This window comes from Balaenoptera musculus, chromosome 7 (assembly GCF_009873245.2).
Source record: "Balaenoptera musculus isolate JJ_BM4_2016_0621 chromosome 7, mBalMus1.pri.v3, whole genome shotgun sequence".
Taxonomy (NCBI): domain Eukaryota; kingdom Metazoa; phylum Chordata; class Mammalia; order Artiodactyla; family Balaenopteridae; genus Balaenoptera; species Balaenoptera musculus.
The window spans coordinates 20514441-20586529 of NC_045791.1; positions in this window are offsets into that span (position 1 = coordinate 20514441).

Consider the following 72089-nt stretch of genomic DNA (forward strand, 5'->3'; position numbering starts at 1 on the left):
ATAAAGAAAGAAGGTGTGGCTGATGCTGGGAGAATTTGCTGAGGGAATTAAAAAAGTCAGCTGTGATATATGGAGTGGGGGGGGGTGCAGAAGCAGGGAGTGTGTGTGAGAGGGAGAGATGAATTATATCGTGATTGATGGATGATGACATCACCATGTTCTTTCTCGAATTGTCCTTGTAGGAGATGATTAATCAAAGGTACTTGAGTTCCATCAGACTCTTCCCTCCACTGGCCCTCATTTTAATTCTGCCATACTGATCTCCCAGGTTACTTTGCTCATGTTGATTCCCAGAAATGAGTATTTTTTTTACCAGTAGAGATGAGGCATGAAGTAAACTTTTGTTGCGTCCCTTCTGCTGGGTCTGTTGTACAAGGTTGCCCAGATGGGCACTTTCCTTCCTGAGCTATTGACTGGCTGCCTTTGACACAGTCTCAGTGATTTCGGATTTCCTGTAGCTGAAAAAGAAATAAAGAAAGAAGAGTCATTCGTTGGGGGCCTTCCTCAGAGACACTTGGGGACGTCCCCTGAGTTCACTGTTCCTACTCTTGTTTATCTCTATAAAAATAACATGAAGACTTGTAGGACGCATCAATGGACCCACCCACGTTTGTAATGAAAGCTTATTTCTAGTGAAAATCATCATACTAAAATTGTCACTCAAGCAGTGCTTACTAGGATCTACCACAAGGCTCTGTGTTTATTTTAAGGAAACAAGCTGTCGAAAATATTCGCTATTAGTTTTTTATGCTGTGCGAAGGGCTCTTGGAGTGTTCTACAAATGTTCCCTTGCTTCTTTCTTCCTACCCATCTTCCAGATGCTGGAGGGCCCAAGAGCCCCTCTGATTTACGTATAACCTCTAAACTTGAACTACCTCTTTGTGCTGGTGGATCTCTTTAGAGCCTACACCTCTAACTCTGCATCTCAGGAGCATTTTCCTTTTCCCAGCATGTTTTTTCAGTTCACTTGCTTGCCTCAAAGACAAGTTAGTCAGCCACTTTGAATTGTACTTCGCCATCATACCATGGTAGGAATATCACATTTCTAATTTCTAGTTTTGTTTTGTTTTTTGCTAGTGTTACCTCAATACCCAAAATGGTCTCTAAGGTTTATTGAACCACCCAGGGTCAGAAATATGAGCTCGGCTCTTTGCTGGGCTTGACCTATTGACCCAGGAGAGCAGCTGGTGTGGTTCCTACAGCTGCCCTCGGCTCGTGGAGCCTTTTACCCAGAGGAGCTCCCTTTGATGGACTTCTCTGGGAGGAGGGCTATTCCTGAATGAATTCCCCTCTGAAGGCTCTCCTAGGCCTGGCAGAGAAAACAATGTGAAGGAGACAAACAGAGCTGAAGGATGACTTGACAAGGACAACACAACAACAATGAGGAAGAGTGCTTTGAAGTGACATGAACCCCTGAACTTTAGTAGTGATTCTACCCCAACTAGAGGGAGAAGATGGAGGAGCACGAACTCTTCGGGTTATGGGGGAAAGACAGCTTCCCTCAAGGCACACAGCAGAGGAGACGTTAGCACATTTGGGCTTGGCTGACTGTGGGCCTTTGTTCGGAATTACCCAGTGAATGCCAGTTGTCCCGCAACTCGGAGCCCTCGCCCCCCAACACACACACACACACACACACACACACACACACACACACACACACACACACACACACACACACACACACACACACACACACACACACACACACACACACACACACACACACACACACACACACACACACACACACACACACACACATCCTCTGAGCTCTATTCAAATGTCCACTGTCCACTAAAGCCCTTATCTACGGATCACATTGTGCTTTCATCTGCTTCCCTGGCTACTGAGCTCCTCCAAGATAAGGACCCCTCCCTACTCCCTCTGAATCCCCAGGGCCTGGCCTAATGTGGAGCCCAATAAACATTGGTTAAATGCTGCCATTGCATCCCATACCCACTGCCATCCAATACTCTCTTGCAGTACTGTTGAATCTCTTTACTTCTCTGCTTCTGCTGCTCTGTGAGAACGTAGGAGACCAGGGACCATTTCTCAATGCCTGGTGTGTTCCCAAGACCTCGGGGAGTTGCCTGGGCCTAGGAGACTAAACACAAGGTAGTGTTTGCAGAGTGTATATGAGGCATAGACTGAACAGGGTGCTGGCCCTGGCTCTTCCACCCACCATGGCTGACATCTGAGGGGAATGCCCCTATTGCCCTGGGCCTATAAAATCACCTTTACTGTTCTAGAAGATTCTATAAAAGGTTGAAATTCAGGAAGCTATTATAGATATCCCTGGTGGGGTGAACTGTACAAATAGGTAAGAGTTAGAAGGCCTGGGTTCTGGTTCTGAACTAATTGGCCATGTGGCCTTGGGTAAGCCATAGAACATGGGGCAATAATATGATATCTACCTCATAGAGTTTTTAAAATATTTCTATTAGCTCTTCTAAAGAAATGGGAAAGTAATATGTGCTTGCGATAAGAAGTAATACATGATAGAAGAAAATAGAGTGAAATACCAGCTTTCCCTCCTCCTACCCCTGATCAATCTCTCTGACACCCAGGCTACCTGCCACTCATCGGGATCTTTTGGGGATCTGGTGAGAGCACGACTTAGCATGGAAATAAAGTGATGTGTAAATGTATGATGCTCACACAGATGCCAAGTATTGTTACCACTACTGCTGTTAGTAGTAGTATTGGTAGTTTGAGATGCAGGATTTGTATTTGAGAATTCCAAAGCGAACTAGTTGGGAACTAGTTGGGAGAATTCCAAAGCGAACTAGTTGGGAACTAGTTGGGAACTAGTGTTAAATAGCAAGGCTGCCTACAACAGCAATAATGTGAATCCCCAGATTGGTTTAAAATTATCTACCGCTAAACCCTTCCAGGTCAGGAAGCAAGAGGAATTGGTGGCAATTCAGTGTGGGAGTCAGAAGGCCTGCGGCAGACCTCACTGTGCCACTCCACAGCATGGCACCTCTGGGAAGTGCCTTGACCTCTGAGTCCAGCTTTCTACTTTTGTAAAATGGAGGTAGTGAAAATATTCTCTTCAGAGCACTGAGATAGGGATTAAATGAGTGAGGATACCTGAAGCACTTAGCACAGGGGCTGATATACAGTGAGTGCTCAATAAGTATGAGCTTATGATTAGTGAATCCCTGAACAGATGGCCATAGGAGAGCTGCCCAGAAAGATCTTTGCCTGTTGGATCTACTTTTAAACTGTGCTGGGATTCGGTGCCTTCTGATGGTTCAGTAAATATTCAGAAGAAGAGATTCCAGGTTTCTTGCAGTTGAAAACAGCCCTCCCTGGATCAATAAGGATCCCACTGGCATTTTCCATTTTCTCTACTTGATCATCTCGCCCTCCTGCACAAGTTATCACTGTGCATCACTGCAAGTGTGAAACCCAATGAGAATTCACTTCTTCAGCAAACGTACCCAGAACTTGCTCTGGGGAGAGTCATTGGCCAACTTGCAAGACGGCCTCTTCTATTTTTATTTTTCATTAAAAAGAGAAAGAAATTAAATTGACAAGTGGATAATGCCATATATCAGTGTGATGCTATTCCTAATTAATTTATTGGCTTTGGTTCATACAACAGGGGGTTTCTTATTAAAATGTTCAGCTTGGAGGCATGCCTTCTGCTCCTTGAATTTCCCATTAGGTTTACAGGTGAGACTGTTGCCCTGACTGATGTTTGCTGGGAAAGCCTTTCTGCCTTTTATCTGCGTTCTGTCAATCTCCCTGCTGTCAAACTTGTTCTTGAAATCTCAACTTTCCCCACTGTAATTTATTTTATTTTATTTTATTTTTTAACATCCTTATTGGAGTATAATCGCTTTACGATGGTGTGTTAGTTTCTGCTGTATCACGAAGTGAATCAGCTATATGCATACATATATCCCCATATCCCCTCCCTCTTGCATCTCCCTCCCACCCTCCCTATCCCACCCCTCTATGTGGTCACAAAGCACCGAGCTGATCTCCCTGTGCTATGTGGCTGCTTCCCACTAGCTGTCTGTTTTACATTTGGTAGTGTGTATATGTCCATGCCACTCTCTCACTTTGTCCCAGCTTACCCTGCCCCCTCCCGGTGTCCGTCCTCAAGTCCATTCTCTACGTCTGCGTCTTTTTTCCTGTCCTGCCCCTAGGTTCTTCAGAACCTTTTTTTCCCCTCTTTTAGATTCTATATATATATGTTAGCATACGGTATTTGTTTTTCTCTTTCTGACTTTCTTCACTCTGTATGACAGACTCTAGGTCCATCCACCTCACTACAAATAACTCAATTTCATTCCTTTTTATGGCTGAGAATATTCCATTGTATATATGTGCCACATCTCCTTTATCCATTCATCTGTCAGTGGACACTTAGGTTGCTTCCATGTCCTGGCTATTATAAATAGTGCTGCAATGAACATTCTCCCCACTGTAGTTTAAAGAAGTTTCTTTCCCTTTCAGTTTAGCTGTCGGGGAGCATGGTCTTTGCCTAGAATTCAGGCCTGGGGGCAGTTCAGAAAGATAGCAGGGGAGGGGCAGACTCTGCACCCCTCAGCACGCCCTGGCAGGAGTCCTGTGATGTGACATCCCAAGGACACTGGGTGTTTGTTTATTCTTGGTTTCCAGGCTTCAGTGAGGGTTATTATCACCTGTGGGCTTCTCTTGGCCTCCCATCAGTTCTGCCTGATGCCCATACCTTCGAAGTCTGTTTTGACACACAGCATGTGTCTGGGAACCCTGAAAACGTTGGCTTGACCTAACAGGGCCCACCCCTTCTTTTCTGGCAAAACGGGACCTGCCAGAACACAGGGCTGGAGGCCTTCGGACTGTCTCAGCACTGTCAAAGCTGAGATTCCAAATGGCAGTCTTGGCTGTGGCTTCCTCCCCAGTTTCTCTTTCTTGAGAATCTGTGCTCTTTGCGTAACAGTTAAGGGCCCGTTGGTTGCCTGCCTTCACAGTCCGGTCTGTGGAAATTTGAAATCAGCTGTGAGGTGTGCTCCTTCTAAGGAATAAGGAACAGAGCCCAGAAACCCAGCTTTACAACTGCTGTGGCTTGTGGTGAACATTTGGACTTGTTGGACAGGGATGCAGGTGAGAACTTGGAGAGGGGCCTGTTTAGGATGTTAATCTGCATTTCCTGGAAGGCTAAGCACGGAAGCCTTAGAAAATAGCCTGGGTTGAGACTTGAATGACAAACAGGTGCCGGCTCCAAGGCTTCCCCACAGCTGCCCTGGGACAACACCCAAAGGAACTGGCATTAAAATAGGCAGCTTAGGCAGTGCTCTCCCACCTTGGGGGATGGTCACAGGCCCCCTTTGGAAAATGGGTGAAAGCTCTGGATGGGTTCCCAGGAATGTTCATCAGCGCTTTGCATGACAGATTTATTTCCATCTTGGGGAGGCCCCCTGGACTGAAGTGTCTAGGGTTATCATGTCTTGAACACAAAATGCAGGACACAGGTCATTTCCTTGCCTCTGACACAGTCTCCGCTCTCCTGCGGACCGCCGCGTCTGCACTGTGAGCAGTCTTGGTTAAACCCCGAAGCCAAATGGTCATCAGATGCAGGCAGCACCTGGGCACTTGGCACTGAGGAAAACTTCATACAGCCATAAACATTTTATGTGGGTCTTTACCACTGTTATTTAATTAAGTGTCACATTACCATGCACCAGGAGAGCTGTACTGTGCAGCTGGGTGACAGATGGATGACCAGCAACAGAAAGAGACCATGAGGGGTTCAGTGTGTCTGAAAGAGCACCAGCTTGGAAAGTGGACAGACGAGGGCTTGAACCTTGGCTCTGTCCTGTAAGTGACTTGACCTCTCAGAACCTTACTTTCTTCACCTGCAAAATGGGATCCATTTAATAGAAACTCCAGCAGGTGAAGATTCATTAAATGAGGTGTAGAGTTCCTACCTGGAGCTTGCCACTAGAGTTTACATGGGAGTGCCTGACTTGCATGGGGCCTGTGACTCATGGTTCTTGTGTTGTGCCAGCTTAGATGTCACTCCTGGCATAGAACTGGCATTTCTGCTTCATGTAGCTCATTCACAGGTTTGTTTTTCCTTATTTGAGTTTCCCAGTTTCATATTCAAGGTTTGGCAATGCTGAGAAAATGCTGGCCTCCCTATATGAAGAGGATTTTGTGAATCCACTGGGGAAACGTGGGTTGGTAGACAACAGAGGTGGGTGTGTGGGTCCATCCCCTAGTTCTTTCCTGGAGATCGCTGTGATCAGACCCCTCCTGTCCAAGGGAGGCGGCTGGCTGTGCTGAAAAGTTCTATGTGACAGGAACTGGTAAAACCAGCAGACCTATGTAGGGATGGAACCTTGGCCTTGCTGTTTTCGTGTGTTCAGCAACTGAGTTTGAGGTATAAGGGCACAACTCAGGAAATCCCCATTTCCAAGTATTTTTTCCTGTTCTGTGGATTCAGATACAAAGGTCAAAAGAAATTCAGAAGGGAAAATGAAATTCATAAACAGATAAATTAAAGGGTTGGATTTACATTTTATCTCTCTATCTGTTATGAATAATAATAAAGGATCTGTGTGTCTAGAAGGATGGTTATTTATATACATCCCTTATCATGGAGGAAAAAAACCACTGTTTGTTGAGTCATCGTTCATTGAGATGTGAATCTCCTTTGTCTCCATCCAACCATTGTTCATTCATTCATCATCTGTCCGTCCATCCATCTGTTCTTCCATCCATCCATCCATCCATCCATCCATCCATCCATCCATCCATTCATGCATCCATCCATCTGAATCTACTATAGTCAAGGTACTGAAAGTTTGTAAGTACCATAGTTGTCTTTTTTGTGGAGCCAGGTTAGGGTAGTGCTTAAGTTCTTTGATTTTAGAGTCCAACAGACTGCTTTGGGTTTATAATCCTACTCTTCATTCGCTAACTGAGCAAATGTCAGTACGTTGCCTACCTATTGAAGCACCAGTTTCCTCATCAGAAAAATGAGGGTAAGAATATCCTCTTGTGAAGAGCCAATGAAATAATATATGTGCAGCGTTTTGCCTTGGTTGGGGCATGAATGAAATTCTTATAAAAGAGTAACTGACACAATATGTGACTATAGTACATGCTCATTAAATAGAATACAACTGCATAGTGAAGAAAAAGCACCTCTGAAATGCTTAAATATTATTTAGCTTGCAAAAATTCAATGTAGGTGCAAATTTTAAGCACATACCTCATGTGCAGGCAAATGACTATTCATGCTTTGTGAGTGTGTATGTGTGTGTGTGTGTGTGTGTGTGTAAATCAAGGAATATATACCTTATGGGGCAAGATTTCCCTATGTGTTTATGGTGATAAATTCTATATCCGTTTAGATTCTCATGTGGGAAATTTAGAAGGTAATGCCTTCCTCCCCAACACCAGTTTTATAATATATGAGGCCTTTGGAAATATATATTTCAGTTGTATGGTCTTTGCTATGCATAGTTCCTTATGTTGTTCCTGGTTGTACAATTCCTTGTAAAGAACTTTGTCTTCTGTGCATGGAATGCCAATGATTATAGGTATTAACAATTCCTTGCTCCTCGTTATTAGTTGGGTATTCTTTCTCAATATCCTTATTTCTCAAATATCCTTATTCGTATTATGGTTTTATTCAGACTCCCCACATGCATCTTATAAAGTAATTTAGAAAACCCTCAGTATTCAGGCAAATGAGAAAAAGGAGATTTAACTTTCAGGAAATAAGGGGAAGATTTTAATTTCTTGATAAAGGAGACTCTGGAAGAGGCTCTGTCTTCAGTCAAAACTGATTTGTCCTGGTGTAATTGTTGCTGGAGGGAAGGTCCCGACTCTCATACCAAACATTTCCCATTTATTCTTACCAGCTTGGTTCTGACAGATATTTTATCTCAAGTGTCTTTACAGCAAATCCTAAAGGCATATCTAGAGGATTATTTAATAACATCTGGAAGCACAGACAAAAGAGATGACACAGGAAATAAAGCAAAGCAAGGGAACAGAACAAGCCCAGGACAGGGCATCCCAGACCCTTATGAGGAGTGGATAATGGTGCTTTTAGCCCAACTGTGGGGAAGGGGATTAGGAGAAACAGCGAGGGAAACAGACCACCCAGGCTGAGATGTGTTCATTCTTGTTTCACAATTTGAAGTGGAATGGAAATCCAAATTAATTTCTCAGGAGAGCATCAACTCCTTTGTGTAAGGCAACAAACAGCGGGTCGGATGTGCCACATAAAACCCAATAGCAGCGACTTGATTCTGTGCCGAGGTTCCCAGCATGGGAATGCCACCTCCCCAGCTCCACGGCATGTTGATGAGAGGCAGAGCCAAAGACCAGGGAGCCTGGGGATGGCATCTACTGGGGTCTGTCTTTTCGGCCTCACTGATCAAAGTCACCCGGCTATGTCCTTTTAAGTCACGGATAAGATGGAAAAGGGCCAGAGTTCAGGCTGAGGCAAATACGGCTGCGTTGGAAGGTGTCTCATTGGCAACGTTAAGGAATAGCAATTCCTCTGATATTCAATGTGCAGGTGAAGATCAAGAGGATATTGGGAATGTGTGCAAGGAGCCGTATGCCAGAATGTTCACACAAAAACATTGGGATTAACTTAAATGTCCATCAGGAGGAGACTGGATAAGTGAATTGGGCTGCATTGATGCAATGGAATAATAGACAGTGATGACAAAAGAATAACTAGAGCTAAAGTATTCACATGAATGATGTTCAACTTTACAATGCTGAGCCAAGGAGCACGCTGAAGAAAATATGTGGTACAAAACCATGAATATAAAGGTCAAGAAAATGTAAAACAACGCTATATATTATGTTTGGATATTTACATATGTTGTAAAGATGTTTAAAAATTCATGGGAATAAGAAAAACCTTGTTTAGTTTAGTGATTATCTGTGGGTAAGTGGGGAGGGGAATGTCACCAGGGAGGAAGGGGGATACATAAAATACCAGTTATATTGATGTCTTATCCCTTAAGGTGGGCAGTCGGTACACAAGTGTTTTGTTATATTACTGTTTACAGTTTTTAGGTAAGTCTGAAATATTTCATGATAACGTATGCACCTCCTTCCTATGCACACAGAATGTATGGAGAATCGAGGGAAGCTTTGCTCAGGGAGGAAAATGGGTATGGGAGTGTGACAGAGAGAGAAAGTGATGCTGTGTTTTGCAAGAGTAGGTGCTTCAGCCATGTTTGCTGAATTAATGAAGGCAAGGAAGGAAAGAGAACAGAGTCAGAAAGTAATAGAGATGGTGAATGAGATGAAAGGGGTCTGGAGAGAAGCAAGTTTGGAGCCAGTGATGTGTGGAAAATAGCAGCACATGCAATAAAGCAAAGCAGGAAGATCAGCGAGTTGGAGGGATGCTGGGATCCTGCTGTGAAAACCAGCCAAATGCCCCGCTTCCTCGGCTCCAAAGGTTGGAAAGAGCTCTCACTGAGTTGGGAATCCTGCTGCCAGGTTATCCTCTAGTGCTGCCCATTGTAATACCTTAGATAGTTTCTTAAGAAAGTATTCTTGCAAAGAGAAAGGGAGAAAGAAAATCCATTTGAGTTTGTCCCTATAAGAAAGTAATGAAAAGATGATGTTGTGATGAACGATCTGCTATGTATTAATGGTGGGTGCATGATGGGTTTTTGGGAGCCGCACCATATGTCTTCATTATTATTATTTCTTTGCTGGAGTGATTTATTCTTCTGGACTCTGAGAACACAAGTTGGGCTTTTAGAGTTTGCAGGCAGAAAAATGTTCATTTTTTTTACCCTACTTAAAACCGGTTACTCAACAAAGTCCACTGTGTTTTGAGCTCCTTTGATGTTGCTCAGTAGACGCTGCGAATGTATCAGACAAATTCATTTTTAACAGCTTGCGGAGGGCTTTGTGATTATCATCTAGTTGTTGTTCTAACCATTTGGATAGACCTTTGCTGAACAATGTGGAATTAATCAGGCGGAACAGAGCCCAGCTCTCTCCACTCCTTTTGTCAGGATGGAGTGAGCCCTGGACTCAAAGTACGTCAAATTCTGGGGCTGCGGAGGTTTCTGCCTGGGCTTCCTTTCTGTTATTTAATTTTCAAATTACTTTTAGTTTGCCTTCTTCCTCCTCCCTTGCCTAGAGCCTTCATGGCTCAAACTATTAAAGGTAGTTTCGAGGAAGGAAATGCAAAATAGCAAGAAATAGTTCTGCTTGCTAATGGCCCAGGCCCTTTTGCTTTCTAGGTTGAAAGGACTGTTTGAGGGAAATGAAGTTCTGTCTCCCTAATGACACTGTTTAGTTTTGCATCCCATTTCACTTAGAGGGTAAAGTCAACGAGATCTGTTTCCAGCCACTCTTACTCTTTGATTCCGGAGTGGGGCATCCTCAACAGGGTTTTATATCCTGCTGGAATGCAAGGCTGTTTTAGGAAATCCGTGCTGGGTTGAGAAAAAGCTGTGGTGTATTGATTGTGACCAAACCGTGTGCCCCAGATTTTCCTGGATGGTCCTCTATTCACGTAGTTTGAGGCTTCAATTAAGGCAGTTTATTTTGTGTGTATTAACACAGAATTTGATAAAGCATATATTTATGTGTGTGTGTGTGAAATACATATATGTTTATAAATAATATGTAAATAATATAATAATATAAAAAATATATAGCACACACACACACACATGTATACGTGATTTATGGGTTTATTTGCATGAAGTCTTCTTTAGGATCTTGTGGCTTCAGAACATGTGTTCTGGTAAGTATTGTGGAAATAGCTAACTAGCTGAGTGACCTTGAACAAGTCATTTCCTGCCTCTGGCTCTTCTCAGTTCCCCACCACCCTGACACACAGCAGGATCTCAGTAACTGTTCTGGAGGGAACAAAATGCAGGCCCTTTCAGAGTTCTTTCTCCATCTTTGCCCTTTCTTCTCCCTCTAGGTGGAAAGTTCCATGGCCTTGTCCTTTGTACAGTCCTGGTCTTCATACCGTGTGACCCGTCACTGTTGTCCTGCATCTGTCTCTTGCTCATCTGCAGGAGACTAGAGGGCTGGGATGGGTCTTTACTGTTGTCATTCCATTGTTTAGCAAGTGGCAGGCTGGTAGCCAAAAAAAAAAAAAAGACTGGAAGGAAATATACCAGAAAGATAACAATGGTAAGATATGGGTAATATGTTATTCATCATAATTTTTTGTTGTGGTCTGAATGCGGGCTGGAAAAGAATTTCCAGACATAAGGCAGAATGTAAAGAAGATAGAATTTATTAGAGGGAAGGGTCGCTGCCAGAACAGCGGGCCGACTTCCTAGGAGTCTGGGAGAGTTGAGCCTGAACATGTGCTATTGATCAGTTTTTATAGCCAGAAAACAAAGGAATGGTCTGAGGTGAAAATTTCGTTTACTGATTGGTTGAGGCACATATATCTTCCTTCTGTAGGGTGGGAGTGGGACAGACCAGATGCCTTTCCTTATTTGGGACAGGTTCCGTTGCCCAGGTGGGCGTCGCTCAGGTGGGGTCAGGAATTTCATAACCATCTCAACATGGAGGGGAGTGCGATTAAGAGTCCGGTAAGGGGTGTAACCCCGAAACTTTTTCAGGCAGGGTAGTCCTTTGTCCTTGAAGCACCATTGTCCTTGAAGCACCATTGTCCTTGGAGCACCACATTTTTCATGTTTTCTTTTTCTTTTTTTTAAAAAACCATGAAGAGAAGTTACTTAGAGAATCAGAAAAATTTAAAAAAAAATAGTTTTCTCTTTTTTTTCTTTGAGCACTTAGGATCAGAGAGGAGAGGAGAGTGTTGAACAAATGTCCACGCTAAAGGCTATTGCAGCATATCCTCTGCCTGAGCTTCTGACATGCAGGGAAGCTGACTCTTCCTCACAGTCACCCACAAACTGACCCACATCCTTGTGACAGGTGGCCACGTGGGTAGCAGAGCTGAGGATTGAGTCTATTGTGGGCTGTTCCCTTCCAGGGATTGATTTGAGCTGTGTCATGATAATCAAGCACAAATCAAAACCTGTATTGAATGTTTCATATATGAAATATCCCAGCAGTTAGAAGGCACTCAGGTTCTTGACCCCAGCCTGTGACTTCATTGAGGGCTGAGCTGAGGAGTGGGCCCGGTTCTGTGCTAGATGTGAAGGTGAGTCAAAGGAGCCAGGATGTGGTTCACGCCTTCTAGGAGGCTGATCTAGTAGTTGGGCTAGTGACTTGTAAGCTTCAGCAGCTAATCAACATCACAAGGCAGTGTTTAAACTTCAAATAAATGGTAAAAAAAAAAAAACCCCAAATGGGCCATGGGCATTTCTAGGAGGGAGAGAGATTGGAAAGGCTATGTAAGAATGTGGTGTTTTCCATGACCAAGTGGGGTTTATCCCAGGAATGCAAGGATTCTTCAATATAAGCAAATCAATCAATGTGATACACCATATTAACAAATTGAAGAATAAAAACCATACGATAATCTCAATAGATGCAGAAAAAGCTTTTGACAAATTTCAACACCTATTTATGATAAAAACTTTCCAGAAAGTAGGCATAGAGGGAACCTACCTCAACATAATAAAGGCCATATATGACAAACTCACAGCCAACATCATTCTCAATGGTGAAAAACTGAAACCATTTCCTCTAAGATCAGGAACAAGACAAGGTTGCCCACTCTCACCGCTATTATTCAACATAGTTTTGGAAGTCTTAGCCACAACAATCAGAGAAGAAAAAGAAATAAAAGGAGTCCAAATTGGAAAAGAAGAAGTAAAACTGTCACTGTTTGCAGATGACGATACTATACATAGAGAATCCTAAAGATGCTACCAGAAAACTACTAGAGCTAATCAATGAATTTGGTAAAGTAGCAGGATACAAAATTAATGCACAGAAATCTCTTGCATTCCTATACACTAATGATGAAAAATCTGAAAGTACAATTAAGGAAACAGTCCCATTTACCACTGCAACAAAAAGAATAAAATACCTAGGAATAAACCTACCTAAGGAGACAAAAGACCTGTATGCAGAAAACTATAAGACACTGATGAAAGAAATTAAAGATGATACAAACAGATGGAGAGATATACCATGTTCTTGGATTGGAAGAATCAACATTGTGAAAATGACTATACTACCCAAAGCAATCTACATATTCAATGCAATCCCTATCAAACTATCAATGGCATTTTTCACACAACTAGAACAAAAAATTTCACAATTTGTATGGAAACACAAAAGACCCCAAATAGCCAAAGCAATCTTGAGCAAGAAAAACGGAGCTGGAGGAATCAGGCTCCCTGACTTCAGACTATACTACAAAGCTACAGTAATCAAGACAGGATGGTAATGGCACAAAAACAGAAATATAGATCAATGGAACAGGATAGAAAGCCCAGAGATAAACCCATGCACATATGGTCACCTTATCTTTGATAAAGGAGGCAAGAGTATACAATGGAGAAAAGACAGCCTCTTCAATAAGTGGTGCTGGGAAAACTGGACAGCTACATGTAAAAGAATGAAATTAGAACACTCCCTAACACCATACACAAAAATAAACTCAAAATGGATTAAAGACCTAAGTGTAAGGCCAGACACTATCAAACTCTTAGAGGAAAACATAGGCAGAACACTCTATGACATAAATCACAACAAGATCCTTTTTGACCCACCTCCTAGAGAAATGGAAATAAAAGCAAAAATACACAAATGGAACCTAATGAAACTTCAAAGCTTTTGCACAGCAAAGGAAACCATCAACAAGATGAAAAGACAACCCTCAGAATGGGAGAAAATATTTTCAAATGAAGCAACTGACAAAGGATTAATCTCTAAAATATACAAGCAGCTCATGCAGCTCAATATCAAAAAAAACCAAACAACCCAATCCAAAAATGGACAGAAGACCTAAATAGACATTTCTTCAGAGACAATATACAGATTGCCAACAAACACATGAAAGGATGCTCAACATCACTAATCATCAGAGAAATGGAAATCAAAACAACAATGAGGAATCACCTCACACTGGTCAGAATGGCCCTCATCAGAAAATCTACAAACAATAAATGCTGGAGAGGGTGTGGAGAAAAGGGAACCCTCTTGCACTGTTGGTGGGAATGTAAACTGTTACAGCCACTATGGAGAACAGTATGGAGGTTCCTTAAAAAGCTAAAAATAGAACTACCATATGACCCAGCAATCCCACTACTGGGCATATACCCTGAGAAAACCATAATTCAGAAAGAGACATGTACCACAATGTTCATTGCAGCAGTATTTACAATAGCCAGGACATGGCATCAACCTAAGTGTCCATCAACAGATGAATGGATAAAGAAGATGTGGCACATATACACAATGGAATATTACTCAGCCATAAAAGGAAATGAAATTGAGTTATTTGTAGTGAGGTGGATGGACCTAGAGTCTGTCATACAGAGTGAAGTAAGTCAGAAAGAGAAAAACAAATACCGTATGCTAAGACATATATATGGAATCTAAAAAAAAAAGGTTCTGATGAACCTAGGGGCAGGACAGGAATAAAAATGAAGATGTAGAGAATGGACTTGAGGACACGGGGAGGGGGAAGGGTAAGCTGGGACGAAGTGAGAGAGTAGCATTGACATATATACACTACCAAATGTAAAATAGATAGCTAGTGGGAAGCAGCCACGTAGCACAGGGAGATCAGATCTGTGCTGTGTGACCCTCCTAGGGGGGTGGGATAGGGAGGGGGGTAGGGAGACGCAAGAGGGAAGGGATATGGGGGTATAAGTATACATACAGCTGATTCACTTTGTGTTACAGCAGAAACTAACACAACATTGTAAAGCAATTATACTCCAGTAAGATGTTAAAAAAAAAAAAAGAATGTGGTGTTTTAAGGGACTTCCCTGGCGGTCCAGTTTCGATCCCTGGTCGGGGAACTAAGATCCCGCATATCTCACGGTGCGGCAAAAAAAAAAAAAAAAAAAAAAGAGAACAAAGAATGTGGTGTTTTGAGATGAGATTTCGAGGTCTCCATCAGTGGAGAAGAGGAGGCAGCCTTCCAGGGAAGGAAACAGCTTGCAGAAAGGCGTGGAAGTAAGGTCAGCCCATGTGATTAGCTTTAGTGGGTAGCAAGGAAGTGAATAACAGGTGGGAAGGGGGAAGAAAATGTGTATCTAGAATAAAGTGCTAAGTGAGGAAGACTGGGGCGTTAGGCTGGAGAGCTGGGGGTGGGTGAGGTGTGGGAGGGCTGTGAGAACAGAACAGTGGCATAGCCTTGAAGTGGGAGGTGGTAGGGAGCTATTATCACTCTCAGGGAAGGGCTCATGTAATGCAGCCTGAAAATGGTTAAGGACACGGGCTCTGGGTGATGCTGCCTGGGTTTGATTCCCGGTCCCAATTTGTGTTACCTGTTTGAGACTCAGTTTCCCCATCTGTAAAATCAGGATGGTGATAGCTTCTTCTCATAGAATTGCTCTGAGGATAAAAGAGATAATCCATGTAAAATATTTATTAAAAATTATTTTATTTTATATTGGAATATAATTGTTTTACAATGTTGTATTAGTTTCAGATGTACAGCAAAGTGATCCAGTTATACATGTACATGTATCTATTATTTTTCAGATTCTTTTCCCATATAGGTTATTACAGAGTATTGAGTAGAGTTCCCTGTGCTATACAGGAGGTCCTTGTTGATAATCTATTTTATATACATGTAAATATTTAACACAGTGCCCAGCACATTGCATGAGCCTAAAAATTAGCTGCTATATGCAAATTAATATTAATACTCATTTCATCAACATGGTAAAATCATAGTAAGTTTGACAAGCCAGATATTAAAAACAACAAGAAATTATTCCTTTAAGGGGTTGAGCTTGAGAATACTTCAGGGAAGTCCCACTCCAGTCTCACAATTCGGCTCTATTTAGTGTCACTTAGCTTTTGTGAAATATTTACGTTGGCAGGTTACTCAACTATAATTTTTGTTCATTAGCCTCCTAAGCTTGGTGAGAAGATTAGTTTATCTTATATTGCAGAAGACACACATAGATATAAACACAATGACATTTAGTTACCTCTTCTGTTAGCATTTACCACCGTTACCAGCCAGAGATTCTCATGTGAAAGTGAGGGATGGGAGTGATGGTCAGGCTATTCCACCCTCTGAAGAAGAAGGCAGTAAAAGATCTGAAGGGACCAGGATGATTTTTTTTCTCAGACAAAGTTAAGACCTCGTCCTTGAAGAAGATTTGGAGTAACCAGAATTGCTAAAAGAGAACTGGCAAAGCAAATGAAATACCACACACTCTTTAGAACCTTCGTTATTCTTTTGGATGCTGTAGCTTAACTTATTGTTAATTAAAATGTAACTGCCTTCGGAAGGGATATTATTTTTGTGCTGTTATCAGTGGACGTCTTAAGTGGAGAATTATATTCCAAAGCAAAGAACAACATCCTCAAACTCAGCTGCCACTCTGACATTCAAATGTTGGGAACATACGTGACTCTTTTTAATTGATAACAATGGTGCACTGAGGTGGTCCCCAGGGGATATGACTCAGGGCGAGTCAGGTGCACACAGAGGCTTGGTCCAGCCCTATTGTCTTTTGCCAGCAGGTCTTCACCGTGCTCCAGCTGGACTATCAGTGCAATTGTGTGATGTGGATGTGATGGAAGGAAAGGCACTCAACACCAGTGCTCTTTCAGGATGTTCCGCAGCAGGTACCCCTGCAGTGACTGGCCCTGGGGCCACATGTGCTGGTGAACCAGACAGATGATGATGGCAGCTCGGGTAGCCTGTGATCTGGGGTTGTTATTATTGGTGTGTGGGTCCCAGAGAAGAAGGTATGGAAGAGGGGCCTAAGAGAGAAGGAAGGGGACACCTACAGCCCTGTACCTGTCACTGTTCGGCTCAGGGCACAGCCTTAACATCAGCTGCCTCCCTGGGACCAGGTCCTTCCCATAGAGGATGGCAAATCCTTTCCACAGACAAGCTAAGCTTCCATTCCTGGCCCATGGAACTGCACTCCTGTGTCCTCTTCCCTATTCCACGCTGTCCTCCTTTCAGGGAGAGAGGCCCTCTGTAGGGGGAAAAGAATGACTCCCTCTCCTTTTAGTTCTAGAAACTTGTTGTACCCCAGGGTTGGGCCCTTTGCATTTGGACCCAAAGCTGGGTAGTGTCTGTCGGTTGTTTTCCATGCATCCATTTCCTTTTCCTCTAGAGGTAGCATTCTAGTTTCCCTTTGGGTCAGCATCCCTCTCTCAGTCTTAGCCCATGTGGGCCACATGAGGCAGACTCCCCCTCCTGAGTCCTATGTGTGTGCGTGCACGTGTGGTATGTGTTCTAGACTTGGCCAATGGGCATCATAGTGCTTGTTGCAGAGATGGACACATATAAGTCAAGCTGAACTGATGGGTATTAGTCCTTGGGCTTTCAATGTCACTATTGGCAAAGAGGTGCTTACTTTCTCCTGAGGTTGCTATCTTGGTAAATGGGTATAAGCTTGGAACAACTGGTAGAAATCTAAGGGAAGAGATGAGAAGAACTTGCCCAGAGAATAAAGTAAAACTGAGAGAAAGAGAGGGGCATATTCCTGAAGATATCAGTTGAGCACCTGGATCCAACTGTTCCTGAAGACATAATATAGGTTTCTTTTCATTTCAGTTATATGAGCCAAATAAGTTATTTTTTTGTTTGTTTGAGCCATTTTGAACTGGTCTGTCTGTCACTTACAGTCTAAATAATCTTGGATGATACAGGCCACATTCTAGATCATCCAAAATATGTACAGTTAAATTTATAAACTTAAATTTTCCTGATGATTGTGTCTTCACATATCTCTGGTATACCAGCAGCCTGCCACCCATCCAGGGATCACAGCAATCTTGGGTGGCAGGGAGGTGGTACTTTCACATCTCTAATACCTGTGGCTATTGGCCACCTAGACATAGAGAAGAGAGTCAAAGGGAACATTTAGTTGCAGAACTTTCCTGAACCAAGATTTTCCAGAGAACTTACACTTCTTTCTATTTGTATTTTGTAACACTGAAAAATCCTCAGGCAAATGTTGACCCTCTGGGTTATGTAGAAAAGTTGTAGAAATCATCTGCTGAATTGGAAAGTCAAGTGTGTCCTGTGTATCTGGGTAGTGCTTTCAGGGATCTGAAACATTTCAGAGAATATTACAAAGTTCTGAAATCAAAGTTTTAGTGTGTGCCTGGATCCTAGAACTCTCTTTGTCCAACTTCCTCATTTCAGAGGAGGAAAGATTCAGAGAGACAAAGAAGCTTTGCTAAGGTCTCATAGCCAATATGGTTGCAGACTGCTACTACCAAGAACTAGAAGAATAGAGAGGGTCCCTCTGCATACCTCGCAGAGACCAGAGACTAAACCCTTTGCTCACTGTATTAACACCCTTCAGCTGCAAGTGACACATCTCCGCCACTGAAACCAGCAAAAGAGGACTTTATTGCTCTCATAGCTAAAAACTCCAGGAGACTGGTCTAACTTCAAGTAAGGGTGGATCCAAGAGTTCATAATTATGTCATAAAGACAGGTCTTTTTTTTTTTTTTTCCTCTGTATTAATTGCACTGCTTTCCTCTGTGTTGGCTTTGATTCTCCAGCAGATTCTATCCATGTAGTGGCTTTTGGCAACAGTTAGGTTTTATGCTATCAGATTAGTAATTCTACTTGATAAAGAGCTTCTATTTTCCAAGAGTTCCTGCAGAATCCCAGGGCTCATGTTCATGGGCTCAGAGGGGGTCACTGTGGCTAGGGATTGGTGTCGCTGTTAGCATCGTGGGACCACCCCAGACTCTAGCAGCTCGGGAGGGGTGGGCTCCACTCAAGCCAGTTGAAGGGAGGCTGAGAGTCGGGGAGGGGTGACCAAAGTGACCTTGCTGTTGTTACCTGGAGGAGGAATGACAGTTGCCAGAAATGATAGATGCCCGCTTCTCTTACCTTGAGCAAGGAAGGAGTCTGGGGGAGACTAGAGCAGGGCTTAGTAATGGTATCTGGCCTTAGGCCTGCAAGTTGCACTTTCAACCCAGCAATATAACCTCTGAAGGTTTACTCAACGGCAGAGATGAGGTTTTGTGGGAGAGGGTATCAGGTTGGCCACTCCTAGCGGCCTTGTGTCTGATAAGCACCCTCATCTTGGCTGCACTTTTCCATTTTCTGGCTGTGATAGGGCACCATGCCAAACATATCTCAGACAAATATCTGTATTGTTTGTGGCATGATTGTGACTTCCTGTCTTCCAATTTAGCTTTCTGCCTCGCTTGTCACTGTCTGGGTCATTTGATATTACATCTGGTGCTTCCTGTTTTTAAAGTCTCTGACTCAAGTCATCCGACTGTAGAAACCAGGGGTCAACTTCTTCATCAGTGATGCCGGCTTTAGTCATTTGTTTTGGTATCCTAACAGAGATTTGCGTAAGGAAAGCTGTCAGGTGTCTGCTGGTTTTCTCAGCTTCAGATACTTCCTTATTTATGAGTTTTTGTTTTTCAGACTTTGGGACTTTCTCTCCCTCGTGTGGATGTGGTGCTGGGGGTGGAGGTCACCTTCCCCACCTCCATCCCCACCAATTCAAGAGCGGTTTTCTCTCCCTAAACAAGAGCTCCTGAGCCCCATGTGGGTCCCAAGCCCCAGGGGTCCAGCTCTCAGAACGAGGCTGCTTCAGGGATGACAGGCTTAGCCATCCTCCTGGTGCCTCCCCCATGCCTCCTTTCCCAGTCTTGGGTTCACTGGTCTCCCGTTTCCTCTCCTCTTCAAAGGGGTCAGCTCTGATGAAATGCCTCTTGTCAGGCTCGCAAAAATGCTACTAAATGCAGATTTCCTTATTTTTGCCAAAGAAAGAGAAACGTTTTAGTCCCTGAAAAGTTCACTTCATTTAACCTTTCTTTCCACGGAATGGCCTGACTTGGGAGGAGGGGGATGAAAGCCCCAAGACATTTATATCTAGGAATAGAATATTTATGATATATCACTTACACAGCTTCCGGGCCCTCTGGGGAGAGGAGCTTTGCTGGCCTGAGCTGTACCAGACTTACCTTATTTCTTTTTTGGTTAAGGCAGATGGATGGATTCAGGGAATTTAAGATAATGGGAGAGAGGAGATTTATTCTGCCCTAAAGGCAATGGCAGCTTTTGGCAGGGAGCAGCGGAGGAGGGGTGGGGGAAGGCTGGGGAATCTATAAAAACATGGAAACCAGCCCTTGAGACTTGACATTCTGCTCCTCCGTGTGAAAACTTCGCTGAACAAGGGATCTGTTGGACATGGCGGTTGTGAAGGGTCGGAATGTCACTGTGGGCAGTTCCGTTGGTGTCTCCTGAGGCTGTAGTTGGACTCACAAAGGCTCCATTTTCAGAGGAAGGGCCTGGACCGCTCTGCTTCCCAGGGGCATGAGGGGCCGAGGCCAAATCCTCCCTCACTCTACCTTACCCCAGGCCAAGGGACCCCTGGGGCTGGGAAAATGTCTGGGTCTCTGGCATTTGTGCCAACCTTGGCACAAGAGTGAGGAAATCCCCTCCTGTCTGAGTCCTCTCTTCACTGCCTTTTCTCTGGGTGATGATGGTGGAAGTCTGGCCCGTTGTGTAATTCTGCGTGCATGAGGTGGGCTCGCTCAACAACTCAGCCCTTTATATTCCTCAGTCAAAATCAAGTGCTTCCCTGAGCCCAAGGGAAGAGAGGCGACAGGGCTTAGTGTCATGACTTAAAACAAGAAAAAACCCAGTAAAATCCCAAACCAAAAAAACCCCCTTGTTTCTGTGTAATCCTTTAAATGACCTCGTTTCTCCTCTGCAGCCACCCATGAGGTCAGGAGGATGGACGTCACTGGTGGATGGGAGAGTTAAGACGGAGGAGGGAAGGGACCCATCCAACGTCAGTGGGCTTCCAAGGCCAGGGTGGGTTTGGAACGCTGGTCTTTCATTTTTACTTGACAAAAGCAACAAAACCACACCATAAAAAATAGACTTTCACCCAGACAGACTAAAGATTCAGATGTGACTGAAGGTGCTAGGGAAACTATCCAAAGCAGATGAGACCATCACAAAGTTATCAAGGCCACGAGAAAGGGGCAAGCAGACGTCTGGGGCATAACTGGAGATTATTCTAGAGTCTCCTTAATTCCTGCTTCCATGCGGGAAGGTGCCCTTCCGCACCCTACCCCTGCTGCCCTTACAGACGTTGGCCTTAAGTGTTTCCCCAGTGCCTGCAAGGAAGGTAGCAGCTCACCCTGGGCTGGCCCCTGCTCTGTCCCCCTGTGCTTCTTCCTTCTCCCCTCCAGCCCCCCAGACCAGGTCTGATTCTGTTTCAGGAAGGGGGACCCCTTCCAGGGCCTGAGAGTGGGCTCTTGTCTAACACTCGGAAATGAATTGTCCGAGGAGACACACATGCTGACAAAGCAAGAGACTTTATTGGGAAGGGGCGCCCGGTCAGAGAGCAGCAGGGTAAGGGAACCCAGGAGGACTGCTCTGCCACGTGGCTCACAGTCTCAGGTTTTATGGTGATGGGGTTATTTTCCGGGTTGTCTCTGGCCAATCATTCTGGCTCAAGGTCCTTCCTGGTGGCACGCACATCACTCAACCAAGATGGAATCCAGCGAGAAGGATTCTGGGAGGACACATGGACTGGAATCTCCTCTCTCCTTTTGACCTTTACTGAATTCTTCTGGTTGGTGGTAGCTTGTTAGTTCTGTGTTCCTTACCAGGACCTCCTGTTGTAAGATAACTCGTGCAAGTGGCTACTATCTTGCCAGGCCAGGGTGAGCGATTTCGGTCAGTGTTTCCCCTAACAATTCCAACGTCAGTGAGGACATCCCCTGAGAAACACCTCATGTGTCTCGGAGTCTAGGAAGTCTTATCTTCTGGATGTTCTGCTGAGTGCTCCCTTGTGGGAATCTATAGTACAGCAGCCTTGTTAAGGGCGTAAGGACTCAGAGTCCTGGGTTCAAATCTTCACTCAGCCATTCTTAGTTACGGAATGACCTCAGGCTAGGTATTTAATCTTTTTAAGTCTCACTTGCTTTGTCTGTAAAACAGTTGTTTTTATGGATTTCTAAGAGTGCTTTGTACAGTGCCTGGCACCAAGTAAGTACTCAAAAAAAGGAAGCTATTATTAGCATCCTGCTGGGTAAATACAGTCCAGTTTTCTTAATCCAATGTGAAATTCCAATTAACTTCCACTTTTAATTGTTATGATAATTATTATGATTTTTAAACATCTTCCCTTTCAAAAATATATTTGCATACAGCTTAGCGTAATACTAGAGCCTCTGGAATGAGACCGGCCTAGGTTCACGTTCTGGATTCACCATTTATCTGCTATATGAAACTTCATTTCTTTGAGTCTGTTTCCTTATCAGACTGGGCCTAGGAGCAGCTCCTTCAGATTGTATTGTATTTATGAGAATTGTATGAAAATGGCTCCATTAATGGTTGCCCTTATTACGTTTTATTAAGTGCCGACTGTGTGCTCAGTGTTCTCACACGTGATTTCTCATTTTGTCAATACAATAATCTTATGAGATTAGTAGTGTTATTATTCCCGTTTCATGGATTAGGAAACTGAGGCTCAGAGAGGCTAAGTAACTTGTCTGAGGTCACAGAGCAAGTAAGTAGTAGGAACTGGACCCTTCCACATTGCTCCCCACCTGAGCCCTACACAACACATTTTACCCTAAACCTGGGGTCACTATTTTCTCTTTAGCTTTTGGTATTTCCAGGATTCATTCTTCCCTGGGTATGCGGCTGTGTCCTCAGCCAGGATGTCCAGAGGCTTCCTATCCTTACCTCTGTCACCTCTGTCTCTTTCCATGCTTGCCTCCCCTGCCAGCCTCAGGCATCCTTGAGGCCAGAGGCTGGGTCAGTCCCTGCTTTCTCAGTGCTGGTGGCTTGCCTGGCCCATGGCAGGCTTCCACCCAGTGTGTGTAAAATTAGTAACTGATGAATGCAAGGCAGTGACTGTGGGCGTTTCAGGGTGCAGGGCCATCCCACGCTGTCTGCCCGCCTCCATCTCTGTATTGCCTGTCACAGATGGGCTGCCTGAGATGTCACGACCATGTCTGTGGCCTGTGGACTCCACTTCCCCTGAATCATCAGCTCTCTGTGTACTCTTAGCTCATCTACGTCTCCCGGGCAGCACGGCCCGGGCCCAATGCCTGGCGTGGGGTCTCACTTCCTGCTCCCATCCTGCACACCTTTCGTGCGGCACTAATTCACCCATAGATTCGAGGCCACACCAGCTCCCCAGATCTCTGGGCCTGGGCTCCTGCTCTTAACCACAGCCACATGCAAGCTTCCAAACAGGCGTGCTTTCGTTTGTATGTCATTCGTTCATTTATTCTTTCATTCATTTCCCCGCCGATCTAAGTCCTATAGAGATCTGGATAAATAAGAAACTCACAATTAAGGATAGTGTCTCTTAAACCTGGATATGCCTTAGTCTCATGTAGAACAATTTTTACAAATACAGATTCCTAGGCCCCATTTGATCCCTCCAGAGGTGACTCTCTAGGAGCAGTAATCTTGTAACTGTAGGAACCTGTGTATTTAAGATGCGCTCAGCGTAGCTCTGAGGCACAGCCAGTTTGGACAACCTCTCGTCTGGGAGATTTTCCCTGTACAGCAAACACCCTGAGAAGGAGTGGAAACCAAGACACAGGGCTACTGCAGGCAGGTGTTGCCCTGTCTCATCCCTTATCCTTTGTATTTGGGCTCAATGGCCTCTAACTGTCCTGAAGTGCTTACTTCTTCCTGGGGGGGTCCTTGCTTATTTATTTAGTTTTATTATTTTTATTTATTTATTTCTGGCCACACTGTGTGGCTTGTGGGAACCTAGTTCCCTGACCAGGGATTGAAGCTGTGCCCTTGGCAGTGAAAGCGTGGAGTCCTAACCACTGAATCACCAGGGAATTCCCAAGGGGGGCCCTTGTTTAAAACTGTTGCCAAATGGTCTGCTCCCTGGGACAGCGAAGATGTCTGTTTTCCTCACTCTTGTGTCCCCAGTGCTTACACAGAGCCTGGTATGGAGTAGGGGCCCAGTAAATATCTGTGAATGAATGCATGTATGAATGAATGAATGAGTGAATTCCTGATTCCCTTTAGGTGCATGGTGGGTCCCTCCCCTTGTCGTTTCCATGATTCTGGGACTAGGAGGGAGACAGAGAGAGCGCTGGGCTAGGATGAGAGGCCGTCTCAGCTCTGCAGCCCCGCGGGCCTCCATCCAGCCCTGGCCACTGTGATCCTGCCGGGACAAAGGAGCATGTTGGGGCAGGAGTGTGCCCAGCCCTCTGGGAAGCGTGGAGTTTGCCAGAGATGAGATTGTCCTGGGCTGAGATTCTGAGCAAGTGAGAGGCGGCTGGCACGGCATAGTCATTAAAACAGTGGTTGACCTCTTGGCAGCTTGAGTGAGGCCCTGAAGCCCTCAGCCCTCCCCCAGTGGGCCCCCGGGACCCTCAGAGAGAGGCCCATCCATCACAGGGGTCCCCCGGGGAGGGCCACGGGCACTTCGCTGCGAGTTGGTTATGGGGCTCTGTCTTCAGCACAGATCTTGTCAGATTCAAGCTGTCAACCGCACAGACCCTGAAAGCCTGTCCCAGACCCCTGGGGACGCGCGTGCGGCGGGCGACCTTGAGGGGCCTCTGCTGAGTGTGGCACTGTGGCGATAAGAAGGACAAATGGGAAGAAGCCACCTGGGCCAGTAGCCCATTGTGCTGGTCCATGCCAGCCCCTCTACGTCTGTCCTTGAGGGGCATCTGGGCAGCTGCACTGAGTGTGTTTCCCCCCTCAGCCCCGCTGTGCCAGCTCTCACCAGGAACTTGGAAGGAGGCAGCCCACGGAGCCGCTTAAGGATACCAACTGCTGCCACCTAGAAGCTGTGTGACCTTGGGCAAATTACTGAATCTCTCTGAATCTGTTTCCTCAGGTTGTGGTAAAGACTGCATGAGATGAAGCACTGCTAAGCGCAGGGCCTGGCGCATGGTAATTGCTCAATGATTATCAGCTATTGTTAGAGTTTGTGGAGGTGAAACACAAGGCAGCTTGCATTCCTTGCTGGTTTCTCATTTCAGTAGCATTTTAACTCTACGTGGCCTCATAATCTCTAGTGCCCATGGAAGGATGAGTGTGTGGAGGCCAGGCTGGGATTGGGGGCCAGGTCTCCCACGCGGGTTGCTTCCCAGCTAGGTCTTCAGATGGTCTGCCGAGGGATGGGACGGGCCCGCCAGCCCTGTGTGTGGGCACAGCTGCCCGGGTTCTCTTCCGAGGGCTACACGCCTGGCCGTGTGAGGGGCTGTCTCCTGCCTGTGGTGGAGGCAGCAGCTGGTCTGATGGATGGGCGTTCCTCAGGCCCGCTCTGGGGCAGAGGAGATCGCATCTGGGGCCGTGGGCAGCTCTAACTCTGGACCGATGAGTCAAAAGTTGAAGTCACATTAAAACTATGAAGAAGGCCAAGAGCAGATAGGAACTGTGAGGAATCTGGATGCTAGGGGCGCTGAGAGGAGCAGCAGGAAGATGAGGAAAAGGAAAGCTGCTCAAGACGATGGCGGGGGGCATACACTGATGTCTGTGAAGAGGTGGTTTCAGAGTGCCATTTTTGAAGGGTCAAGAGTGTTGACCCTTCAGTGCCATTTTTGAAGGGTCAGGAGTGCCATTTTTGAAGGGTCAAGAGTGTTCTAGAAGGCTCCTTTGAGCAGAAGCCAGGGTCCCCTGCCTTTGCATCTGTGGTGAGTATTGGCTGCTGGGACTGACCCCAAACCTCCTCCTCCTCAGGTTGGAGGATACTAGATGGAAATGGCAGGGCTCCCATACCCACAGGCTGGCTCCTCACCAGCGTTCATTAGCACCTGCTGGGTTAGGGTGAGCTATAAAAAGTTGCAGGTCAAGGGCTGTTGGGCTGGCCCCTCCACTTCCCTGGGGGGTCCCTAACCTCTTGCCAAAGTAAGGCGCTTACAGGGCCCCCTCTGGAGGGTGGCTGTCCTTTGATCCTCTCCTGAGATCAGAAAGGGCAGCTGGGGTAGGGCAGCCAGAACCAGGCTGTGACCCAAAGGGACCTTGAACTGTGGGCAATGGCAACTGCCACCCGGAAGCAGGGCTGGTGCAGGGGGGTGTCGAGGAAGAGGCTGGTGGTGGCTGGGCAGTCGGAGGTTGGCATGGCTTATTGGGTTACGGCAGGGCTCTGCCTGCCTCCACAATTACTCAAAGGCAGAAGCTGCGTTCCCTACTGACCCTTTAAGAAAGGCACCAGTGGAGTGAAAACCCAGAGAGCGTGACCAGACACCAGTCCCTCTGTGCTGACGGTCACACACTCTCCTGTCCAGACCTGCAAGTGTTTGGGGGGCTCCACCCACCCTCAGAGCTTATCAAACAGCCCTGGGCTACCTCTGTCCCTGACCACACTAGTGACTGTGGACGGGTCATTTTCTCTCTCTCTGGGTGTCAAAGGGTTTGCAGTAGATCCGTGTTGCCCAAAATGTGGCTTTCTGTCCCACTGGCAAAACACAAGTGGAATTTAGGTAGTGTGTGGATGAGCTATTTTATGTATTTATTTTAGCGCTTATTAGAAGAAAACTGGCACATCAAACTTGTGGTTTCATCGTTAGTATTAGCCTGGGATAAGGCTAAGTTTATTGAAGTAAAAAAAAGGGAGTCAAATGTAAAGGAAAAAAACTCAGTTAAATAATGGTATAGGTTAGTGCTGGGCAGTAGAACTATGATGGGAGGCAAACATGCAAACCACATATGTAATTTAAAATTTTATATTAGTCACATTAAAAAAAGAAACAGGTGAATGTTTTAAGAATAGATTTTATTTAAGCTGATATATCTAAAACATCATTTTGACGTGTACTTGGTAAAACGAGATATTTTATATTATTTGGTAATAAGTCTTCAAAATCTGATGTGGATTTTACACTTCCATCACATCTCAGTTTGACCTGGCCATGTTTCATGGTCTCAGTGGCCACGTGTTGCTGTGGCTATCGCGCTGGCTGTGTAAGTCTCAGTGATACGCAGGCATGCCAGCGTTATAAAGGTGGCATGTGGATTTCTGCCGTCTAGAGTTTTCCAGCTCAGCTCTAATGTCTGGGCTTCTCTGCCCCACTCAGACTTGCTCTCCTTCACTTTCCAAATTGAAGCCACCTTCTTGCCTATCACCCCTCTTACTTTCCTCTCTTACCGAGCAATGTACTTCACCAGTTGCCCCTAAGAAATTTTATGTGTGGAGGTTTGTATTGTACATGTTCGGTGAATCTTTTGCAAGAGATAAATCAGAGAGAAGCCCCTTCTGAAAGCCAGACAGAAATGGCTTTTGGGTCATTTCTCCTGCTGTCTCTTTTTTTTTTTTTTTTTTTTCTCCTGCTGTCTCTTAATCATCGGCCAGTGGCTACTTGCAAGTCTGTATTCATCAGTGATGGATCTACCTTCTCTGATTCATTTGGCAGGTGGCCTGAGGGGATGTGACAAGCTCTCCTGCAAGTCCTTTAACCTCATTTGTTATCAATGTTTTATATTGATCAGAATTATCTGCGGAACTTCCTAAAAATGCAAGGGTGATTTTGACGCCATTGGATATGGGGCATATGATTATGTTCTGGGCATGTGATTCTGATACACATGAAGTTTGAGAACCACTGCCTGAAATCTATTCCTATAGTCTATAGGCTGATAATGGCATGCTGGAGGACTCCAAATTGGAATTTCACAGGCCTTGTCATTTCAGACATAAGCACTAGAAGAAGAGGCATGGACTGTTTCTACCCAACGGTTACGACTAAAGTAATTAGAAATGTTCCTGAATTTGCCACAAAGGACTGAGCATCAACCCAAAATTGCCTTAGAATAAATACCTACTACACTCTAACCAAACCAGGCATCAGCTTCCTGGGCCCTTAGTGACTATTATTTTCAAAAAGTGTTCTCACTCTCATCCCCCATTTATTATCCCTGCCATTTTATCCCCCGTAATGTTCTCCAGGGACCAATTAATACTATCTGAATGGAAGCATGAGTCATAAGTGGGAATGAGCTTGTCCGAGATCAGATTTCAATGTGTTTGCATGTGTACCCCTGTGTGTGTGTGCGTGTGCGTGCGTGTGCAGCATTACATCAGAGGGAAAACTGCCTGTACCCAGAATCTCAGGTCTCATCAAGAAAGCCGTCCTTCCACCCCACTCCAGGAATAAAGCCCTCGGAACTCATGGATTCCAGATGGAGAGACAAAGTGAACTCAATTCATGTGAAGGAGAGGAATCAGAGAAGGATTCTCAGGCCCAGATGCAACAGAGTTAAAGCTAGGGCCCAAGAGAAAACGGTAGAATCCTCAAAGTAAGGGGAGAGAGAATTTAGATTCAGTAAAGGTGTACTCTGTACCAGGTATTTAACATTTGTTACCTTTTAATGACCCTGTAGGGTAGATATTTTTAGTCCCATTTAACCGACTAAGATGCTGAGGCCCAGAGAAATAACTTGCCCTGTGTCAGCTGGCAGGTAGGTAGTAGAGCTGGGGTCCGGATGATTGGAAGGCTGACTCCAAAGCTCATGTTTTTCTCTGAATGTGAAGTGCTTTTTCAAGATAGCAATGCTCAGCCCATTTCTGGGTTCCCTATAGACTGCTTGACTTACTCCTTGTGAGAAGAAAAGAAGTTAGACTATGTCTTTGTTGAAGTCAGACCCCTATTCTGTATCCCTATGTCCCTAGAGGAGGCCAGCCCCTCCCTGCCAGCATCAGTTTCCACGGTGCACTTGTGAAGGTGACCCTCTCAGTCTGGGAGCTGCAGCATCACTAACTGAGTTCATATATCTTGTACCAGCCAGGGAGCCGCTAAGAGGCAGATGGAACATTCAAAGGAGTAATGGAGGAGAGTTTAATGAAAAAACCAGTTTACAGAGGCTGGGTAGGGTTAGGGAACCAACAAGGAATAGAAAGGCGCCCAGGGGATAGCACTCTGGGCCTGAAGGGGCAAACAGAGGGAGTGTTTTCTCAAACCCAAGGAGAACTGTGGCCCTGGGAGAGGCACTTCTAGACAGGAGCCGAGGGCATAGTTAGAGGCATGCAGCTCCTGCCAAAGTGGGGATGGGCAGAACAGGGGAAGCAGTCCCCCAACTTTCCTCTTCTCACTCTACGATCCTGTGCCTTGGCAAACGGGACTCACCCACACACACCCAAAGCCTGGAGAATGGTGCCTGGTACATAGTAAGGGACAAGTCAGTGCTGGCCATTATTCCCTCAGTGGTATCTTCATCCTCTGGTCTGGGGCCTGCTTGATGCTGTTTCTCCAGAGGATGAATAGAGAGCTCTTTTCTCTCTGCTGCAAACCATAGAGAGTTGGTTTGGAGACATGGAACTAGCTGCTGGAGCAAAACCTGGTATAGTTCCTCACCCGCATAGTTGGCTTTGACCATGGTCAAGTTATGAGGGTAACTCCTGCTTGGTGAACTGCTGAGTTAAATGACTCCGAACTGGACTATCTTTCTGCTAAGAAATGTGGAGACTGACCCTGGATCAGGAGAACTTATGAGCTGTTTGATCAAGAGATCAAGAGAGGATTTGTGCTGTTTTCTGCAGGTGCCTTCTGACTGCAGGACAGCCCGGTTCAAACAGGAAGCAGCACAGGACGGAAGGAGAGCCACCGGGCTGATTATTTTCCATTAGCACACCCACCTGCCCTCCAGCCCCTGAGCCGGCTTCTCTCTTCCCCACCCTGCTCTGCGCTCAGTGGGGCCTGACTCCAGAGGACTGTATCACCCAGGTCTCCTTGCCAGCTGCTTTCCAGGTGGGTTTAGCAAAACGGAGAACACAGCAGGAGGTCCAAGGGTGGGAAGAGAGAGAGGTTGGGTTATGTCTCTGTCCTGACTCTCTAGCAGTGGCTGTGTCCCTCCATCACTGCAATTCCCACTGGGCAGCCATCCTTCAAGGCTCCAGCTCCCAGTGGGCTCCTACTTCCACACATGACTTCCTCCTTGAGTCCCCTCAGCCCTAGCGTGGTATGGCTTCCTGCTGGTGGCTGGGCACCTCACCATCCTTGGTCTGTTCCCTCAACCTGGCCCACACCTGAATCAGGAATCCTCTCACGAGAAGCATCTGTGATGGTTTGTGAGCTGCCTACTGGCTGACCCTGACTTACTCATAGGCTGTTCTAATCAACCCCTACCTAGCAGGGGCTCAGCCAAGAATCTTGAATGGAACAGCTCTGTGGCATTTTCAGTATCCCAGAGGGCATGACTCATATGTTCTTACGTTAATACGATGCTACTCTGTGTGTGTGTGTTGCATGTACATGATGGGCCCTAAAACTTACTTCAAAGATACAGGTATTCTACAGTAGATTTCAAAGCCAAGAGATATTAGAAAGGACCATCAGTATCATGCATGGCCTTGTCCTCCACAAGTCATCAGAAATATAATATATCTTGGTCATATTTAATCTTAGAGAGGTCATAATAGTGAGGATTCACTCTCACTACATCTTGGGTTTACAGAATAATTCCAGACACTCAGTGTTTCTAGGTTTTTATTAGATCCTGTCCATTTTGGACTGAGGACTTCATCCCATTTTATACTGCCATGGTGTCAAATGAGGAAACGGAGACATTAGGGTCCTGGTGTCTTAGCCCCTCAAGATGCCATTGTGCAGCCATGACTTGTTATTCCTCGTCTGTCTCTCTGGAGGCTTCCTTGGCTGTTGTCCTTAACACTGGGCCGTACTTGAAGCAAAGTGCGCCGAAGGGAAAGTTGGCTTTGAAACTGTGGACTTATTGAGGTTAGAGTGGTTTCCTGTCCCCATTAAGAACCATATCTGTCACACACATTGACAGAGGATTCTGCTTCTCAGAGTTCTGCCTGGTAAGAGGACATGGAGATATATGGGATTCCCACACCCCCCAGTGCCCCCGAAGGAAATGAGTTATTCCCAGAAAGCTCCAGCTTCTTTCATATGGGAGACATATTTTGACGCACATATCTTGAAGTCCGTCTGTCAATCTGGCTTTGTTTAACTTCCCTGAGAAGCAGTGCTATGGGAAAGACGGTTAAATGTTTCCAAAACATGTTTTGAAAAGAAGCCACCAGAAGGAGAAACAATTTGCCAAAAATAAGTCACTCACCGATCGCAGAGTTTCTGTTGTTGTTTGCTCAAAAGAAATGAAAACCCCAAACCCTCAAACCCAAGTGTGGCCCAGATTTTATGGCCTGACCTGAGGAGTTTCATTTAGAAGGACATAACACTGTTATTTAGGGCTCTCGGGGTTCACAGTGGAGAACAACGACGGCCAAGGGTATGGTGAGAGCGGCAGGCTGAACTGCAGGAGCCTTGGCGCCTGTTACTCCCCCTTCCTTTCTGCTCAGCTGTCCCAACCCCAGTCTTGCTCCCTCTTCAGCTGTGAGCTGCAAACAACTGCCCTTGTTCTCAGGAAGCAGCGTGGACCCTTTCCCATTGATTCCAACATGCTTTGCACTTGTCGACCTTCTCTGATGTCAGAGTTATGACTCTGTACCTTCTCTGGTCCCTTCTCTTTGGCAACTCCTTGGCCCGTCCTTTTGGAATTCAGCCTTTCTTTTGTTCTGACGCTCATCTGTGCTTGACCCTTAAGTGAAACATCCCTGCTCCAGCCCTGGGTGTCTGGTCTGGAACCTCACCATCTGGGCTCCCATGCTTCCTCCTGCCTCCACCAAGTGTGCGTGTGGGATTGGGGTGGGGAGGGGTTAGCTTCTATTCTTGGCCTCAAAAACTATAATTGGTTCCCCACGATAAGAGAAATGCAAATTGAGACAATGAAATACCATTCACATCTACCAGCTTAGCAAAAATTAATTAAGTCTGATGACAACAGGGATGGTGAGATGTGGGCATAAAGGAACTCTGGTGGGAGTGTAAATTGGAACCGTCGCTTTGGAGAACAATTTGGCAATACCTACTGAAGTCGAAGATGTGCTCCTGCTATGAAATATCAATTCTGCTCCTGGGCATAAAGCCCAGAGAAGCTATCATATATGTGTACAGATTTGTGTTGTGTATATATGTATAGTATACCTGTACATGTATATACACACATGGATGCACATGTACATATATGTACATATATATACACACATACACAAAAGAGTGCTGATCACACAGCCCACAAGCTATGGTTTATGAATGTGTTCATGGAATTGAATACTATACTATGCAGAAGTTAATGTAAGTGTACTAGGCTTCTTATCAAAAGGTATAAATTCTAAAACATTGTTGAGTGAAAAAACAAGTTGTAAAAGGATATATGTGTGTGACATACATATACATAATATATATAGATGTAATTTATATTAAAGTGTAAAAACTTGATTTTTATTAATACACTCATGTTTATTAAAAAACAAAAACATACATGGGAATGATCTAGGCCAACTGTAGGTTAATAGTTCCTTTGGGGAAGGAAAAGGGAAGGTTGAAGAAATGGAACTATATCTGAAAGGAGAGAGAAAGAGGTCTGAAGCAAGTTTGGTAAAATATGTGTAATCTTGGTGATGGGCTTATAAAAGTCTAGTTTATTATTTTCTTTATTCAGTATGATTGAAATATTTCCCCTTTACAAATTTAAAATAATAAGAAAACTATTTCTCGGGCTTAAATATTGTCTTGGGTAAGTGACACTAACTTGAAGAATCACAGAAGTAGACTCTTAGGTGGGGAGAAGGCCTTTGAGAACATCTGGTCAACCTCTGTCTGGTTCCAGAATCTCCTCTATGACTTGCTTAAGGCCCTGTGTGAACCCCTGTTCTGACTCAGATCTCCAACCACTGGAGCTGCCCCCCAAAAGGAACTCTTGGAAAGTTATTGCCTACATTGAAAGCGGTCTCCTGCTGGCGTCAGGCCATTGGTCCCAGGTCTGAGCCTCCACCCTCAAGATTCCCACCACAGCGGCCCTTGGAGCTGCTTGGAATCAGGGGACTTGGGGCCAGCCTCGCAGCGGGGCTAGGGAAGGAGAGGAAGCTGAGGGGGCAGGAGCTCACCCCCAGGCGTTCCTCTTTGGACAGGCTGGCTCGTGAAGGGACTTGCCAGGACTGGACCTCTGAGAGGAGGAAGCCCGGCTCTCAGGGCAAAATTCCGTTGACGAGCAACAAACTCTGCCCCTGCACTGCTGCTTTCCCAGGCTCACTTCCCCAAATGTGGGCACGTGAAAAGTTGCACCCGCCTGGCCGCAGCACCCTGGGATCTTTAAGACCAGGCCAGCAGAAGGGTGGGATCGGAGTCAGTGACTCATGGGGACCATCCAGGGTGCCCTCCTCTTCCCGGTCTTTTGTGAAGTCAGCTGGAAAAGGAGGTCACATGCCTGATTCCCCTCCATCCTGGCCAGCCTTAAAAAGAAAGTCTGCCTCCAAAAATAGCTTCCTCCGAGTCTCTTGTGCCCTATTAAAATATAGCCAAACTCTTGTGTCCTGTTAAAATGTGGCCAAACTCAAGCCTGACAAACAGGTAGGAAAATGTTTTATAGGCACAGTGAGAACCTACCCTCCATATGGCAAACAAAGCAGTGACTGCCTGAATTTTTTAGGACTACCATCACTGTACTTTTGATGAGCTGGGTTTTTTAAATTCTGATATTTTTAGGTGCTTTTCTTTTTTTTTTTAAGGAGAAAATGGTAAAGGGTTTGGTCCCCCAAAATTAGCTGCCAGGGTGAGATCTGGAATTAGCTCAACTTTGGCCTAATTTCTTTCGTTCTAATTGTTTTGGAAGGAGAAGCTTGAGATGGTTGAGAACAGCTGCAGGTTCTTTCTCATTGATGTCCTCAGTGGAGTAGGGAGACAGGTGATGGTACAGTGGCTGTAAGCTTGGCTGCTTGGTGGTCTCTAGTTATAGGTTCAATTCTGTTGATCAGTGATTGCCAGACTTTGTTGTGTGTAGGTTCCCCTGGGAGCTTGATGCAATGGGAGCCATGTCCCAGGTGCACCCTAGACCAGTGGAACTGGAATCTTTGGGAGTGGGACCCAGGCATCTGTACTTTTAAAAACTCGGCAGGTGATTCTAAACAAGGGTGAGAATCAGTGTTATGCCTTGAAATATGTGGGAGGTGTTCTTGGGATCCTCCTGGGTGTTGTGAGAAACCGCAAACACCAAGGATTTCATTACATTCAAAATAACATTAAGAACACTTGAGGGTTTGCCATTAACCAGGCACTGTCCCAAATGTTTTCTGTAAATTATCTAACACAAATTTTAAAACAGCCTGCTGAGGAGGTAGTTTATTTATATCATAGAAGAGGAAACTGACCTTCAAATAGGTTAAGGAACTTTCCCAAGGTGATGCAGCAGAAATGCCATTCCAGGGACACTGACCTCAGAGTCTGAGCTTGGCTCTGATGATATTTACTAAGGTGGGAAACTCTGTCTCTCACACACACACACACAATTTAGTAACATTTTCAGTAATAAGTATTTCTTAAAAAGGTCTTGCCAATCGATTTCTTTCCAGTTGCTCTTCAGGCATCTGAATTCTCAGGGCACCACAGTTCCTGAGCTTTGAGTATGAAAGTTTCACTGAGTTAACATATCAAGGCAAGGGAGGCATCACGACTGGTATTTGGGTACAAAGGGTCAGAAGTTGCTTTCATCACTGCCCTCAACTGAAGGGTGGAGAAGACAGTGAGGTGAACCCCCACTTTACTTCCAGAAGGCCTGGAAAGTTGAGGCCATTTCTCATTTTTAAGAGGGTATTATGATGTAATGCAAAGGATGGATGAGATCAAGGTTTGTTTTAGTTTTTCCACCCATGAGCTGTGCAATGTTGAGCAAGTCACTTCCTCTCTCTGGGCTCAGAAAAGCTCTCATCTGAAAAAGAAGAAAACTGAACCAAGTGTTTGCTAAAAGGCCTTCCAGCTTTAACTACGATCCAAAGGATAAATATCATCACAGCAGCCTTCCCGATTCTGAGGTCTCAGCAGACCGGTCTGTTGCCACGGGTCCATTTATTCCTGCCTGAGCATCATATCTGCAGGATTGATGTCCCCAAGTGACTGACAATCTTGCTAACTTACAGTGAGGGATCCTTCTTCCCTTGGAAAGTTTGCATCTGCCATCTGGGAGGAGTCCTCTGCCCCAGCCCAGGGAAGGTGGCTAGGTGAGCATGGGGTCAGGTCAAAGATAGAGGGACGGCCTCAGAAAACATTTCCTCAGACCATGCTGTGGATATTGACTGCCCAGTGACCATTCCCTCTTTCCAGCAGCACCCCAGTTCCCTTCCAGGGATTTTTCTTTTCTCCGTCGCGTTTAGGCTTTGGGACTGGTTGGTCCAATACATCTCCTCGTATGTTATAAGTGAAAGGCTCCTCCTAATGGAGCCTTCCACTGAGAAGGAAGCAAATGAGCTCATCTTGCTCCACTGTACTCTCTCTCCCAGGGCTTTGCTTCTTGAATGGGAGTAATGGCTGGAGTTCATTTACACTGGGGACAGGACCCAGGTGAGGCTGTGTAGTAGCTTCTATGACCAAGACCTTCACAGGTGGCCGGGGTCTCATCTGTTCCAAGCCTGGTTTGCCAGCCCCTGTGATCTTCTGTGCTTTTCTGTATATTTTCCCTTCCAATAAAGCATACCCCATCCCTACCTCCCTTTTTTCCTGAAATAGTCCAGTGTCAGTTGCTGTGTTGCAGTCAAAAACCTTGACAGATGAAGGTCCTGGTTAGACCTATGGAACCCTCCTTGCCTCACACAGGGTGCACCCCTCTAATGATGAGGCTCTGTCATCGAATTGTCTCTGTCTCCCCTGGGGGTCATGGGTAAACACTGCCAACCTGTGACCCTGCTGGTTTTCCTTTCTCCATGAACTTGGCCTCTTTCTGTTTATACAGAAGTTTTCCAGGCAGCATATTTTCTGAATCCAATTGTATTTCAACCCTGTCACCTTGAAGGGAGCCTTAGGTGTTCCCAAACTCCTTGGGCACACACTTGCAGAAACTCTTTTAGGTTATTTTCCCCCCCTTTCTCTTAGTATAATAACTAACCTCATCTACTTGTGCATGAATTTCACCAACCTAACTTTCCAAGGGCAACTGTCTTTCAAGTTCTTGGAAGTCAACTTCACTTCTATTCCTCATGTACCATCTAGATACTTACATTTGTCTTGAAATGATTAATAGCCCTTTGAAAATTCTGTCTTCCATGCTTCCTGACTGTGGGTAGCCTCCTTTGTTCAAGCTCACGTATCAACTCTTTATTATGCTCTGTGTCCCGAATGACGAACCAGAGGAGGCTAAGCTATGAGAAGCAGGTTTCTTGCCTTTAAGGGTTTAAAACCTATTGGAGGTGAGATTTGTATACATGAAATAATTATAGGACAACCTATACCTCTGAGGACACCCCAGTGGCCTCTGACAATGGTTTTCACACTGTGTTTCCGGAGGCCTCCTGTTGTGTGATGTGCATCCCCCCATACCTGAGGGTGGGGTGGTGAGAAGGGGCCCACCTGTCATTCTGTAGGATGTCGTTGGAACTGAGTTATCCGGCAGTTATCAAGGCAGAGCTATCTGCCTTGAGATAAACACAATAATAAGCCGCTGACAATCTTGCTCACTTGCAATAAGGGATCTTTCCTTCCTGGGGAAAATGATTTGTATCTGCCATTGGGGAGGAACCCCCTGCCCCACCCAGGGAAGGTGGATTGGAATTGGAGGGGCGGCTAGGTGAGCATGGGGTCAGGTCAAAGGCAGAAGGACAGACTCAGAGGACATTTCCTCGGACAAGGGTTTGGGGACTGCAGGATCCAATCTTTTGTTGGTGTACAGGGTCCTTCTTGATCTCACCATGGCTACAGATCCAGACCCACGTCCTGCTGCCCAAACCCTGGGGGCTTTCCTGACTCCTGGGCCGCTGTGCTGCCCTGCCCTAACGTGTGCAGCTCTCTATGCTTTGTGTGCCTCATCAGCACCCCGGAAACCATACCCCACCTCAGTGATAAACTCTGAAGACAGAAGCCATATTTTATCTGTATGGACCCCCAGTAACTAAGTGAGGACCTGGCACATGCTTCTTGAATTAAGAACTGGATTTTGAGGTGCCATCTGTAAGCATTATCAGAACTAGAGATGGGGAAGATCTTTACAGGCCGGGGTGGTCTGGGAAGACTTCCTAAAAAAAAAATCAGGCTTGTATTAGGTCTTGGGAAATGTGGCATATTTAGATTCATGGAAAGGAAGAAGGAGGGCATTTCAGGCATGGAAAGCATCGCTGACCAAAGACTCAGAGCAAGGTTTATGAATATCCCATAGAGCAGTAAAGAGCTGCAGGAAAGAATTGACAAGAGTATTTCAAATACACCCATGTCTGGACCCCACTGCCGACCAAATGAACCAGAGCCTCCGGAATGTGCCTGGGCCTTGGCACTTTATAGCTTCCTTGATGGGTCTAGTGTGCAAAAGGGCTGAGGACAGTCCCGGGACCATCAAGTCATATAGAAGGGGTGTAAGAAAGGCTGGGTTTGAAGAATGGAGACTCCTGATGGAATCTCTTCCATTCTGGGCCAGGAGTTTTGGACTTGGGCCAATGCGTATGAGGGTGCTTTCACCCTCCGGTGCTTTTCATGTTTCACAAACTAGTTTTTATGGCAGGTTAATCTGGTTCAGATTCAAAATGAGGGGAGGGAGTGGGAGGCTTGGAAAAGCGGAGAGCAGGATGACACAGAGTTCCGGGAGAGAGGTCTGTGCTCTCCGGTAGGGGAGCAGAAAAGAGAAGATGAAGTCAAGAAACGTAGGACAGAAAGAATTAATAGAACATGGTGGGATGAAAAAGTGAGGACCTGTTTTCTAATTAGCTGTGGCAGCAATGAGAGAAATCTCTCTTTATACGGATAGTCCCAAAGTTACACAGGCGAGGAAGTGAGGAATGGAATCAAATCTCCACGCCCACACTCATCCCTCCTCCAGAGTTCCTGGATATTAGGAACTCATCCCTTCCATTGATCTTAACCATCCTCTAAACTGTCATTGCATTCAGTTCCCTCATTCCTTCCTTGAGAAGCTTTCTGGAAGGGGAGTCTACACTGGTGGCCTCACTCCCTCACCACCCACCATCTCTCTAATGCCCCACAATCTGTCATCTACCCGAAATCTCTCTTGATGGTCCCCAGTGGTCTCCCACATTCAAAAATCCAGTGACTTTTACCCCAAGCCTCATCCCACTCTACCCTTTGGCTACATTTAACTCCTTCATAAAGCTTGACACTCTTGGCTTCTGGACCAGTGGATGCTTCACTCAGATGCTCTTTCTCTCATTTGCATTTTTCCCTTCCACGTGTGCCAGATTCACCCAGGACCCATCCTTGGGCCCTTTCTTCATTTTCACTCTCAGCACATCTCAACTCTTGCCCAGGTTTCAAATTTTCATTTCCAATAGGCAGCAGGATATCATCCACCTGGGTGTCCCATCTATGCCCCATACTCACCGCCATTACCATCAACAGTGTTTGCAAAGTCCTTTATTGCTTAGAAAGTGCCATACCCCCAGTGTTTCACTTGAGCTCCATCACCCTCCCAACCCTGCTTCTTTCACTTTGTTCTTCCCTGAATTTGAATCTTGGCTTTGTTTGTTGCTAACTGAAGCCTCAGTTTCCCAATCTTTAAAATGGGGATAATAATAATACCGGTATCATAGGGGTGTTGTGAGCCTTAAACAAGAAATGTGTTGATATGTGAAAAAGCCAAGCTCACTGTCACAGCACTACTTCTTCTTCCTTGAAGGCAGGATCTACTTTTTGTTTTGTTTGTTTGTTTTTCTCTCTAACCCCCAAAGGAAATCCTCCTAAAATAATGGAATGAACAAATTCCAAACACCAGAAAGAGAAGTTGCCTTGATTTGCCTTGATGATTTGAGTAAATTTTGAGGAAGTGACAAATTTCAACCAAACTGGGCCTGAGCTTATTTTTCCTTCAGAGTATCTTCTCAAGGGTCTGAGGAAGCTGTAAGTGTTTTGGGTGAGGCGTCACTGGAAGGGCTGAATTTCTGACAAGGTTGACTCTGTGTGATGTACAAAGAAGGCAATATGAGTGCCTTTGTTATTGCTGGCTTTGCGTGTCAAGGCGAGGTTCTATCTTATCAAGGGGTATCAAGTGTTTGTAAGCCTCTGAGTTGGAAGATTTGATGGCAAGATTTTTACTGTCTAAGCTAGTCGACTAATATCTGTCAGTTTTGATTTATGAGTTGTTTTAGATCTGTGAACTGCTGGGCAACCTGATCCATGACTTGCTACTTGGATTTCTCCCTCCAAATATTTGGGTGGGGGGAGGGGAGAGACAGCTGTAAACTAATAAGGTCCTAAGGAGTACGGTCAATAATCAGTTCCCACGACAGAGCTATAGGTGACTTGCTTGTTATATAATGTTCTAGCATAACCGTGAAAAATTACTCAGCCTTCAGACCTAAAATGCATCTAGAATTAATCCGGAACTGTGAACATCAGCTGGCCTTTCTTTAATGCATCATTCTTAATTTACCTTTATTTACAATAGTTGTTTGGAACATTGTGATCAATGCTTGTTGGACTTGGTTCCAAAAGAAGGTGACTGACTGTTTTGTTTGAAATTCTTTGGTAGACATTGTGAAGGTATTGGATCAAGTGTGGTATAAAGTAAGGAAGTAGACGAGATATATATATATATATATATATATATATATATATATATATATTTTTTTTTTTTTTTTTTTTTTTTTTTGCTTCATGTATGGGAAAGCAAGAGGCAGTTTTCCAAAAGCTGCTTAATCACATTCTGTGATTGTAGTTATGTACTTTCGCATGTGGGTGGATTTCCAATGAAATTGACATGAATACTTGGTATTGGTGACCAATGGACTGTGGAGATAAGTGAGCAGATAATGTCAGGATAAGCTGCAAACAATTTTAAGTTCAGTTTCAGTGACCTTTGTTATTCCTTGCATCAAGAGGCAAAATCTCATCCCTTGAATCTATGTGGCCCTGTGACTTGTTTTTTTAACTCATAAAATGCAGCAGAAGCTGTAAAACTCTGGAGCCTCTATGGCCTCTAATTCTTAAGAGGCCATAACAGCTTCGGCTCTTGTCTTCTTGGAACACCGCCCTGAGTCTGCCCCGTGAAGAAGCCACATGGAGCAGAGACAAGCCATCCCAGCTGAGGCCCCCTGGGCCCACCAGCTGAGAGCCAGCCTCAACCTGCAGACGTAGGACTGAGGCTCTATTGGGTCATCTGAGGCTGTGTCCAGCCCCAATCAAGCTCCAGATAACTGCAGCCACATGACTGACCCCAGGTGAGATTGGGGGAAGAGTTGCCCTGCTGAGCCCAGCTCAGATTGCTAACCCAGAGACCCATGAGCAAATCAGAAAAATTTTGAAGGTTGTTTTAAGCCACAAAATTTTGGGATTGTTTGTTACGTAGCCATAGGTAACTGATAGAGAGGAGAAAACTGAGAAAGCGGGCAAGTACTATTACTTTTAAATGGTAACTTTACTGAGAAAGAAAACCTAAAATACGTTGGACAGTGACTTGTTAGATCCCAGAAGTTTAGAGCAGAAGGGACTTCCGAGGGCACCCCTCTGATGCTTCTGATTCTTTTGATTCCTGCCACTATTTTCATGGGTGCATGTTTTGCCATCCCTATGACATGAGCTGCTCTTGAGAGCTGGGGCCAGGTTTTCTCCTTCTTGGTGTCCCTCCAGAGAGCTCAGAGCCCAGGTCTTACACAAGCTCTCAGTAAATCTTTGTGGCTTGCTGGGTTATATGGGAAGTGGCAGGAAGGTCCTAGGGCCATGAGTTCCCAAGGGGTTAGACCCAAGTCCTGCCAGCTGCTTGGATTTGTTTGTGGTTTAGATTTGTTGGTCATCTTACATACTTTTGCAGGGTGTGTTTTAGAGATACTGGGTTTGAGATGCCAAGGATGGCCTGACTGTGCACATTTGCAGGCTGGTACCCAGGAGGTCAGAGGAGAAAATCTTTAGCTCTTTAGAACCATATTTTATGTGCCACTTACTATTTTTTATAATGGTGGTCTTACTGATGCCTTAGTCCAAACAAATGGACCAAGTCATTTCTGTCATCTGTATCCATAAAGGACATTGAATTGAAACTCAGAAGTCTGGTCAGTTCAGAACCCAGAATCCTAGGCTTCAGGAACTTTCTACTAGAGGGACCCAAACTGCTGGTTTACCATACACAGTTAAGGAAAGTGTGACAGTCATCAGCTTGGGGGTGGTTAACAGTAACAGTTCTTCCAAGACTCTTGCAAAGTGTTTTTAACTTTTCTAAGAACTTACATAGCATTTGATCTTCACTGCAGAGCTCGGGAAAAAGAAGGGGTTACTGTCTATATTTCCAGGGCAAGAAAACAAGGAAGCAAGTGTCAGTCCTGGGATGAATCCCCAGATACTCTGGCCATCAGTTCAAGTTCGTTCCTACAGACCAGGCCGTCTCAGTGACCTGCAGAAGGTGGCTTTGGACACTGTGACTCTATTACGTGCCTGGCCAATTGTGTTATACTGAGTCTGGGATTTTGATTCTGTACCTCTGGTAGATGTGAGACGCACTGTCCATATGTCCTAGGAAGGATTTGACCTTCAAGAAAGGACATGCTGCCCAGCTATGAAACAGCCTCCAGCACTGAGCTCCTCCAGGGTCAGCCTCTGCTGCTGAGAGCTGCCTTGCCCAAGGTCAAACCCTTCCTAGGACAATCTGTATCTGATGACTGAGCAAGATGGATTATAAATGTCTAGTCATTTTGGCAGAAGACTTAAGTAGACATTTCTCCAAAGAAGACGTACAGATGACCAACAGGAACATGAAAGGATGCTCAGCACTGCTAATTATTAGAGAAATGCAAATCAAAACCACAATGAGGTATCACTTCACACTGGTCAGAATCTCCATCATCAAAAAGTCTACAGATAATAAATGCTGGAGAGGGTGTGGAGAAAAGGGAACCCTCCTACACTGTTGGTGGGAATGTAAATTGGTGCAGCCACTATGGAGAACAGTATGGAGGTTCCTTAAAAAACTAAAAATAGAGCCACCATATAATCCAGCGATCCCACTCCCAGGCATATATTCAGAAAAGACGAAAACTCTAATTAAAAAAGATACATGCACCCCAATGCTCATAGAAGCACTATGTACAATAGCCAAGATACAGAAACAACCCAAATGCCCGTCAGTAGATGATTGGTTTAAGTAGATGTGGTATATATATACAACGGAATATTACTCAGCCATAAAAAGAATGAAAGATTGCCATTTGCAGCAACATGGATGGACCTAGAGATTATCATATTAAGTGAAGTAAGTCAGAGAAAGACAAATATCATCACTTATATGTAGAATCTAAAAAATAATACAAATGAATGTATATAGCAAAACAAAAATGGACTCATAGACATAGAACACAAACTTATGGTTACCCAAAGGGAAAGGGATGGGGTAGGGATCAATTAGGAGTATGGGATTAACAGACACAAACTACTATATATAAAGTAGATAAGCAAGAAGGATATACTGTATAACACAGGAGACAATATTCAATATCTTGTAATAACCTATAATGGAAGATAATCTTAAAAAATATATAACTGAATCAATCACTTTGCTGTACACTCGAAACCAGCACAATGTTGTAAACCAGCTATACTTCCATTTTAAAAAAATGTCCAGCCAGTTTGGACTGACATGAGACAACTCTGACAAGCAGTATTTGATCTAGAACTTTTCGCCAGGTTGGTAGAAGCTTGGTCAGGCATGTCTGCCTTCTCCCTTTGTCCAATCTTGCTCTGCCCCCTTCTTTCTACAGGTGTGGATCCCTAGTAAACGTCCTGCCCCTCACGCCCCATCTTAGCATCTGCTGCCGGAGACCCGGCCTGCGACAGTACCCTCTCTATTCACTCCCGTTTGACAGATATCACTGTCACGGTTTATAGGATGCAGACACAGTCCACTGACATATTTTGATTGACCTGTATGATGTTTACAAAAATGAGTCAAAATACAAAAATTGGGATATCACACATAAACTCTGAATTTCCAACTTCTATTTTAAAAAGTAGATGATATGGCAGCACTGGCCCTTTGTTCCTGCCAGTATTGGCTGGAGCTGAACAGTGGCTGCTCCCTTTATTGAAAAGAGTTCTCCAGCTAGTCACAGCCCCCAGAACTTCCTACTGACTTGTACCTGTCCACTTCTTTCATTTATATTACCTGTCTGACCCCTATTGACATCTGCGTTTTGCCCTTGACAAAGATAAATGGATCAAGAGGTGGAAAGAGGGATCTTCACCACCCCACCATATCTTACCCATCCTACATGATCTGGGCCTTCAGGAATCGGATTCCCCTTAGTTCAAGGCCGGAATAGCCTTTTTCATGGACTCTGGGATTTTGTTAAGTAGTCAGGGTCCCCACTGCTGGTCCAGCCTTGCCTTATCCTCTGCCACTGGCCACCTATAGCAGAAGGTATTTTCATCAGTGAGGTTCACATCAGATACCTCGCACACCATTTATTTCCCTTTAAAAATATAATTTTTCCACTAGAAAAGACATGCCCATTACTGAATAATTGAGAGAGGTGACCTTCAAAGGCTATTAACATTTTGCCAAAAATAAATACATCTCTCAAAGTACCCTTAGGTTAACTAACAGTCAACCCCTTAAGCTAAGGGAAGAGAATAGGCAGGAACCCCTCAAACGACCCCCCCCCCACCCCTCCCCTCTCACTACCAATACTGCTTGTGGCCAGATGTCCAGGGACAACCAAAAGTCCCTTTGCCAGCCAAGTCTGATCCCTGCCTCCCAAAATAAAAATTGCTGCTGCTGCTTTGTGGAGGCGGTAATTATAAGAGACCCAATTATATAGCAAATTATATATATATAATATATATAAAAGACTCAATTATATAACAAATTGCTTTGGAATTATTTAAATTGTGTATTGGCAGGAATCGTATATTTGAATATAATGAGTTTCATTGATCATAAAAGTGTCTTCTCCGAGCTGATACAATAACTGCCTCTGTCTGCTGATTGCTGCTTGAAATACCAGCCAGCTGGAAGACTCCAAAAACTTAGATTGTTTGCATCCTATTCAGATACATAAGGGGATTGGCTCCCTTTGTAGCTTCTGTTCCTGGGTGATAAGGATCCCTAGAATAGATCCTTGGCCCCAACATGGGGCAGCCGCTCTGGCACAGCTTCCTGCCAGGGCAGGCAGGGCTGGTGCCCAAGGAATAAGTCTGGTGCAGGGCTGGGGGCCCTGCAGTCTGCAAGCCAGAAGGTCCCCTTGGCATGGGGAGCTGGAGGGTGCCCCAGACCTCCTGGCATTTACTTCTCTTTTTTTCCCCCACCTGCTCTGCCCACCTGGGGAAGGAAGAGTATGTCTGTTTGATGGGCTGTGTGCTGCGCTAAACTCTCCATGGCTTTCCTCAAGGCCTGGCACTCAGGGGCGGTGCATGCCAGGAGTGTGTTGGAATGTCCATTTGTCCTGCATGAATCATTAGTGGGGAGTCGCTGCAGGCTGGCACAGACCTGCCAGGTTGAATGCAGAGGAGAATTAGGAGGAGTTCAAACCCCTCAGCCCTTGAACTGGCCGCTCTCACACCCAGAGCACCTGCCTGGACCAGGAGGGAACCTTGGCAGCCAAAGGCATTCCGGTTTTCCGAGGCGGGCCTCAAGGAAACCTTGACAAATAAGGGTTACACTTTTGGCCACTGTGGTCTAGTCCAGGAATCAGCAAATTTTTTCTGTAAAGGACCAGATGGTAAATATTTTAGGCTTTGCAGACCACAGATTTCCCTGCTGCTGCTCTCCTTCTTCCTCTCCCTCTTCTCTCCCTCCTCCTCCCTCCCCTCCCCTCCCCTCGCCCTCCCCTCCTCCGTTCCCCTCCCCCTCCCCTCCTCCCCATCCTCCCCTCCCCTCCTCCCCATCCTTCCCTCCTCCCCATCCTTCCCTCCCCTCCCCCTCCCCTCCTCCCCATCCTTCCCTCCTCCCCATCCTTCCCTCCTCCCCATCCTCCCCTCCTCTCCATCCTCCCCTCCTCCCCATCCTCCCCTCCTCCCCATCCTCCCCTCCTCCTCCCTCTCTCCTCTTTTCCCTCCTCCTCCTTCTTTTTCTTCCTTGTTCCACATGTAAAAACCAATCTTAGCTCATGGGCAGTAATAAAACAGGCTTCAGGCTGGATTTGGCCCCAGGGCCATAGTAGCCGGCCCTGCCTCCTGTAATGTGTTTGGTGACAACACAGTGAATATTTTTGCTATCCACACTGAAGCCACTGAGATGTGATGGTGGGCACCCAGCAGCCAGTCTGGGTACCTTTTGGACAAAAAGGTACTCAGATCTGGATACCCCTTTTGGAAAACTGGACATGTACTGAGAAGTCACATGACTCCTTGGGCCCTCTGACCAATCCCCCAGCCCGTGGAAATCCTGTTCTGCAGGACCGTCTTGGCAGTTAGCGTCCACTGCCTGGCCTTTGGAAGGACGGTTTCCTGTGTTCATGTGTGCCCAGGCTGGTCTCCCTGCCTCACCCCACACTCTCCAGCTCCTCTGAGAGACCCATGAGGGCAGCAGCAGCAGCAGGTTTTCAACCACCGCATCCCCTGTCAGCACCCAGAGCAGTGTCTGCTACACAGCACAAGTCATGTGTGACAGCGTGCATGCCTCATGGTCCACACTGGGTTCCATCTTTTTTCCCTTCCCCACTCGAATGTTTCCTAAGGGTGCTCTCTTGGTTCTGAATGTTACCCTGAACAAACCTGTTAGCAACATTTGTTATCTGCTGACAAAGCATGGAATGTGTCTGCCCTTGGGTTTGGAGGAAACCTGGACCCCTTCTGAACCAGGCTGTGGCTCTGGCCTGGACAGTCTGCAGATCTGCTGCTTCTTGAGTTTCAGGATTGTTGGTCAAGAAGCCAGGATTTCAGCAGAATCAGGAACATTGACTGCTCCTTCCTGAGACCATGATTACCTTTTTGGACTCAGAAGTATTGTGATTGGCTTCACCCTGTGCTTGCAAAAGTATTATATTTGTGTTTGAGCCTCAGAATATGTGTTCTTATTCAACTCAAGATATTTGGTTCTCTACCAAGGTAATTTAAGGATTACTTCCTCTCAGAGATTACCTTTTTTAAGATGGCAAGTTTGCCAGAATACTCTTGGGTGCTCAACTGTCTTGAGCAATAGATATCATGGACTCAACTGGCTTGAATAGAAAGGAACATTATTATTTAATAACAAGAAGTCCCAACGTAGGGTGCTACAGAGTTGTTTAATTCAGTAGCTCCAGTTTGTCGTTAAGGATCAAGTTCTTTCTTCTCTTTTCTGCTATACTTAGTGTGTTGTCTTTGTCTTTGCATCAGCTTTCCTCATGAGTACAAGATGGCTGCCATAGCTCCAGGTGTCACATCGTCATGACAGTATCCTAGAGGAGAAAAGGGACTGCATGCATCCTTTTGGTCCTTCAGGAAAATTCTTTCTAGAAGCTTCTTATTTTTTCTCATCTTCTATTAGTCATAACCGCGTCCTGTGCCCATGTCTGAATGAATTTCTGACATGGGCCATGAACCACAATTATAGGTTTAGACCAATTATGTCTCATCTTCTGGGGCTGGAGCCAGACTTCCTGGGAGCATAAGACCCTACTGAAGAGTGTAGCATGACATCAGAATTCTGTTAGGAGGAAAGAGAAGGGGAGCACCCAATCAAAGTATTCTGTACAATAAAGATTCCCCAGAATCTTCCTTCTTTGAGAGGCTGAAGGACTCAGAGCCTTCTAAAGTTCTAAAAGAGAACTTTTAGAGAAGGGTGCTTGAAAAACATCTATAAGAATATCTTGAGCTATCTCCTTTTGCTCTATCTGGCTTTTAGGCAAGAACTATGGGTCTGTCCAATCCCACTCCTGACCCTTGGTATCATGGCTTTGAACATAGCCATGACAGCCATTGTTATTGAGCACCTACTATGTGCCAGGCATGGTAGGTGGGACTTTACACATAGGGTTTCTAATCATGCAGCTACCCTGGGAGGGCTGCATTATTACCCCCATTTTACAGCTTGGGGACCTGGAACCCAGAGAAGTTCAGTAGCTTGCCTCTGACTGCACAGTCTGTACTTGGCTGGGCTGGGAGTCAGCAAGGACTGTTTGAGCTCCTGCTTTGACCCAAGCACTGTACTAGGTGTGAGGATGCAAAGAGGAATCAAATCTGGTGCCTGTTCTCAGGGAGCCCACAGCCTTCCCTTTTCTGGAGGGTCACCCTGGATAATGTATAGCTTTTGCCCAGCCTGGAAAACAACTTTGGGCTAATGAGGAAATGAGACACTGTCAGGTGCCTTCTACCTGAAGCCCTCCTGCCTTCTGTGATGAAGCCCAGGGGGCCTAAAACTTTGCTGAATGACCTGGCAAAGGGAGTAGTAGTAACGTGGGCTTTGGTGCCAGACTGCTTAGGTTCAAATCCCAGATCCCCCAGTTTCTGGCTGTTGGCAAGAGACTCAGTCCTCTATGCCCACCTTGTGTGCTGCGCTGCTCTGAGTTTAAAAGAAAGAAACCCTGTGAGAGCACAGAAGAGCTCAGTGAAAGTTAGCAGCTGTTATTACCCACTTATATTGCTCTAAAACACACTGTTCTTATCAAGTAAAGATTATCAGAGGCCCAGCCTCCCTGCCTCCGCCTCCCTGCCTCCTCAGTCTTGCAGCATCTCACATCCTCCCCCAGGTTCGGGCACAGTGTCACAGGCTGCAGCTTGCAGACTGCTCCAGGTGGCACCAGGCCGTTTGAGGTTCTTGATACGGGCACCTTAGTGTGAAGGGCGTTCTCGTCAGCCAACTCTCCCTGAAGCTTTAATTTCCTCCTTCGTGCCGCTTGCAGAAGGAGGGGATGGAACCGAAAGCGAGCTCTTCTCTGCCTCTCCGGGGAGGCCTTGACGCCCCCTTGGCTTCCCCAGGCTGTTTAGTAATACTGTTCCCTGTGCTGAAGGTCCCCCGGAAGGAGACGTGATAGCGCGTGGGCCGGGGAATCCTCGCGCTGGGCTCTTGTGTCTCGTCGCAGGCCTGGGCTGGGGCACCGGGAAGTCCCTGGGCCTCGGTTTCCTCTCGTCTGAGCTGGGCGGGCCTTCTTGAGCCTGCAGTCTCATTGAAAAATCCCCTGGGGGGTGGAAACGAAGATGGGTGCCTGCGAGAAGCAGGGTAGCCCAGCCTTGCCTCCTGGGACACAGCTCAGACATCTGGAAGAGCTGCTGGCGGGGCCTGCTCCCCGGAGTGAGGGGCCCCATCCATCTCTGGGAGATAATTAAGGCCCGCAAAGCCTTGCCGGGCTCTATCAGGGCAAGGCGCTATTACGAGCGAGATAAAAGCTGAGAGCCTTGATTGAACCTTGAAAACAAAGCCCACGTGGGCATTTTTCTTGGCCAGGGTATCATGGGAGAAAGGAGAGTCTTGGGGAAGAAGGAGGAAGATGAAGGAGCAGAGAGGGAAAAGCAGTTTTTGAGACCAGAGACCATGAAAAAAGGCCAACATGCTTTCTGATTTCCTCTTGGGGTGAAGAGGAACACGGGGAGGGCCCCGCGGCAGGTGTGATGACACCACACACCGCCCTCTCTCTTTTTATCTCCATTGCCTCAAACAGACAGTCATTGTGACCCGATTCCTACAGTGGGAGCTTGTTCAGAGGGCGATGCTCTGCTCGGCCTCTCCTCCCAGTGATGCCTGGCCTCGTGGTACCCCTGACCCAGGCCCCTGCCCCCTCCCTCTTCTGCGCGGCTTTGCTTGCCTGTTTGTAGGGGGCGGGTCTTCTTGGAAGTCAGCCTCAGATGGAGAGGCTTCCCCTCTGGCCCTTCAGAACTTTATTGAGCGTTTGCTCTCCTTTTACTGCCAGCCTTTGGCAAAGCCAGCTCTCCGCAGAAATCCAGCTGAGGAGATCCGATTTCTCAAAAGCCATTTTGATCTTTTCACTTCAAAGGGAGTTCTTTTCACGCCAGAGCCCCAGTCTGGTGGCCCCGGACTTGCCCCTTTGGGCTGAAGGTCTGGACGGGGCCTCTGGTCTCTTCTTTACATACTGCGAGGACAGCCCGGCATCCTGGCACTGGGGCCAGTGGGGAAAGCTTGTGAGGTAGCAGGACTTGTCCCCTGAGACCCTGGTCTCTGGCGCCTGCAGGTGCCCTGCCTTTTCCTCTCTCTGGCTCTGCCCCATTTATCTTCTGATTTTCAAAGTCTTCCTGCTCCCCTGTCAGCATCTTATCAAAATCTGCTCTGAGCCAGGGAATATAGCCAATATTTTATAACAAGTATCAATGGAGCATAATCTATAAAAATTTTGAATCATATGTCGCACAACTGAAACCAATACAATATTATAAATCAACTATACCTCAGTTAAACAAAACTGCTGCTGTAAGGATGGACCTTCACTTTGGGGGTCTCCTCCTTCCTTGCTCCCTCCTCCACTCCCACAGGGTGAGATGCCTGGCACATTTTGCATAATTATCCCTTTCCTGTCCATGACCTTCAAGAGACGATGAGGTCCTCGAAGAAAGAGGCTCTTCTTCCTGCACCTATGGCCCTAGCATCGCGCACAATGCCGAGCACACGGTGGGCTCTCAACACACGTCCGATGAATTAATGAATTCCTTCCTGCAGCTCTTACCAACTATCCTAGGGTTTGGCTGAGGTGGCTCCAGGGCCACCCGGCTTGGGGGAAGGGCAGGCTGGGGGGCCAGGGGGAGTGGGGAGGGGCATTCTCCTCTCCCACCGTCTCCTACCCACCAGGAAATTTCCAGGCCCCTGCTGTGTCCACAGCAAGGTTTTACCTTCATCTGTTTTATATTTCTATACACATATATTAAATTATATATATTATGTCTATCACCTGTAATATACTTAATATACAATAGAGTATACATGTAATAGTCATATTACATGTATGTATACGTAACACATCAAATGTAAAGGATAATATGGCACATATATGATACACAGACATACACATGCCCACACATATGCACACATACAAAGATAGTTTTGCCAAAAGCGTTCTGTTTAAAAAGAAGTTTGAACACTAAGACCTTGAGCTCTTAGCGGTCTTCTCTCTCCTAGGGGCATTTGCTTTTTTTTGTTTTTTTTTAAATTTATTTATTTATTTATTTATTTATTTACTGCTGTGTTGGGTCTTCGTTTCTGTGCGAGGGCTTTCTCTAGTTGCGGCAAGTGGGGGCCGCTCTTAATCACGGTGCGCGGGCCTCTCACTGTCGCGGCCTCTCTTGTTGCAGAGCACAGGCTCCAGACGCGCAGGCTCAGTAGCTGTGGCTCATGGGCCTAGTTGCTCCGCGGCACGTGGGATCTTCCCAGACCAGGGCTTGAACCCGTGTCCCCTGCATTTGCAGGCAGATTCTCAACCACTGCGCCACCAGGGAAGCCCGGGGCGTTTGCTTTTGAAGTCGTGACTAATTACCACGTGGAGAATGGAAAGCGTTGTCCCAGTTGAAAGCATTTTAGGCTTTTACTGACCTGATGGAGCCGTTACTTTGTGCATAGCGACTTCTTTCAGGTCTGCCTTGTGCTCACCGCCCTGCTCCCCACATCAGCAGTCCTGGCTGGTGGTAAGGAATGAGGAAGGAATTGGATTATCGGAAGCCACAAAGCTGTTGATGTCGTTTATCTCAGAGGAGGGTGTTTGTGGTCGCTGTTGTTTTGTTCAGCACTGGGCCAGCCGGGAGGCCGGTGTCGACTGGATTGCAGATGCAGGCCAAGCGCTAGCTTCTCTCGCTGGCCTGCTAGGTGGCAGCTGGTTTTATAAGCTCTTGATCGCTTTTCCTCTGAGCCACCTCTTCTTCCCCTCTGTACCTTAATCACCCCAGAATAATCACCCCACCCTTACTACCACGAGGGGTTCCCCCCAGGCCTGCCCTGCCTAGTGCAGGAGCCCGAGCTCTGGCCCTTCATTCCTTATCAAAATCCTGCTGGCCTCTGCCCCACGGTGGGATAGTGGCCAGAGCACAGAATTGGGAGCCCAAGAACCTGGTCTTGAGTCTTGAATTACTCACCAGCTGTGGGACCTCGGGTTGTCACACCTTCTCCAGACTCTCAGTTTCCCAGTCGGTGAGCGGAAATAATCACTCCAGTCTTCCTATCACCAGGTGAGGCTCATCTAAAACACTACCTCAGTTTTTCTCAGCTTTTCCTGCAATTAGAATCTCCTGGGGAGCTTTTAATACCCCAATTCCTAGGGCATACCCTCAAACAAATTAAATCAGACTTTCTGGGGCTAAGACCCAGCCATCCGTATTTTTTAAAATGACTCTTCAGGTAATTCTAATATGCAGCTAAGGCCAAGAACCACTGTTTAAGGTCAAAGTATTATGGACACTCAAAATACAAGTGGCTTCTGAACTTTGATCTAAAAGAAAATGCGGGCTTCCCTGGTGGCGCAGTGGTTGAGAATCTGCCTGCCAATGCAGGGCACACGGGTTCGAGCCCTGGTCTGGGAAGATCCCACATGCCGCGGAGCAACTAGGCCCGTGAGCCACGATTACTGAGCCTGCGCGTCTGGAGCCTGTGCTCCGCAACAAGAGAGGCCGCGATAGTGAGAGGCCCGCGCACCGCGATGAAGAGTGGCCCCCACTTGCCACAACTAGAGAAAGCCCTTGCACAGAAACGAAGACCCAACACAGCCATAGATAAATAAATAAATAAATTTAAAAGAAAATGCTTTCTATCTGAAAAAAGAAAATGTCTGGTAACTAATCTGCAGTGGTTCTCCTTACAGTTGGGTTCAAAATCTCTTTAAGGATCTTCCTGGAAGAAAGGGATATACTCACAAAAATTTGCGTGTAATTCCAGCATATAATACTACCTTCTTAGTGACATTACCTGCTACCCTGTCCAAAATTGCACCATTATACCTGTCCACACCCACTCAGTGTGGTTCTAGGACCACCTTTACTTAAGATACCCCGGATGGGACCCAGGAATTCTTAGAATCTCCCTGTTGCTCTCTCCTAGACCATCTACCTGCTCCTCTAGACCCTACCCTGCAGATGGGAATCTTATCTCCCTCCGCATAGCAGTGGTCTTGGGTAGAATCTCTAATATTCCAGAGAATCCTAGCTATTTTCCAAGTTACCTTGGGTGTGTGTGGGAATGCAGCTGTCTCAGTTGTGTGATTTGAGGGGCTTGGATTAAGAGCCCCTATCTAATGGAAAGGTCATCTCCTTCCCTTGCCAATCGAGGTACTTGGAATTCCACCACTGTCCACCATCTTGAACTCTTCAGCACCCATCTCTAATATGATGAATAACAAAAACCATGAAGAGTGGGCATATTGGATCACAGCTCTCTGCTCCAAGTTTTCTGTGGCTTCCTATTGCCTACAGGGGGAAGCATATCCCTATTTTTTGTTACCAAAAGGCTCTTCAAGATCTGGCTCACCTCTTGCCTTCATACCCACTGCCCACACTACACACTTTAGCAGGACTTCACTGCACGTAGTTCCTGGAGCACTGCATACCATTTCCTTCCCTGGCATCCTCTTGGAGAGCTCTTAACATCTCTTTCCACGTGTCACTCCTCTCCCCAAACTCTCAGATGACTCAGAGTGCAAGCCAAGTCCTCACGTGGCCTCCAAGGCCCCGTGGGATCTGGCCATCACCCTCCTTACCTCTCTGCCCTCATCTCCTGCTGCTCCCCTCTGTTAGTTTCCCAGGGCAGCTGTAACAAAGCACCATAAATTGGGTGGCTTAAAACAACAGAAATTTCTCTCATGGTTCTTAGAGCTAGAAGTCCAAAATCAAGGTGTTGACAGGGACACGTTCCCTCTGAAACTTGAAGGGGAAGGATCCTTTCTTGCCTCTTTCTAGCTTCTGGTAGTTGTTGCTATTTTTAGCATTTGTTGCCTTGCAGCTGCAGCTCTTTAATCTCTGCCTCTGTCATCACATGGCCTTCTCTCTGTATGTCTCTGTGTCATGGAAGGACCATCTTCTTATAAGGACAGCAATTATATTGGATCAGGGACCACCCTACTTCAGTATGGCCTCATCTTGAATATTACATCTGCAGTGACCCTGTTACCAAGTAAGGTCATATTCTGGGATACTGGGGGTGAGGACTTCAAAATATCTTCTTTGTGGGGGACATAATTCAACCCATAACACCCTCTCCTGCTTCTTCATTCTACTTCAGTCGCACTGGCCTAGAGATGCCAGATTTAGCAAATAAAAACACAGGACACTCAGTTAAATTTGAATTTCAGGTAAACAACAAATATTTTTTAGTATAAACATGTTCCAAATGTTGCATGAAACAAAATTTTTTTTCGCATAAGTATGTCCCATTCAATATTTGGGACGTGCTTATGCTAAAAAATGTATCCGTTGTTTATCTGAAATTCAAATTTAACTGGGCATGTCGTATTTTATCTGGCAACTTGTATTCCTTGTTTCTTGAACACAACAAGCATGCTCCCACCTCAAGGCCTTTGTCTTGGCTGTTCCCTCTGCTTTGAACACATTCTCCCCAGTTCTCTGGGATGCATGTTCTCTGACTGCCTTCAGCAAGGCTTTTTCCGGGTACCCCTCCCTCATACACACACCTTCTATCCTCCTTTCTTGCTTTTATTTTTTCCCCCCTTATCCCTTATCACAATCTAACAGGCTATATTTCACCTGCTGATTGTTTTTATTATCTATCACCCCCAGTAGAATTTAAGCTGATGATTTTGTTCACTGCTGTCTCTCCAGGGCCTAGAGCAGTTCCTGGCACATAGTTCAGTAAATGTTTATTGAATGGTTGAAGAAAGAAATCCATTCACTTTCAAGAACTGGAGAGTGGGCATCTATGGGTTTTGCTTACCTAGGATCCATTTCCACTTCTGATGAAAGTTTTCCTCCCTCACTCTCAGTTTAAGTAGTTTGGGAAAGTCCTGCCTCAAACCCCAGATTCAGGTCCAGACCAATCTGTTAGTTTCATCCACTTGGTCACAGTCTTTGGTTCAGGGATGGGTACAGAACCCGAGTCGGTCTCATCAAAGCCAGTCTCAGAGTTTCTGCTGCAACTGCTAAGACAGAGTATTCTCTCCCTACTGGTATTTCTGAGAGGAATAGGATGTCTGTCTGGAGCTGCTGATAGCCATCTCACTACCGCAAAGGAAAAACAAGGGGTCAGATCCTGGCCAAAAACCTATGGGTGATCTTTCAGGCCTGACCATAGGCAATTACAAAGGCTTCATGTCAACTCGGTCTGCTATAAGGGAATACCACAGATTGGGTGGCTTGAACAAGGCACACTTGTTCTCACAGTTCTGGAGGCTGGGGAGTCCAAGATCAAGGTGCTGGCAGAGTCTGATCTTGGTGAGGGCCTGCTTCCTAGTCTGCAGACAGCTGCTATCTCTTTGTGTGCTCACGTGACCTCTTTGTGTATATGCATGCGTAGAGAGAGGGGGGAGCCCTGGTGCCTCTTCCTCTTCTTATAAGGACACTAATCCCATCGTGCGGGGCCCACGCTCATGACCTAACCTAACCCTCATTACTTCCCAAAGGCTCTACCTCCAAATATTATCAGATGGGGGTTAGGGCTTCAACATAGGAATTTGGGAGGGGGGCAGAAACATTTAGTCCTTAACACTTTACCTGGCAGGCCTCACAGGGGAAAGCTGTCCTCCCCACACCAGCCAATGCATGGTAGGCTCTGAAAGGAGTTGCAGTCAAAGACTAGGTCCCATGGCCAACCTAATCTTATGCATAACTGCATTCCTGGCCCAGGCACCTCTGTCAGAGGCCTCTTTACTGGGGGGTGTGCAGAGGACTCGGCTGAAACCTTCTTTTGGGGAAGTTGGGGGAACCTTGCAGATACTTTCTCTACTCTGACTCAGTACTGAGGTCTTTTCTCCTCCTAGGTATCCCCACTCCCCCGACCCCAGATCCATAGAAAGGCAGGAGCCTATTGTTTAGGGCTCCCTCAGCAGTGAGACAATTCCCCCCATCTGTGCTGATACATCTGCCCCTCCCCAGGTGCGGTTCCATGGAACATTGGGGGACCAGGGCTTTAGCCTCTTCCCTATACTATGGCAGTCAGTAAATAAAGGCTTAATTGTTATTTTCCTTTTGCCATGTTGTCTTAATCGACTACTTTGACAGTTTGCAGATCAGCTCGGCCCTTGATAAACAGTCTGCTTGAAAAAGAGCCAAAACAGAGGAAACAGAGACAGAGGGTGACTGAGTCTCTATAACATCTTCTGGGCTCCCCTAAATCTAGCTGTGCTGAAAGCCAGTGTGACACTTGTTGGGCCTTTCAGTTATTGAGCAGCAGCAAATTAGATGTGTTTTGTGTCACTGAGTCCTGAGTCAAGTACCATCTTAGTGACACCACAGTGGGCCTCAGAAACTGCTACCCCTGTGTTCCTATTCTGCCTTGGACTTGCCTTCATCGTGGTCCAGATCACCTTGTACTATTCTGTGTCACATGCCTGCCTCCCCAAGGGACATCTACTCTTAGAAACCCGGGGATCTGACTTCTCTCTCTCTCTTTTTCTCTTTTTTAATCTCTATACTTCATACATGCCCTTGCACAGAATCAGACAAAAATCTCTGTAGAATGAGGACTTAACTGAATAAAACTGTGGTGGACTGTGTATAATTACTCAACTAGGTAATTATAAATAGGATGAAAACTCCTCTTAATATTTTAAAAGTATACATTAAAAACATTTTTTATCCCCTTAGAATATCAAATCTGTAACTGAAGATAAAATCTGTATTAGTCATTTTTGCTGCATAATAAATTACCCCAAAACTCATCAGCTTACAATGACAAACATTTATTATCTCAGTTTCTCAGAGTCTGGAATCAGGTGCAGCTTAGCTGGAATCCTCTGGCTCTAGATCCCTCACAAGGCAACGATCACGGTGTCGCTGAAGCTGCCGTCATGTCAAGGCCCAAGTGGGAAAGGATCCACCTGCAAGCTCATTTGTGGGGATGTTTGCAAACCTCAGGTCCTCACTGGCTGTGGGCTGGAGAAGTCAGTTCCTTGTCACATGGGCCTCTCCATAGAGCTGCTCACAATTGGCTCCTTCCAGAGTGAATGAGAGAGCAAGAGAGAGAGATCCAAGATGGCAGTCACAGTGTTTTTATAACCTAACCTCAGAAGTGACATCACAACACTTTCCCCATATTCTATTTGTTAGAAGCTAAGGTCTGCTAAGGTGGGAGAGCCGAGTTCAGGACATTGGTCCACCAGAGACCTCCCAGCTCCACTCAAATATCAAACAGTGAAAATCTCCCAGAGATCTCCATCTCAATGCCAAGACCCAGCTCCACTCAATGACCAGCAAGCCACAGTGCTGGTCACCCTATGCCAAACAACTAGCAAGACAGGAACACAACACCACCCATTAGCAGAGAGGCTGCCTAAAATCATAATAAGGTCACAGACACCCCAAAACACACCACCAGATGTGGTTCTGCCCAACAGAAAGACATGATCCAGCCTCATCCACCAGAACACAGGCACTAGTCCCCTCCACCAGGAAGCCTACACAACCCACTGAACCAACCTTAGCCACTGGGGGAAGACACCAAAAACAATGGAAACTATGAACCTGCAGCCTGCAAAAAGGAGACCCCAAACACAGTAAGTTAAGCAAAATGAGAATACAGAGAAACACACAGCAGATGAAGGAGCAAGGTAAAAACCCACCAGACCGAACAAATGAAGAGGAAATAGGCAGTCTACCTGAAAAAGAATTCAGAGTAATGATAGTAAAGATGATCCAAAATCTTGGAACTACAATGGAGAAAATACAAGAAACGTTTAACAAGGACCTAGAAGAACTAAAGAGCAAACAAACAATTATGAACAACACAATAAATGAAATTAAAAATTCTCTAGAAGGAATCAGTAGCAGAATAACTGAAGCTGAAGAACGGATAAGTGACCTAGAAGATAAAATAGTGGAAATAACTACTGCAGAGCAGAATAAAGAAAAAAGAATGAAAAGAATTGAGGACAGTCTCAGAGACCTCTGGGACAACATTAAACACACCAACATTCGAATTATAGGGGTCCCAGAAGAAGAAGAGAAAAAGAAAGGGACTGAGAAAATATTTGAAGAGATTATAGTTGAAAACTTCCCTAATATGGGAAAGGAAATAGTTAATCAAGTCCAGGAAGCTCAGAGAGTCCCATACAGGATAAATCCAAGGAGGAACATGCCAAGACACATATTAATCAAACTATCAAAAATTAAATACAAAGAAAAAATATTAAAAGCAGCAAGGGAAAAACAACAAATAACATACAAGGGAATCCCCATAAGGTTAACAGCTGATCTTTCAGCAGAAACTCTGCAAGCCAGAAGGGAGTGGCAGGACATATTTAAAGTGATGAAAGGGAAAAACCTACAGCCAAGATTACTGTACCCAGCAAGGATCTTATTCAGATTCGATGGAGAAATTAACACCTTTACAGACAAGCAAAAGCTAAGAGAATTCAGCACCACCAAACCAGCTTTACAACAAATGTGAAAGGAACTTCTCTAGGCAGGAAACACAAGAGAAGGAAAAGACCTACAATAACAAACCCAAAACAATTAAGAAAATGGTAATAGGAACATACATATCGATAATTACCTTAAATATAAATGGATTAAATGCTCCAACCAAAAGACATAGACTGGCTGAATGGATACAAAAACAAGACCCGTATATATGCTGTCTACAAGAGACCCACTTCAGACCTAGGGACACATACAGACTGAAAGTGAGGGGATGGAATAAGATATTCCATGCAAAAGGAAATCAAAAGAAAGCTGGAGTAGCAATTCTCACATCAGACAAAATAGACTTTAAAATAAAGATTATTACAAGGAAGGACACTACATAATGATCAAGGGATCAATCCAAGAAGAAGATATAACAATTGTAAATATCTATGCACCCAATATAGGAGCACCTCAATACATAAGGCAAATACTAACAACCATAAAAGGGGAAATTGACAGTAACACAATCATAGTAGGGACCTTTAACACCCCACTTTCACCAATGGACAGATCATCCAAAGTGAAAATAAATAAGAAAACACAAGCTTTAAATGATACATTAAACAAGATAGACTTAATTGATATTTATAGGACATTCCATCCAAAAACAACAGAATACACTTTCTTCTCAAGTGCTCATGGAACATTCTCCAGGATAGATCATACTTGGGTCACAAATCAAGCCTTGGTAAATTTAAGAAAATTGAAATCGTATCAAGTATCTTTTCTGACCACAACGCTATGAGACTAGATATCTATTATAGGAAAAAATCTGTAAAAAATACAAACACATGGAGGCTAAACAATACACTCCTTAATAACCAAGAGATCACTGAAGAAATCAAAGAGGAAATTAAAAACTACCTAGAAACAAATGACAATGAAGACACAGTGACCCAAAACCTATTGGATGCAGCAAAAGCAGTTCTAAGAGGGAAGTTTATAGCAATACAATCATACCTTAAGCAACAAGAAACAGCTCAAATAAACAACCTAACCTTACACCTAAAGTAATTAGAGAAAGAAGAACCAAAAAACCCCAAAGTTAGCAGAAGGAAAGAAATCATAAAGATCAGATCAGAAATAAATGAAAAAGGATTGAAGGAAACAGTAGCAAAGATCAATAAAATTAAAAACTGGTTCTTTGAGAAGATAAACAAAATAGATAAACCATTAGCCAGACTCATCAAGAAAAAAAGAGAGAAGACTCAAATCAATAGAATTAGAAAATAAAAAGGAGAAGTAACAACTGACACTGCAGAAATACAAAGGATCATGAGGGATTACTACAAGCAACTCTATGCCAATAAAATGGACAACATGGAAGAAATGGACAAATTCTTAGAAAAGCACAACCTTCCGATACTGACCCAGGAAGAAATAGAAAATATAAACAGACCAATCACAAGCACTGAAATTGAAACTGTGATTTAAAATCTTCCAACAAACAAAAGCCCAGGACCAGACGGCTTCACAGGCGAACTCTATCAAACATTTAGAGAAGAGCTAACATCTATCCTTCTCAAACTCTTGCAAAATATAGCAGAGGGAGGAACTCTCCCAAACTTATTCTATGAGACCACCATCTCCCTGATACCAAAACCAGACAAAGATATCACAAAGTAAGAAAACTACAGGCCAATATCACTGATGAACATAGATGTAAAAATCCTCAACAAAATACTAGTAAACAGAATCCAACAGCACATTAAAAGGATCATACACCATGACCAAGTGGGGTTTATCCTAGGAATGCAAGGATTCTCTAATATATGCAAACCAATCAATGTGATACACCATATTAACAAATTGAAGAATAAAAACCATATGATCATCTCAATAGATGCAGAAAAAGCTTTTGACAAAATTCAACACCTATTTATGATAAAAAACCCTCCAGAAAGTAGGCATAGAGGGAACTTACCTCAACATAATAAAGGCCATATATGACAAACCCACAGCCAACATCATCCTCAATGGTGAAAAACTGAAACCATTTCCACTATGATCAGGAACAAGACAAGGTTGCCCACTCTCACCACTATTATTCAACATAGTTTTGGAAGTCTTAGCCACGCAATCAGAGAAGAAAAATAAATAAAAGGAATCCAAATTGGAAAAGAAGAAGTAAAGATGTCACTGTTTGCAGACGACATGATACTATACATAGAGAATCCTAAAGATGCTACCAGAAAACTACTAGAGCTAATCAATGAATTTGGTAAAGTAGCAGGATACAAAATTAATGCACAGAAATCTCTTGCATTCCTATACACTAATGATGAAAAATCTGAAAGTGAAATTAAGGAAACACTCCCATTTACCATTGCAACAAAAAGAATATAATACCTAGGAATAAACCTACCTAAGGAGACAAAAGACCTGTATGCAGAAAACTATAAGACACTGATGAAAGAAATTAAAGATGATACAAACAGATGGAGAGATATACCATGTTTTTGGATTGGAAGAATCAACATTGTGAAAATGACTATACTACCCAAAGCACTCTACAGATTCAGTGCAATCCCTATCAAACTACCACTGGCACATTTCACAGAACTAGAACAAAAGATTTCACAATTTGTATGGAAACACAAAAGACCCCAAATAGCCAAAGCAATCTTGAGCAAGAAAAACGGAGCTGGAGGAATCAGGCTCCCTGACTTCAGACTATACTACAAAGCTACAGTAATCAAGACAGTATGGTACTGGCACAGAAACAGACATATAGATCAATGGAACAGGATAGAAAGCCCATAGATAAGCCCACGCACATATGGTCACCTTATTTTTGATAAAGGAGGCAAGCATATACAATGGAGAAAAGACAGCCTCTTCAATAAGTGGTGCTGGGAAAACTGGACAGCTACATGTAAAAGAATGAAATTAGAACACTCCCTAACACCATACACAAAAATAAACTCAAAATGGATTAAAGACCTAAATGTAAGGCCAGACACTATCAAACTCTTAGAGGAAAGCATAGGCAGAACACTCTATGACATAAGTCACAGCAAGATCCTTTTTGACCCACCTCCTAGAGAAATGGAAGTATAAACAAAAATAAACAAATGGGACCTAGTGAAACTTCAAAGCTTTTGCACAACAAAGGAAACCATAAACAAGACGAAAAGGCAACCCTCAGAATGGGAGAAAATATTTTCAAATGAAGCAACTGACAAAGGATTAATCTCCAAAATTTACAAGCAGCTCGTGCAGCTCAATATCAAAACCACAAATAACCCAATCCAAAAATGGGCAGAAGACCTAAATAGACATCTCTCCAAAGAAGATATACAGATTGCCAACAAACACATGAAAGGATGCTCAACATCACTAATCATCAGAGAAATGGAAATCAAAACTACGATGAGGAATCACCTCACACTGGTCAGAATGGCCCTCATCAGAAAATCTACAAACAATAAATGCTGGAGAGGGTGTGGAGAAAAGGGAACCCTCTTGCACTGTTGGTGGGAATGTAAACTGATACAGCCACTATGGAGAACAGTATGGGGGTTCCTTAAAAAACTAAAAATAGAACTACCATATGACCCAGCAATCCCACTACTGGGCATATACCCTGAGAAAACCATAATTCAAAAAGAGTCATGTACCACAGTGTTCATTGCAGCCCTATTTACAATAGCCAGGACATGGAAGCAACCTAAGTGTCCATCGACAGAAGATGGATAAAGAAGATGTGGCACATATATTCAATGGAATATTACTCAGCCACAAAAGGAAACGAAATTGAGTTATTTGTAGTGAGGTGGATGGACCTAGAGTGTGTCATACAGAGTGAAGTAAGTCAGAAAGAGAAAAACAAATACCATATGCTAACACTTATATATGGAATCTAAAAAAAAAAGGTCATGAAGAACCTAGGGGCACAACAGGAATAAAGACGCAGACCTACTAGAGAATGGACTTGAGGACATGGGGAGGGGGAAGGGTAAGCTGGGACAAAGTGAGAGAGTGGCATGGACATATATTCACTACCAAATGTAAAATAGATAGCTAGTGGGAAGAGCTGCATAGCACAGGGAGATCAGCTCGGTGCTTTATGCCCACCTAGAGGGCTGGGATAGGCAGGGTGAGAGGGAGGGAGACACAAGAGGGAAGAGGTATGGGGGTATGTGTATATGTATAGATGATTCACTTTGTTATAAAGCAGAAACTAACACACCATTGTAAAGCAATTATACTCCAATAAAGATGTTAAAAAAAAAAAACCTAAGGTCTGCCCCATACTCAAGGGGGTTATTATACAAGAGCCTGAGTATTAGGGGCAGGAATAATTTGGAGCTGTCTTAGAGGTTGCCTTCCACAGTCCACCCTCTGACCTCCAATGGTTCACAACCCTCCCACATGCAAAATACTGTCCTGCGCTACCGAGATCCCTAAAGCCTCATCTTATTACATCAGTTCAAAGTCTAGAATTGCATCTAAATCGTTCAGGTGTGGATGAGGCTCCTCAAGTGTATACTCAATCTATAGACCTGTGGAACTAAAGAGATAAGTGATCTGGCCCCCAAATACCCAACATACAGGAATATATTGTTGTTCAGGAATATATTCCTGTTTAACAAGGTGGAAAATTCGAGGCACAAGGGCTCATTGGACCATAGAAATTCTGAAAGCCAGCCAAACAAATGTTGGATGTTCCTTGATTAGAACGCAAGTCCTTGGGTTATTTCTCCATGGTTCGTGGCTCCACTCTCTGGGCTATCAATTCTGCCCTCTAGATCATCTTTACTTTTTTATGGAAGGTAGTACTTTTTTGCAGCTGAGCAGCTCCCTTAGCTTGCTTCCTGCCAATAGAATTCTGGGAGTCAAAAAGCATCTCCTCATTCTGTTCTATCTCTGTCTCCTGCAGTCCAAGTTGGCGATGTTTCCACAAATATGTCTTTTAAGAAACTTGTAGGTCTCCTGTGAAACTCTTTGGGGTTCACTCCATTAGGCAAATCCATACTTACAAATTTTTTTGAGATAAACCCCTTTTGTAATGGCTGAGGTCCAGTACCCTTAACTTCCTAGGGACCCTGTAGTTTGATTGAGAGGATTTGTGAGGCACACCCTTCATATCTTATGATATTATAAGAAATATGTGTTTGGTCTTCATCCCCAGCTCCTGGCCAGAGCTCCACAGAACACTGTAATGTCCTAAATGATGATAGCGTTAGGAGCATATTCTGTTTATCTGGATTTTGTCCCTGGCTCCTGGAACAGCTCCAGAGCGCTAAAGGTAAAAGGAGACCCTTTTGTCATACCAAGTCCCTTTCAATCACACCTGAGTTTATGTTAATGAGACAACTTTCAGAAAGCCCCTAAGGATGGCAGGGTGGGAGGCTGGTTGCCAGGGGAACCAACCATATGCTTAGAGAATTGGAACTTTCAGTCCCACCCCCTGACCTCCAGGGGACACTAATGATTTAATCAATCATGCCTGTGTAATGAAGTCTCCATAAAAACCCTAACTAAAGGGGTTCAGAGAGCTTCTGAGTTGGCGAACACATGGAGGTGCTGGGAGGTGGAGCCCCTGGAGAGGGCAAGGAAGCCCTGTGCCCCTTCCCACATACCTTGCCCTCTGCATCTCTTCCATTTGGCTGTCCCTGAGTTGTGTCCTTTCTAGCAAATAGGACAGGCTTGAGATTGGGGTCTGAAGTTGGGGGCGCGGGGGGGACAGTCTTATGGGGCCGAGTCCTTAACCTATTGGGACTGTGCTAACTCTGGGCAGTTAGTGTCAGAATAGGGTTAAATTGTAGGACATGCAGCTGGTGTCCTCTGAGAATCAGAGAATTTCTTGGTGTGGAAAATCCTGCACATCTGGTGTCAGGAGTGTAAGTAGAGGGAAAGTGGAGTTTTTCCTTTCCTCTTTAAGGGGGATTTTATAGACTCTGAGGCACCACCTTTGATCTTTCTGAGGTTTTAAAGTTTTACTTTTACATCCTCAGTTTTATCTTTAGACCCTGTTTTCCTAGCAGTGCCTGGACTTGACATTTGCTTGGAAGTCATTTCTGAATTTTAGCGTTGTTTGCTGTCTGGAGAAGGTGAAAATTTTTAAAACCTGTTTTGTTTTGTTTGTATGACAATGTTTTCCTCAATTTATTTCTCTGCTTGTGCATTTTACTATAAATATCAGCAAGAGACCAGGTGGCACATCCATCACCTTGGAAACACTCCTTCTTAACTTGAATACCCAGTTCATTAGGCATATTTTTAGTTTCACATACCTGCAGGTAACAGTGTTGCTAAACTTTGCCATTATATAATAAGGTTTCTCTTCCTGCAGTTTCCAAGAGCGTGTTTCTCATTTCCTTCTAAGCCTTCACCAGCAGTGTCCTCAAAGTCACGATTTCTACTAACAGTTTATTCAAGACAACTAGGCTTCCCCTTACCACACTCCTCAAATTCTCCCCAGGCTCTGCCTACTCTTAGGTTCCAAAGCCACTCCCACACGTATTTGTTAGAGCATCACCCCACTTCCAGGAAACGAAATCTGTATTTATCCTTTCCACATCTTACCTCCAGAGGCGACTATTCTAAAGTATTTAAAGAAAATCACTTTGTGAAAATTTCTTACAAGATTATGCTCGTTTTATGAGTGTAACTTTTTACTTTCCTAAATGGTATTGTTTTATATATCTTCTGTTTCTCACTCTTTTCAACCATCCCTATGCTTTCAAGAATCATCCATGTTTTTATGTGGACATCTAGTCAGTTGCTTCCAACTGTGTAGTACACCATGGGTTATACCCCTTCCCTCCAAATTTTATCTGTCCAGTCGCCTAGGGGCGGGTGCCCAGATTACCTCCAACTTCACACCATCATCCCAAATAATGTGCCATGAGCATCTTAATTCATGGTCCCTTATGAATCTGTGTGAGGATTTCTTTGGGATATATGCATACCCAGAACCAGAATAATGATATGTAGGTTACACACATGCTTAATTTGACTGGGAAGTGCCCAGTTACTCACAGTCAAGCTGCACTGGTCTCCATTCCCACCTGCCATGCATAAAGGACCCTGTATCCCACCTCTAAGCTGACACTCAATATTATCATCCAGTTAAAAACATTTTTTTCCCAGTGTATTTGTATGAAATCACATCTCATTAATATTTTGATTTGCACTTTTCCCAACAATTGATGAGTCTGAGCATCTCTTCATATACTTTTGACTTCCCTCTTCCAAAGACTGCCTGTTCATATCCTTGTTTGTATATTCTTTAAGGTCAGAGACCAGGTATAATTTCTTCTGCATTCTCCGCTGCTCCCAGAACATTGCTGGACCTTGACTGTTGATTGATGAGAAGGTCAACGTGGCAGTGTTATTTGAGCTTGTGGATTTTGAGGCCCCCCCCCCTTTGCTCTACAGAGCCTGAGGTGTTTGCCTTCATTCATTCAGAGCCCATTTATCAAATGACCACCCCATGCCAAGTCTTCCTGTGCAACTCTCCCTTCCGGCAAAGCCCAAATGATCTGTCAGTCACTCTATCAATTGAACAGAAGAATGAAACAGGTCACACTAGTCATCTGGCATCAGACAGACTCTAGTAACATTTTAAATGCCCTTTTATAGACTCTAACATTCTATGATCCTCTGATTCTAGCTTATTGACTGATTGATTTTTTTCCCCTTTTATTGTTGTTTTTAACTGCCATGTGCCTAAAGCAAGGCAAGACCCAAGGAATTTTGGTGATGTCTTTGCACATCAATAGGAGAATCAAAACAACCTTTTGTTAAGTTTCTCTGCTTGTGAAGAGCAATCCCACATCTTAGTGAACTATCAGTGCTGAAAAATATGAATTTCATAGTCAAAAAGTAAACTCCTCTCCTTACTGCACCCTGTAAAGATCCAAGTCCCAATATGACAACATTTATCTACATTTCCAGAGAGAGGAAGTGTCCTCATCCATGGCTTAACTACTCCTACACCCACCCACCCCACGGCAAGATTAGGTGCCCAACTCTGTAAGTCTTGACTGAAGCATCTCCACCCAATATTGTAATTATCTGTTTATTTGCTCTTCCTCCTCTAGATTTGAGGAACATTGGGCACACAGATTGTCTTATTCATTTCTTTAATTTACTGTTCTTAGCAAGGCATTTGTCACATAGTATGTGTTCAATAAACATTTATTGCTTGAATGAATGGACACATGAAAAAACATTTATTGAGCACCTACTTGCCACATACTATGCCAGACGCCGGGAATTCATGGATGGATAAGACACAGTTTAATTATAAAATAGTGTGAACAGTGTACGGTGGAAGGGCACCATGTCCTATGGGGAGATGAGCTTCAAATAAAGAGGGGATGCATTTATAGCACTCATCTTTTTCAACTCCAGCAGAGTCCTTCTGCCCTTGAATTTTAAATGTGACTTGTATTTTAATTGCAAGAAATAGGCTTTCTCTGGGTGTATGTGTGTGAGAGATGTGGATATGGATGTAGATGCTGCCTGCCTGTCTGACTGTGCCTGCCCCATCCGAGCCTGGAGTCAGTATAGGGAGGTTCAAGGCTCTTTGCCCACCATCCAAAGGGGCTTGGTCAAATGGGTGGGGCATGTGTGCAGCCGTCTGGGACTGTGGTGCAAACATGAGCCTCACAATACTGGACACTTAACTCCTTTGGTCTGTGATCCAACAATTGGGAAAGTCCAAGTTGGCCCAGGAGGGAGCTTTTCCAGCTCACTTCCACCCCCAATCCATGTCAACCTTCAACTCTTTTGGCCAAGCCAATGGGACCTGGGTCAAGTTCTGTCCAAGGGATTGGGGTTTGAGGGAGACTTAGACAAGTTAAGTTTGCTGTAAGGTCTAGTTACGTACTGCTTGGAAAACATACAAGTCAGAGCTCTGCACAGACCTTGTCTCACTTCATATCAGACCAGCAGGAAGGTTTCAACAATGACTCCTAAAATGGCCAGTAGGCGTGGGGCAGAGTCAGGAAGTGGGCTAGATTTGGCATTATGTATTCTGTGGAAAAACGAATACCCATTTCTTTGCTCTCATTTTAAAATTTACTCCTTATGAAAAGGTTTCTTTGTGAAGAATCACTTAATAGTTGGTATTTGATCAAGCGAGACAAATTTGAGACAAATCTCTAAAGAGATTTCCTTTGTCTTCCTATCTGTGGACTTCAGCGAGTCGAGTCTGATACAAAACAATCTTCAATAATTTTTTTTGCATTGATATTCTACAGGGCAGAGTTCTTTTATCTTTATTTGCTCCATGATTTTAAAGCACTTGCTCAGTGTCCACAGTGTGGGTGTCAGTTAAATGTATGCAACTCCTGCCTTGTCATTCTTTAAAAAAAATCATTGGACTATTTTGCTCGCATGTAATTGTTAGCTCTACCTTTCATGTATGTAGCCACTTCAAACCAGAACCTCGTGCATATGAGTTTCCTTTTTTTGGAAGGATTATGTGAGCTTTTCCATCATAAGCCAAAATAGTCAATAGCGGATGAATTGATGAATGCTGCCACTAACAATAATTGGGAGATATCAGGACAACCAATAGAGCAGGGGTCGGCAAACTTTTCCTATAGAGGGCCAGATAGGAAATACATTAGGCTTTGTGAGTTGCATAGTTTCTGTCATAACTACTCACCTCTGCCTTTGTGAGACCAACACAGCCATAGACAGTATGCCAATGAACCAGCATGGCTATATTCCAAAAACTGTATTTACAAATACAGGCAACAAGCCAGATTTGTCCTGTAGGCTGTGTTTGCTGATCCCTAATCTAGAGCAAGTGATAGAAACAGATAGCTTTAGCTACGAAAAAGATCTAGCCTACCCCACTGGCCTTTGAAGCCCTGCTTTTAAGCTGACTCTTAGCACATAGCACTGCTGCCAGTTTTGTGTTTTTTGAACTTTACGTGTATCAGTAGAGTGAGCGGTTCAAGTGAGAGTGTTTACAGAGGTATTCGATGACCAGAAGCTCTGAGTGGTACCCTGCCCTCGCGTTTTCAAGGGGAAGCCTCTTGTCCTGTCTTGGCTGGGCTACAATCATGGGCTGAAATAAAAAAGGGCTTAGAATGGAAACCAGACCTTTCACAGAGGATCTGGGTCCCCCAGGGGAGTTGGGGTTTGCTGCTTGGGGAGAAAGAAGCGACATGCTTCCAGGAGTCAGCTAGGAGCTTTATTCTCTAGTGACTCAGAGATGAGCAAGAAGAGAGACCAGTTTCCCCCAAATTCTCCTGGGTGCAAAGTTGGTTCTGGTTTTGGAGAGGTCAGTATCACGGCACAGCACCTAGGCATAGAGTCCCAGATTCGGGCTGGCGATTTGTATTTCATTTGTACAGAAGCTCTGGGGGCGGTTGGGGGCTCTCTTTGCATCCGCTGACAGATGTGATCCACCCATTGCCATGTGGACTCCTTCTAATATTTCAGCATTTGCTGAGGCAGTGATTTCACTGTCTGCGTGTAATTTCAGAGGGAAGCAAGGAGGACCTGAAAAGAAAGGCAAGAAACTGAAGCTCAGTTATCTTTCTCCTGGAAGAGGACCAATAAATCCTTCCGCCTTGAGTAGATCTGTAATCTTGTTCTTTGCGCTATCATTTTTTTCTCACGGCTGAGCAAACACAAGCCATCGCCGAGGTCCTGGCTCTGGGGGGCTCCTGAGTGAGCAGCATCTGTTAGGTGGAGGAATAGTTCCTGCTCAGGATGTTTTCAGAGGGCTGACCTAGCACTGGTGTGAAGGCCATCAATTAGCCAGTGGGAGAGGGGAAGGAAGAGGCGGCCATGAGGTTGGTAATTACATACTATGGTGCTGGTGACCTCCAAGAGCAGGTGGCAGGAACAAGTGAAATGCCAGGCTCTGTCACTCAGGATTCATTTTCCCTCCTGTGTTTAGGCCTGAGGCCACGCTCATTGATCTGGAAGAGACTGTCTACACCATTTTGTTAATCGTAAGGACAATAAGAAAGTAATGCATGTAATATAGAAGGGTATTTTCCTTTTTTTAAGTTGCTTAAAAGTTCCTATTACATCTTTAAAACCACATTTCCCTCTCTCTCTCTGTGTGTGTGTATACACACACATGTATACAGATGTGTATACAGATCAGGATCAGGATCTAAATCTACAGCATGAGTTCAGTATTTACTACTTTCACAGAACTGGCCTTTGTTAAGGCCTTTGCAGCCCTAACATTTCCTTTTCTTCATAACTGCCTTCATGTACAGAGTTCCTGTTATTCCTATTTCGCAGCTCCGGAGAGGAGGTCCCAGAAAAATGATAAAACACACTCATGCCCAGACAGCAAATCTGGTGACTAGACTTCAGCCTTCCCGGTTCTGCTGGCAGTTGTCAGTTTCACTCTGAGCCATGCTTCATTTCTGTCACCTTTGTCTCCGGTGTCTCTCCTTCCTGGGACTCAGCTCTACTTTTGGCCTTCAGTGGGGTGGGGAGGTGTGTGAGTTGTGCTGGGTGCCTGCGTTCAGCCCTGAGCGGCCCAGAGTCGAATGGGGGAATGGACAGCAGCACATAAGAGCTCCATTTTCCTTCACTCTTGAGCCCTGTCAGACACTTATTATAATAATAGGCCCCAATGTGCAGTTGATTCTGGGACAGACAGAGGTCTTGGCAGAAGCTGAGGTTACTTTCCAATTTCACTGAGAGTATAAAATGACATTTTGGAACTTTAAATCCTAGCACTCATGACCCTCAGCATTTTCTTTTTCCTTTTTTGTCTCTCTCTTCTTTGACGACCAAGTCATCTGTTCCTTCAGCTTGAGACTATGTTTCTGGTGATAAGAAAAGACAAGATATCAGAAACCCCAGAGGTACCAACTACCTACCCCTTCCATGTTAACAACTTGCATTTCTACTCATTGGTTTATAGAGAAGTAAATACCTCTTTCTCGCAGAATGCCATGGTGGGGGGAGCTTTGTGCCAAAGTAGCCAGATCAGACTGTAATGAGCAAGCATTCAAAAAAAAGGTTAAATTGACCTTTTAGAGAGAAATAGGCCATTCCTCAAAAACCATTATAGAGTCTGTCATCCAGAATATCCCTAAACTGTCGACCTCATTTACAGATTTCATGAAAAATACATCATCCTAACATTGATGTATGGATGCTGTAGCATCCAATTTCTTGAAGGCATCTGTACCTGATAAGGATGCCGGTCAGGCACTCAGAAGCAAAGGGGCTATATAAATGAGACGCAGCCCCACGGAACATAATACACACAGATGCTTTTCTAAAATGCGCTCATATCCTTTTGAAATAGGCAGTTTGGCTCTCTACCTTGGCTCTGAATGAAATAATGTTCCGGGCGGGGGAGGCAGGTAATAAAAACGACGATTGTGAAGTGTTACTGGCAGTTTTTTTCATTTTTACTGCAAGCTGGGCATACATTTGTCCCCATTGTCAGAGTGTTGGTGTTGTTTACGTGTGAAAGACAAGGAAACAGGAAAGCTTATTCAGTTCTCTTGGCCGGGGAAACGCCATTTCCCCATCATGAATCCCAAACCACATCTTAAGCAGGAATGAGGTGGCACATCATGTCAGATTTGGTCAGATTTGGAAGGTTTCTTTGGTACTGTGCCCATACCCTCCTTGCAACGTTGAAATACCTGGTGATAGTTGCTATTAGAGCGTGATATCAAAACAAACGTGGCCCTTTCTGCCCCACTAGGTTTTAGTTGGCTGGATACTGAGAAGAGCCGTGAGGTCCAGCCTTTGACAGTCTGGAAAACCATTACCAACTTTTCTCATCCTTCAGGGGACACAGAAAGTGGGTGCAGTAATTTTGGAGGCAGAGGGAGAGTTGTTCATCTCCTCTGCCTTGGGCAGTGATGCAGGTAGAAAGCTTGATTCTATCCATCTTTATCCATCTTTATCCACTGTCAGTCTTGATTGACAGGACAAAGCTCAAAACAGGGAGGCGCGTTACTCTCAGAGCGACTCTCATACGTATTGGATGAGGAGCAAGAAGGAACTTGTAACCCTTCCTTGTGCTTCTGAGAAAAACCAGCCCAACCCTTTCCGTTGGAGTTATTTATTGGGGGAGGGGAGGATGAAGCTGGAAGGGAAATGTACACAAACACACACACCTCAAAACAAATCTAAAATGCAAGAAGGGACTTCAGAGGTGGGAACAGGGACTGAAATCCCAGCTCAGAGCTTGCAAATACTCAGCCGCCATACAGCAACCCTCTGTGTGCCCTGTCCTCATTTATAAGCGGCCAACAAAGCAAATGCAGGTGATCTGGGCTGATGCCGCGGAGGCCTCTCAGATGGCCAGGGCCCCTGCAAACTTATTCATTGCCTCATTAAAGCAATTTCAAAATCAATTCGGGATTTGACAAGCCGTCAGGACATTGTTGCTCCTCCGTGATGGGAGTGACATGTTAACAGCAATTAAACTTTTGCACGCACACATTGGAGCCTGTTCAGCATATTCTTTATTAGAAGAGCCTAAAAAGCATTACTATAATCATCTAACCTGGGGTCATGGACACATGCTCTATGATCTCTGCCTCTGTCGGCAGAGCCCTCGGTGATATTTTGCCTATTGTCCGTAGAGATTAAAAGGAAGAGCTTACCCCAGATGCGATATTGGAAAATCAAAGGTCAGAGTAAAGCCTCTGGTAACCTCCATGTTTTTTAATACAAGTTGTAGGAGCAATCAGATTAGCATGAACAGATATTGCTCCTTCTAACAGATGGAGCAGGATTCTTATTCAAATGAAGAATGGGCTATAGTCATTTGATGGCAACATTTTTGGGGCAGGAGTGGGGATGCTCATATCCCAAGTGGGTTTGGCCAGCACTCGGACAGTGAGGATGGCAAAGCCTGGATTCCAGTTAGGCAGAGGCGTAACAGTCCTTTATTTCATGGAAAACCAGTTCCTTCTCTAATAAAATCAGTTGATCTGTTTGGAACGGCCCCTTTTGCAGCCAGCTCTGTTGGTCAATTATAATCATCAGTGGGAGTTGTTTTCCCTTCTGCTTTGGGAGCCCAGCAGAATCTACTGAAAAAGAGTAGTGTAACCTGATTTTCCCAAGACTCAATCAGCCAAATGGGATCCAAATAAGTCTCAAATCTCACTGGACCCCATTTATTTTGGGGGGAGGGTTCCATGAGGGAGTGTCTCATGTGCCCAAAGACAATTCCCTCCTGGACTTCTCTTCTGATTTCTGCTTTGATGGCTACCATCTGGGAGTGGTTTTATGTCTAGTGTCAAGTGTGACTAAAGCTACATCCTACAACAACCCTTCAGGTAAGTAGAGTCGGCCCTCTGTATCTGCTGCTGGTTGATTCCGCCGATGCGGAACCCATGGATGTGGAGAGCCAAGTGTACCATGTTATTTTATATAAGGGATTCAAGCATCCTCAGATTTTGGTAGCTGTGGGGGGTCCTGGAACAAATCGCCCTATGCTGCCTCTTGAACAATAACTGATCTGCACCCAAGGGGGCTACCTCCCCAAGCTCCCAAAGTTGCAACGTCTTCAATGTTCCAAGTAAATATTTGCTGAGTGACTGACTGATAAACCGACTCACTGAATGGATGAATGCTGATTGACTTTATGATGGCCAAATTCATGCAAAGTTATATAATATTTCAAATTCCAAGGCTCATAGAT